A 72,089-nucleotide genomic window follows, 5' to 3' on the forward strand; every position below is an offset into this window, starting at 1 on the left:
TTCAGGATTCAGTGTTTGAAAGAAGCATACTGTCAGTCAAAGAGCTCAGTAGAAGAACCCTGCAAGGTATATGAAAAATGGCACTTTGAACCAGTTAATCTTAAATTCGCAAAAAAAAAAAAAAAGAAGTGAAACGGAGAATAGAAGGCGAAAAATCATTTTTAGAATAAGCAAAAGTGTTTTCTTAAGAAGAACTACATGCAATATTTCTATAATACATAACTCATGCTTTTAGAAAATTAAAAATTTTGTCTTTCAGAGCAGTGAGAAAACTTGATTTTTGGAAAAAAAATATAGTGCAATGCAATTAATATTATTTGTTTACTAAATAGAAGCCCTAGGGCAAACCCCAATCATTTCAATGAAAGAGGGATAAGAAATACAATACTGTCCACAATCTCCTATCAGGAAAGAACAACAATCAAAAAGAAAGTTTGAGAAAAAAAGCTTTTCTCCAACAAAATGGGTAACTCTTTGAAAGGACTCATCAAAAGAATTAAAGTCAGTTGAAGAACACTAATTCTTCAAGAAACCACGCGATGACATCCATATCAAAAGAAATACTCAGTGCTTAATGTCAAGCATGTCCTAAATCGATGTGCTTCATTACAGTTTTGAGTGTCCATACCATACCAATATCATAACACAGAAAAACTACGTCACAGGTGCTTGTGATAAAGATCGTGCTTTACAACGCAGTGGTGCTTTCCAAATTGCTTTATGATTCAGAGGAAAGCCATGAATCTGAATGTTATGTCAACACACCAGGCAGCTTCAGATGAAATGCTCTCAGCCACTTACAACTGAAAACTGACAAGATTATAAAACCAGCATTAACAGCAATTTTCCAGTACTGGACAATAGTGGTCTTATTAACATGATGGTAGTAACTCCAAAAGATTAATTACAAAAAGCTATTCATATAAATTATTTCATAAAGGCATATGAATGAATTTATACAAATAAGAAGGAAAACTGTTGCTCCTTTTTGATTTGCCTTTTGGAAAGCAGACATGCCTGTGGGGAATATAAACACTACATATACTCGTGAAAATAATTTCCAATAGTGTAGTATTGACAGGGAATCTTTGGAAACCATAGCTACCAGGCTAAATGAAGGCAAACAACAAAAGGTGGATTGAAACTGTTTGAAAATATCAATCTTGCCAATTGCAAAATAAAGTGCAAACTTCTGCAACAGTCACTCTGTGCATCAGTGTAACTATTATATGTGATTAGTACCTGGCAAGCTCTCTAGGGTCCAAGATGAATGGAGAAGTCAAGAACAGAACTACAAAAACTCAGCTTTTTCTTTTTAAGTCTGATAATCATCATCTCTTTTTCTATATCTTCCCTTTAGTTTGTCTGAACTTTAACCTTTTTTCTTATCATTGGGTGATCTTGAGGCTGAAGCCTGCAAAGGATTCCTTTTAGGAAAGGACATGCCCTCAGCTTTGTTTTCCTTTCCTTTTTTGCTTGGTTCATTTGTTTTGTTCTTGTGTGTGTGTGTGTGTGTGTGTATTTGAGCTTGCAGGTGGCAAGGTTTTCTCTCTGTCCTTTTTTTTTCTTCACTACCAGATTCATTATTCTGCATTAAGCTGCATTGAACTACATTTGTCATCTATTAGTCCTGTTACTGTCTACATTGTTCCTCATTAATTACTATTTTTCCTAAATTAGAATCACATGGAAATCTTGCCTTCAGAAGCATTATCCAATTCATTTATATGAACAAAAATAGTAGAGGACAGATCAGTAGTGCTTGCAATGCCAACACCTCACTAATAACTTCTGTTTGATTTAGGAAAGAACATCTTCGACTTCTTCTCTTTTGTCCTCTTGCAGAAATTCACTTCACTGAGTTTCGAGCTGGATTTATAGCATATTTTGCAGGTTAATCTTTGAAAGAAGACTTACACAATAGGTCCTAAGTTGGGTCCTACAGCTCTTACATACATGCTGTACTACACCCTTTCACTTATTAAAGAAAAGTAACAATTTTCAGACCTTTGGATACCTGTAATGCAGAAATTGAAGTAAAGAGGAATGGAATTCCAGTGAGTTAGTGAACAGAAGGATCTTTATTTCTTTGGGACCATAAGTTACATTCATAACATCAAATGTACTTGCCATTCAAATCCAGCATTTCCAATCAGTTACTCTTACCAGCTTTTCTTGTACTAACAATGTGAAATAACCATTAGTCAGCATGGGAAAGCTGGAAAATTGTGCCTGTGTTAGAGAAACAGTGTAACAATATTTAAGCTGTTTATTTAGACTATATATAATGTTGACCTGCAAAAATTCTATGAATTTCCCAAGACAAATTCACAAAGACTTGTTTCAGAGGTTTTGAACCTCAACGTATTTTGGTCCTGCTTTCCTTTTGTGCCAAGTTGTGTCTTAATTAACTTGGCCACCAAACTTTCAATTTCCTTCTGTGTTGTTTAAATAAGATGGATTTTTATAGCTTTTAAAAAGCATGAGTCTTTCAGTGATTTTGCCATGTGGTTTGTTCTCCATAGAAATATATGATAAAATGGGGCTCCTATAGGAGGAGGCATTCTCACCTCATTTGTTGTGGAAGGCTAGTTTCTGGTTCAAAGTCTGCTAAATTTTTAGTGTAAATATAGTACACTATTCTACAGTGCCTGAAAAATGTTGTAGTATTTAAAGCTGACCTATATTTTGATGGCTTTTTTTCATACCTGTTGCATGAGATGAACAGATTCATATTAAGAAACAAGAATTTCTTGTTCTTTCTAGGAAATTTTATAATTTGCAGTTTCTGAAAACCAGATTATAAAATGTTAATAATATCATTGCCTTCTTGTCCAGAGGCAGCCCAAAGGAATTCTGTGTGTGGTTTCATCACTCATAAGAAGTCTTGTACTTACCAAAACAACTTTTGCTTAGTTATTTTTATTTCAATTGTTACCTACTGCAAGCTCTGGAGCCTGTTTGCTTTGTGAATGTCACAGGCAGCTGTAAAGACACAATATGTAGAATAGAAACAGAACATGAAATTATTATAAAGCATATATATCAATGCACTCATGCACACACATATGGGTGACTATGGTTGACAGGAAAGAAAATAGGAATTACTAAACTGATTATCAAAGTCAATAGGGATCTTTAATAAATGAAAACCCTGAGAGGGCAACAGATTTAATAATAATAATAATCTATTTCATCAACAAATAAAAGAGTTAAATTTTTCTGGTTACAATGATTTATTTAAAAAAAAAAACAACAAACAACCAAACCAAAAGTCTTTTCAGCTTTTAAGAAAAGTCAGACTGCAAAAAACCTCACTAACAAACACTTCTCCCTGGAGTTCCTGTAAGTTATGTGTAATCTGGAGTCTTTTAAAGCAGCTTGAAATCAAATTGTATTAGAAACTGTCCAAAAAGGTAGATTTTATAGCTAGACCTCGATTTATGTTTTTTTAATGAAGTGTGTTTCCAAAGCAGCAAATTGGGATTTTTATTTCCTTTAACAACTTTTATTTACAAGAAATGCTGTGACTGGGTGACATAAACAAACAAGATTTATTCATACAAGTGTTTAAACACAACTAACAAATGAAGAGGAAAGAAGCAAAGCAGAATATCAGATAAACAATAAAAATAGAGTTTTAACCTAGTATTAAATTAGCAATTATGGATATGATACACAGGTCACTGTTTCATTTTTATTGTTGCCTCTTGGAGCTGAAAAACATACTAAGCTAAGCTAAAGGTAAAACTCTTGCAGTGGTTAAACTCAGATAACTTCTGAATATGTAGTTGTTCATCTTCCAATCCAATTCCCAAATTATGAAGACAATCTCTATTAAAAGGACAGGTACTTCTGGCAAGGCATTAGTCACCACTGAAATTCTTTGACTTTGAAAATAAATAAAAGATCATAAAGGAGACCTGGTTGGAGCTGCAAGAAACAGAAAAGAGCATCCCTTTTTTTAAGGGATGGAGGTGACTCTGGTTTTCAGCCCTAGAAATCAGCAAATATTAATTCCTTGAGAGGTTTCACATGGCTTTCATCTCTGAAACATTAGTAACTTTAGACCAGCTGTTCCCAGCCGTGAAACAGGAATACAAGCACTTCTCCAGGCATGCCTTAAAAATGATACCATCCTCATTCTTCAGTCATTGCTTTATTCAGAGTGGTTCCACATGCAGTTTCCATGCACATAACTCATTAAAAAACGCCTGCTTTTGTGTGTGCTTTAGAGCTTGCTTTTTACTGAAACTGCAAAGGATTAAAAGTATTTGTGGACTTACTTGGTATTTCTAATGAACCCAGCTCTGAGAAAACTGTCATTTTGTGGTTAACATTGCTTATTTCATAGCACAGATCTCAATTCCTTAAGAGCTTCCTTATTTTACATCTTAAGAAAGCATGCCAAGAATTTCGGACATGTTTTTGAGGATGACTGATAAAACTGTGTTTCTATCATAGTCTGATCACAGTAATCCCTATCCTGATGTCATGCAACAGTTAGCTTTTCTAATTCAGGTCAGAGAGTTATTATTCTGCTTTTCTTTCTGACTGGATGAGTTCCACTTGGTATAAACAGAAAGTCAAGGCTGATGTTCATGAGACAACAGGAACTAAAAGAACTGGAAGAGTCAGTTCAGTCTGAAAACTGCAAACCAAAATTAAACAATCAAAATGGCATTGGAAGCAGTGTCCATTTTATCATATTTTCTGTGTTTGTTTGTTTGTTTTTCATTTTATTGTTGTCAGAAAATCTCTTATCTGCATTTCCCAAGAACAAAGAAAAAAAAGCAAAGATTTATCTTCTCTGTGCTTATCATTTGGGGTGGGCCTAAATGTTGTTTTGCTCATACGTCTCTTTAACATTTTACAATCTCAGATTAATAATCACATTCCTTTACATGGATATGTTTTAATATCATTTTCATTACCCCTCTCTGAGCCCTGATAATAAGAATAGCTGATAAATCATCAGTGGTATAGGCCACTGTTTTGACATTATCAAAGTATTTATTAACTCCTGAAGGAATAAAATGAATAAAAACATGGAAAGTCTATACAGAAATGTTTGTTAATACAATTTATCCTTTTTCAGAATTATTTGACACTATTTGTCATCATCAAATAGTTCAGAGAGGCACGTTTTGGTGTGTTTTGGTGCTTTATATGACAAGAAAGAATACTCTTTTGTTTTTTTCCTCTGTCTATAAAATCATAATGGTTACAATTTTGCTTTTAAGACTTTATGGATTGTCCTGGTAAGTGAGGTCAATTTCACTTGTCTGAGATCCCTGGAAACATGATGAACATGTCTTTTAAAGATAGTTAATATATATGCTGCCAAGCAGTATAACAGTTTACTCACATTAAATTACATACTCTTGTCAGTATCTCAGCCACTTCGTTGTCAGACAGCTCCAATATGAAAACTATTTATTCTCTTCTCACCTAACTTCAATTCCTGATAGCTTTATTCTTATTACCGGAAAAGATGAAGTAAGGAGGTGCTTTTCCTATGGTCTGGTGAGATGGGTACAAAGAAATTATCCGGCTTCAGCTTGACAATGTTCTTATCTGATGTAACAGCACGTTCCATTCTCAGACATTGGACCAAAAAAGCAAATAATTTTTTTGTTGTGGTTTTCTCGCTCGGTACTTGAGACTTGCTTTTGCTTTTTGAAGAGCAGTCTGGGTCTGAAGCTGGTAATTTGATCCTCCCTCAAGGATCTTTTTCCACAATTTGAATGGGTCCCATGCTGGTCAGTACTATGCAGTCTGCAAGAATTTTAACCTTACTTGCCCCCAAATATTTGAATCCTTTTTGCATACAGAAATTAGAATCAAACACATATTACTTATGAATGATATAATAAAATGAACAGCCTTTCATTTCTATGGGCAAATAATACTCTCATTCTCAATCTAAATCAAACTAGTAAAAATAAGTCATGACTCACAAAGTTAAGTTCTTTTGCATTAATCTTAAACTCTTTAGGAATTATTGGAGTCTCACATCATTAAAACAAATGTCAGTGGTATAGTCTGCAGTAACTGTTAAATTTACAACTGAAAGATAAGACTCATATAAAAGAAAAATTAAAACTGTACTAAAGATGAAAACATGTAGATACTGTTTACATTGCACAGCTGCGGTAGGTGACAGTTTACAGGTAAACCCTTCATGCTGTAGGACATCCATTATGTAAATAATCACTGTTTTTTTGTGACATTGTTTGTCAAATAATTCTGCAAGAGGCCTAATTATATAAAAAAAATCTTTTTGTATAAAATTCCAACGCTTTTACTCATTATCACTTCTTGCAGTAATTAATAGATACTGCATACACTCATTTAACAGTGTGCAGCATATTTAACTGTGTTCTACTAGACTGACTTGAATAAAATGAAGCCAAATTGCAGCAAATATAAAACCTGTCCTAGGTCCATCAACAAAGTACAGGTAATAAATCACTGTCCATAAGTTTACTGTAGCTCAAGGACTACACCAGTCTGAGGAAGGCAAAAAATGCACCCAGAAGCATACTGAGGTTACCATCTGAAATGCACCATAGGAAAGGTTGGCAGAGAATCTTTCAGACCTGTTAAATCTAGAGCATGTGTAGGTATTCTCTCACTGCAGTAAATAAAAGGGCATTTTTACTGGGGAGAAAAAAAAAGAAAAAAATTTCCTTACGGAATAAGAAGCAGAAAGGATTTTATTCTGATTCTTGATATATGTCCCACCTCACTTAGAGTGTATACTGGACTTCACACGGGTTGACTGGAAGCTACTGCTCCAAGGGTTTCTCACCTACCTCTTTTAGTCCTTATAACTAAAAAAGGCCTAAGAGGGGATGGTGAAAAGAAGCAGCTGCCAGCAAGCAGAGACTAGACTGTTAAACTATAAATTAGAAGTGCCTTGAAGTCACTGTCCCAGAAATCTAAGGCTGGACTTCATCTCCTCAGATTCTTTCACTAAACATTTTGTAATTTTTTTTCATTCCAGTGGAATATTTATGAAAACACACTATTAGTTTAAATTGATATTGCTCAGAAATTATCTGAATTTGTGAGGTTTAGTGATGATTTTTCAGATTACTAGCACAGTACGTATATTATAGATGAAAAAGTATAATCAAAACAACTTGTGGGATTTCTTTTAAGGAAAATCTTAATATTTTCTAGTAGAATATTTCAACTAACATTAAATTGTTCATTTTGAGACCCAAATCCTTCAAATGCATACAAAAAATTCTGGATATGATCTGTGCTTATTTCAGAAAAAAAAACCCCAAACAAAACCTGTATTATTTATTTTAAATTAAACAAACATTTTTGTTTACTTTAAACCATTTTGTTTAAAGAAAAATCAAGTATTTTCAATCAACTCAAAAAAATATGATTAATTTCTAAGGGAATTTTATGTAGAAAAGCAATTTAAGCTAGAATAAGAGAAGCATTTAGGATAGAATAAGAAAAGCTTTTATTCACATAGGTTAAATGTTACATAGTTAATAAGGCTTTTAAATTTTTCTCTAGAAGCAAAGAAGAAAATCTAATCTAGATAACTACCTTTCATTTTTTTATCTAGCACTTAATGCAAGCATCAAACACTAAACCTCTGTAAACCACATAAAGACTATTTCTTTTTTTCTTATAACTGTTTAAAAGCAGCATTTGAAATGAGTCACAGAATCACAGAATAGTTAGGGTTGGAAGGGACCTCTGGATTATCTAGTCCAACCCCCCTGCCAAGGCAGGGTCACCAAGAGCAGGTTACATAGGAACACGTCCAGGTGGGTTTTTAATGTCTCCAGAGAGGGAGACTCTGTGACCTCCATGGGCAGCCTGTTCCAGTGCTCTGCCACCCTCAACATAAGGCAGCTCTTCCTGATGTTGAGGTGCAACTTGTGTTTTTGTTTTTGGCCATTGCTACTCATCCTGTCACTGGGCACCACCAAAAAGGATCTGGCACCATCCTCTTGGCACCCACCTTTGAGATATTTATATGAATTAGTGAGATCCTCTCTCAGTCTTCTCTTCCCCAGACTAAACAGGCCCAGCTCCCTCAGTCTCTTCCCACAAGAGAGTTGCTCCAGTCCCTTAATCATCTTCGTGGCCCTCTGGTGGACCTTCTTCAGTAGCTCCTTGTCTCTCTTGTACTGAGGAGTCCAGAACAAGACACAGCATTCCAGATGTGGCCTCACCAAAGCTGCGTAGCAGGGGAGGATCACCTCCCCTGACCCACTGGCCACATTGTTCCCGATGCACCCGAGGACACTATTGGCCCTCCTGGCCAAAGAGCACACTGCCAGCTCATATACTATGGACTTGACAAGATGTTTATCCTACATCCATATGTTCAGTCCAGGGAAAAAAATCTCAAACGATTTGATTCAATTTAACTATGCAACAGAGACCAGTTCTTTTTTTATGAATCTGATGGCACTAAGCAGGCAAAGAAACAAATAAACAAACTCCTTTAAAAAAGGCTTTACATCACATAAACATTGGAATGACTAGAAAATCTACCAAATTAAAGCAATTCCTCTGCCTTTTATAGCTTTGTTATTACTGAAAAAAAATCTACTAAATTGGCAATGATTTAATGAGAATTGCTGCACAAAGCAATGTGTCATCAGTGAAGTCATTTAGGGAAAGCTAAAATAATTCTTCCTTTTAATTTTATCATTTTGAGGACAAATAATTCCTTTTATTCTTTCAATTTTGAGATTTTTTACTAGATTACTTTTACTGGAAAGCTGCCATTAATATAATTGCTTTTTAAAAAGTAATCAGAGGAGATATAAACTTATTTCAGTTTGTAGAACTACTTATGCATATCTACTTGTTTTATTTAAAATATCTATGTGTTCTGTTAGGAGCTTCTCACCAGTGTAACCACATTTACCTCACAGGAGATAAAACTGGGCATATTCACATTTTCTAATACAAAGCTAACTACCATAATTACGAGACGTAGGCTTTTAAAGCGGGTGTTAACATTAAGTTACTGTGGAAAGATGTAATTTCAGGTGTTATGGGGCTGTTTGTTTAAAAGTATGGTGGAATACAGGGTAGATCATACACCGAATTTTGGGAGTTGTTATTCTCTGTAAATATGGACTCACGTCCATATTCAGGTTCCAATTGCCGTGTCTATAAATGTGTAACTCTCCATTACTTTACCAAGTTTAAAAGGCAAATGTCTCTATCAACTAAAGTTTCAAAATGATGGTTAAGGTCTCTTGGTTATTCATAAATATAGACACTGAGACGTTGCAGAAAAATCTATAATTTCAGCATAGTTAACTACTTGTGTATTAGTTCTACTTCTATATGAAGGTTAAGCAAGGAGAAGGTACAAGAAGGAGTCCAATACCATATTTGGCTTTATAAGTCCTGTTAGTTAAAAAAAAAATCCTTTTTTTTTTTCTTATTCTTTGTCTCATAGATCATACCAATGAATTTTAATTTGGCTTACTAGGGCAGTACTTGTCTTAAAATGGGATAAAACTCAGAATGACTTAGTAATAAGTGAATTAAATATTTAATTAGATATTTTAAAGGGCTCCATAAAGCTCTTATAAGATTAGCTAGACTTATGTATATATTGAATCATACACATTTTCTTAAGCTGAATAGAAACAGGAAGTATCCCAGATTTCCCTGATCGCCATAAAATTAGTCAAGAAAGATATTTTGTTTTCTCTGTTAGTAGGAACAAGGAATGCAGAGCCCTTCAAAAGACAACCGTTTTTGTATTTCTGAAGTAAATTTTTAGACTGCTTGGAAATTAAGACAGAAGGGAACAAGCAGTTGTTCCGAACATTAATTGTCTCAACCTGTTTGGTAATGGAAAGATGTAATAGGATAAAGCAAACTTTAAAGAGCTAAAGGACACAGAAAAATGCAAGCCATACCGCATTGCATTTTCCTGAGCTGAGAGAAAGCTAAAAAGTACAGAGTACATGGAGCAATGACAGTGTTTGGTACTAGTTGACAATGACATGCAGAGCATCCTAAGCAATAGTGTTTATCTCACAGAGCATCTGAATTATTCATAGATTCCAACAGTAGAATAAATTTATTGTCTCCTATAAGAGATATAAGAGGTTGATAAACTGCTTTTCTGACCTTGAAGAACTTTGTTGGCACATTAAGGGACTTTGATACATAGCAAGGTGCAGACACTCACTATGATTTGTTAGGTGCATTCTGCTGGGACTGCACTATCAGGTGAATTGAAAACAAAAAACCTCTGTCAAGAAAGCAGAGTGAAAAAAAAAAAAAGCTGGTGGATTTTCTCTCACTGTCCCTGTGGTACTGATCACCAAAAAATTCACAAGGGGGGATTTTTTTTTTTTTTGAAATTTATATTTTTTTAACTACTAACATGCAGAGAAGCAAAAATGAAATATTTTCTTCTGTTTTCTGTCTATGTACTTTCCACTCTGGTACAAATGACTCCAACCCTCCTGCTTTGCCCACTACATATTGCTCTGTACTTCACACTGGGATTTCAACAGATGACAGCAGGATCTCAGAGAGTCTAGAACTAAGGTCCTACTGGTATTGAAGCAAGGACATGCTTCCCTACTATAGTAGAAATACCCTTTAAATGTGGAGAATGGGAAAAACTTGGTGGAGGAAAAAAATGTTGCACAACTGAAACATTTCTTTCAATGGATAAGCAGAAAGACTGGCATTAATTACTGGCAACACAGGTTCTTTCAGAGCATTTATCTTAATATCCTCTCTTCCATCTCTATGGATTTAGTCTACTAGCTTAGTATCAGGATCTTTTCATTCTCTCCTGATTGAATAGGCCAATACAGCTTACAGAAGTGGTTAAATTACCTGTTTTTCTCAACCTCAGGGACTCAAGAGTTGTAACTGCAGAGACAGAGGCATCAGCACACAGGGCCTCCAGAGATCAGTAGTTTGCCTCACAAAACTGCCATCTGTAACTCTGAATAATTAAATATAACTGATAATCAATCAGGAGCATATGGTTAGCATAACAGAAATTGAACTGTCGCTGAAGTCAGGGAAAAAGCTGCTTCACTGAGGATTAAGAAGATTGGATTTTGGTTACCTGCACGCTATATTGCATGTGAATAAAAAGAGGATTTTAGTTTGCAGTATAAGTAGTCTATTAATCCTAATAAATGCAACCATCTTTCCTGCAGAAACATTTAACATGAGTTTAGTGCTTTTACCTCATTCTAATACTTCTGTCATAAAATAGCACAAAAATAATGTACTATGTTTAAAGAAAACCGCAGGGCTGTCTTGTATAAGCTATTGAGAAAGATTTATTGTTTTGAGCTTGAAAACAGCAAGAAAAACATAAGAAGGTTAAGGGCTGAACCTAGCTCAAGAAATGAAAGCAAAGCAAAATGATCCTGCTTCTATGGCTTGTGATAAACCAGTTGGATAAACATGAGCAAAACAGTGATGCTTCCTTTAAGAAAACATATTTTAAATAAGCAGCAGTCCCTTCCTTTCCAAGTAGTTGCTTGTAGTTCTAGCAGGCATTGACAACTGCTGGCACACCTCTATTGTGATGCTGCCAACTCAGAACGGTGCAGTTTTGTCCAAATCCTCCTTCCATCTTGCTTTCTCTAGGAAGAGCTTACTTGAAGTAAAAGAAGCTGTTTCATCTTTAAGACCACCACTGTTACTCCCTTTGGGAGTCCACATGCTTCTGTTTTAAAAGATGGAAAGAGTACATAGGTGAAAAATTGCAGTACAGGCAACTAATAAGGACCAGTGCATTATTTATGTATGCAAATACACACACACACAACTCTATAAAATGGGGGTTATTCAGTCTGAGGAGTTTGTGTTCACAGACACAACCCTGGTAATACTGCATGCCTGAGTTCTCAGCGACTGGAAATGCCAAAGGGCTAGTTACATATGCCTCTGACAATGAATAATCAGCAAGGGATTGACAGTAAGCATAGGTAATTTTGATTGAATAGACTCCCTAGGTTCACCTGGACAATTCAGAAGCCCATTATACTTGTTTAATGAACATGAGTAGAGTAATAGAGATCATTCATTAATTCACTACGTTAATTGAAGCCAGTATTGTTACCTTTCGTCTTTGTTTAATACTGCCATTATCTGACCAAGCTTTATATTGTTGATATATTTAATACTCTGTGAACTGTTTCATGTTGACTTTTTGATGTGTTATAAAAAATTCAATGAATTTCATTAAGAACAGGACTGAAGTGGGATAAACAGTAACTCCAACTTTAGTGCCATCTATATTTTAATTTTCAGTGTAAAATGTTCTGCCTGACCTTTTAAAAAGCTCTATTATATTAAATTAGGATTCTCTATTTCAAACGGTCTATGTTCATACTGGCATTTTAATAAACCTTGGAAAAGGAAAATATTTATAATTTAAGTTTTTCCATCACCAGATTCATGCCAAAATTGCAGAACATTTTATGTAAAAGAATATATATCTTCAAGTAAAACCAAGAAAAATGGCTTGTGTAACTTTGCAGCCTTTCATCAGGTAAAATGAATGAGGTTTTTTAGTCATTAAGATCTTGTCTAGGTTTCTTTCTTTGTCTGACACTTTTCGTTCCAAACCTGAACTTCGGGATAGTATGTGAATTTGCTCATTTATTCATTTTTGGATAGTCCCAGGCCCTGTCTTTGCTTTAGCTGAAAAGACTGATGGCATGTTAACACTTCTGAGGTTATTTGTTCTTAAGTACATCTTCTAGGTTATATGTCATAATGACAAGCAGCCAGCATTGTAGGTGCCAGAAACATTACAGCCCTGTAGCAGGGTTACAGTTCATAGACTAAATCAGCTCAGAAGATGTATGGGTGGTCCAATGATTGCTGAATGCTCAGTCCAGGAGTTTAAAAGAGAGAATCAATGAGCTGCAACTGTGTAAAATAGGGGTCAAATATGTACAGCTGAGGCTCCACATATATCAGATAGGGCTATGTTTTATCTTCTGCTGTGTAACATTTGTTACTGAAATGTGGCTCAGGAACACTCTATTAAAAGTAGATTGGTATTAATTAATTCAGATTACTGTCTGCTCCAGAAGACGTCAGGATAACAGCATAGTTCTAAGCCTCCTTCAGAATATTGCTGTATATCTCAAAATCTAAGTACTAATTCAAAATTACTAAGCAGATATTCAATCAAAACTCTCCCCTCCACTGACTGTCCTTTGGTCTTGTATCAGTGACTTTCTTGCCAGCACAATCTGCTCTGCCAGTCATAGCTTCCTTGCTTTTTTATCTGTATGACTTTATGTTTCATTGAATGGTTGAATCTATTTCAGGTCTTTATAACTATTTCTGGATTGATAAATAATATTCTTTCTATGGTGCTGATTCAGTTTCTTTGGCATGAAAAGAAGCCTTGTACTGACTCAGAGAAACAAAACCCCAAATTCAGGTAGACCAGTGAGAATTCAGGGAACCTCATCAGCTCAGCAAATCTAGCTTGCCTCCAGCACATGAGAGAACAAGTCTGGAAAAATAAAATGTCAGTTCAAACATTAAAATCCTTAATTTTCATACTGTCATTATTCATACAAGTCTATAAGAATTTTTATGGTGACTCTCTGTGGGTTTCCATCCTGCACTTCTGGAGTAACCTAAACTGCTGCGCTATCCTTAACACTGAGCTGCTCTTGTCCCTACCCTAGCCTGGAGATGGTTTCAGAGAGGAATTTGATCTCAGACCTACTTTCAGCAAACAGAAGCCATAGCTCATATCACTAACGCATTTTTGAGGGAGAATATAGATTTCCTCTGCAATGGGTGGTGCTGGTAAGGGTGCTTGGAGGACACAGAACTGCTACAATGAGAAAGATGGAGGATGTCTGATCCTCCCATTCGTTGAATGAGGAGTCTTCTTGTTGTCCTTGTGAGTAATTCTGAGGTTGAGGTTTCCAAACTAGTGTTTGGGAAATTGAGATCAGAAGAACTTTAACCTAAGGAATGGAGAGAAAGAAGCTGTGAATGGTAAAAGAAAAGATAGATAAATGTGAATATAGAAGTAAATAAAAGCAATACCATTGAGGAAAGAAAAAAGCTGCTAGGAGGCACCAATATTAATAAGAAAAATACTGCATATAGACAGTATAATTTTAAAGTTTTATATTTAATCTTGTAAGAGAATTGGATATGACCATTAATGCTGTTGTAGACAGTTCAGAATCAGGGAAGAAGAATATAGATAAAATAGGACATCTGAGAAGGGAGTACAGGTCACTTAACTGATTTTAAGAAGGGCCTGGATTATTTCATAGAATCATAGAATGGCCTGGGTTGGAAGGGACCTTAGAGATCACCTAATTCTAATTCTCCTGCCATGGTCTGGGACACCTTCCACTAAACCAGGTTGCTCGAAGCCCCATCCAACCTGGCCTTGAACACTTCCATGGACGGAGCCTCTACAACCTCTCTGAGCAACCTAATTTCATGAAAATAACCTTGTTTATGGTTACTGTAAGAGGGACCAGATGTTCAAGTCTTCTAGCCCTATTTTTTAATGCTTTGTTGAAAGAGAAGATTCCTTTATTGGCTTATTAAAGAAAATTTTATGTAATTTCATGTAGTTTTCTTTTGTTTGGCTTATAAACTAGTTTCTAATCAGCAAAAACATAGAATACTTTATTGGAGCTTCATCTTTTTATTCAATTCAACCTTTATTTCATTAAATCTAATTAAAGTACCTGTCAGCAATTTAATTTTGAAACATTCAATATTTTTTTCCTTTCCTTTGTAATGGGTGATGAACTTATGTAAGTAGAATAGTTTTTGTTCTGTTTTGTTGTATTTGTATATAACATCCAATAAATCTAACATACAGCAATGCAAAGCAAGGATGTGGCCTTATTGTAACCCTAAAAATTGTAAAAAAAAATAAAAATCCCTGGTTATTAAGAAGAGCAGTTGCTATAGTTTTCAGAACACTGTTTTAAGAGTGTCCACCTTGCTTTCACTATCAGTATTAGTACTCTACTCAGTGCTTAAAAGCTTTATTACTATTCATAACATGGGAAGGTGTGGCAATAAATGTACCTTTTCACCTACAATAAATCCTAGATGTTTTAGAGTGAAATGAGTGCCCTGATGATGGAGGATACAGAGAAGATGCAGTTACTGAATGATTTTTTGCTACAGTCTTTACTGCAAAAGTCAACCCTCGTCAATTCCAGACCCTGGAATCAAGAGAAAGTCTGGAGAAAGGAAGATTTTTCGTTGGTAAAGGAGTATCAGGTTAGAGGTTATTTAGGCAAACTTGACATCCACAAAGCCATAGACCTCAATGAGATGCAACCGTGAGTGCTGAGGGAGCTGGCAGATCATAGAATCATAGAATCAGACAGGTTGGAAAGGACCTCCAAGATCGTCAAGTCCAACCCTTGATCCAACACCTCCATGATTACTAGACCATGGCACTAAGTGCCACATCCACTCTCATCTTAAAAATCTCCAGGGATGGAGAACCCACCACTTCCCTGGGTAGCCCATTCCAATGACTGATTACCCTCTCTGTAAAGAATTTCTTCCTAATATCCAACCTAAACCTCCCCTGGCAGAGCTTAAGACCATGCCCTCTTGTCTTACTGATAGCTGCCTGGGAGAAGAGACCAACTCCCACCTGGCTATGACCTCCTTTCAGGTAGTCGTAGAGAGTGATGAGGTCTCCCCTGAACCTCCTCTTCTCCAGGCTAATCTCAATCTTTGAAGGGTCATGGAGAACAGGAGAGGTGTGTGTGGAGGAAAACCAGTGTCACTCCAGTCTTCCAAAAGGGCAACATGGAGGACCCAAAATGCTACAGGCCACTCAGTCTCACCTCTGTCCCTGGAAAGGTGGTGGAACAGCTCATTCTGGATATCACCTCTAAGGATAGGGAACAAAAGAAGGTTATCAGGAGTAGTCAACACTGATTAAACAAGGAGGAAATCATACTGGACCAGTCTGATAACCTTCTATGATGCATGACTGTCCAGGTGGATGAGGAGAGAGAAGTGGATGTTGTTGTCCTTGACTTCAGCAAGGCTTTTATCACTGTCTCCCATAACACTGTCATAGGTAAGATCAGAAAGCATGGGTTGGATGAGTGAACAATGACATGGATTGAGAACTGGCTCAGTAGCAGAGCTCAAAGGACTGTGATCCATGGCACAGAGTCTAGCTGCAGGTCTGTAGCCAGCAGTGTTCCCTGGGGGTCAGTACTGGGTCCAGTCTTGTTCAACTGTGACCTGGATGAAGGCACAGAGTGCACCCTCAGGAAGTTTGCTGATGATAAAAGACTGGAGGGAGTGGCTGGTACACCCAAAGACTGTGCTGCCTTTCAGGGAGACTTGGACAGGCTGGAGAGTTGGGCAGAGAGGAGTCTAAAGAAGTTCAACAAAGGCAAGTGCAGGGTCCTGCACCTGGGGGGGAAAAACCCCATGCACCAGTACAGGTTAGGGTCTGACCTGCTGGAAAGCAGCTCTGTGGAGACATTCAAAACCCAATGGGACATGATCCTGCTTTAGGCGAACCTACTTTAGCGGGGGGGTTGGACTACATAATCTCCAGAGGTCCCTTCCAACCCCAGCCATTGTGTCATTGTGACTTCATTCCATAGGTCTGAGAAATAATTTTGAAATATTGAATATAGATGTTATTTTTGCTATGGGCCTTGAGGTTTGAGAATTGGATAGGTAATAATTCTTCCATTAGATTCTTTTATCACTTATTTTGTTACTTTAGCTACTAATGATGTTTTATTAATATGTAGCTTTCAGCATGACAGAGAAAACCATTATGCATTTTACCGTGGGGTAAACAGTCTTTCAGATACAAAATAAAATAAAAAAGAAAGCTTTTTTATTAAGCCAGAAAAGACAGCCAAACAGGTCACTAAATGTCAATATTGTTATGTTATTTCAATGTGATTATGCCTGTCATGAAAGAAGAATGAGGTATTCTATAAAGTGACCAGGGGATAAGGCTTTGACCCATAAAAAATGCTTTTTGGACCAGAGCTGGTTCAATTTACCACACATAGCTAATTGTGGAATAGTTAACCACTGAGACTAAGTTAACCATTTAACCTCCTTCTGGAGCACATCAAGACAGAAAGACACTCCTTCCAGAGAACCGTTTATTTTGACTACTCTAAATATGTATTTTTGGATAATAAGCCGCTGGAAGTGCTTTCCCCTCTCTCTCAGTAGACTAGAAGCAGCACAGATCTAAATTAGTTGGTTCAGATTAGATGCCTGACAAGATGGCTGACAGGAGGTGAAACTCTCCCAGAAAAAACAAAGCCAAGGCTTGTAAGGGGTTTAATTCCAAGTAAAATCAATAGATGACAATAAAATGAAATAACCTACAATAGTTTCTGAACAGAATCCTGCCTAAAACAGCAGTGAAAATATAAGGCTGCTTTGGGATATGAAAATGGACCTTTTCAGGCCAGAACTGGAAATCTAATAGCCACACTATTTGCTCTGTAGACTTTGTAATAGAAATAATACAGATCCATATGGGGAAAAAAATTATAGTATTGCATTTTTTTTTGCTAAAGTGGGAGAGATCTTTTGAAAGACTATCAAAAGCTAAACCTTTTTCCAGAAAATCATCTGAATTCATCATGGCATTTGAGTGTATGTACACGAAGGTTTGCGTTTTTGCCTGAGTGTGGACCACATTCAGCTCCACTTGAATTAACCCTAATAATGGACTGTACTTGTGTATAAGATATTAAAAGCAGTGCGCAAAGATTTAGTCAAAAGAAAATTTGCCTAGGAAAATATTAGATACACAAAACTACATTTTCCTTATTGTAAGTAAACCAAATTTAGTTGATTAAATAAGAGAACCAAATATTATTATTTTCTTTCACTTGTTAAAGAGAATCCATCATTTCTGTCTTTAACTGTAGCAGCCTTGTTGCTGTAAGCTGTTAGTTTTTAACAGTTATTCAGTCCTGTTCCCACTTGCAGCAATTATTTCAGCATGGAAGCAGGACTGAACCCAGCTGCTTAGATTCCTTCAGTTTTCACTTGATCTTAATACTCACAAATTTCCACTGTTGCAATTTATAAGCACCCAATTTATTAAAATATTTTTGAGACGGATTTTTGATAAGGACCTTGGAATCTGTCTCAAGGATATTCAAGCTTAATGTAAGTCATTCAGGCCAACAGGCCAGAGTTAAACAAAAGTGTCAAACTAATTTTAAAGAAAACTAACAAATTAAAAGTATTCTTTTCAGATCCCAAGCAAAGATACTAATTTAAAGGCCTACTTCTCTGATAACTCACAGAACACACTGATCTGGTTGGAATCTCTGCTTTCCCAGAGACAATGAAAATTAAATTGCTTTTACTTAGTTTAAATATCAAATCACTTTTTATGCTTAGCAGAAGTTAGACCTTGATCACAAGAGCTCATTTAATATAAAAGACATAAGAAAGAGACACAAGCTCCTATACTCTAAAATGCTTTATAATACAGTCCAATTTACATAATTCATATTCAGTGCTGTAGCTAAGATTAAGTTTTATGAAAAAAATAATTTCTTTATGCACATGAGTATGAGTGAGTAAAGATCACTGGAGTCTGCATTTCTTCCTGCAGTAGCCCTAAAAATCTATGTCAGGGCTATAAACATGGGTTTTGGTTATGCATAGTTAAGGTGGGAAATCACATTTCTGACTGATAAGAATATAGAGGACTTAAAATTATTTCCACACTTATTCAGAAAGAGAAAAATCTGAACCTAGTGTGGATTTAGAGTAAAGGGACTAAGTATTAGCTAGGTGAGAGAGAGAGCAGCAGTCGTCGTGGTTCTGTCAGAGTCCCTCTACCTTGGACATCTCAGCAGGCCCAGGGACCTTGTCCTTTTCAGACAGGTATCATTGGTATTCACATAAATCCACTGTCTGTGCCCCAGTACACATCTTCCATGTAAGCCATATTTTGTAGAACACAGCAAACATAAACAGTCCTATCCTTTGAGATTCAATCCCTTTGAATCCCTCAATTTCCTCTGCTGCAAACTGTATATTCTGGTTCAATAGTAAACATAAATGTTAGCATGCGGACTTACAGAAATGACAATAGTGGTAACAACAGGCAGGCATTCACAAAAAAATATACAACAAAGTGAAGGAAATAACTTAGCCTGAAGACATTGAATTAAGGAATCACTAGCACAGTGTCCCAAGAGGGACTCAGAGGTATCCCTGCTACTCATTTTCTGAAGCTGGAGGGACAAATCATTTCTAATCCCTCTATTGACTGCCATCTAGGGGCCCTAAGAATTTTATAGTGCATATCTTTTGTGCCATCAGCTGTATTACTTTATGTATAGAGAATATAGAGACTAAATTTTCCTCTTCTGTCACCTTATGGTCATTGATCCAGCAGATGTCTGAGGCTGAAGCCTTGTAATTGTAAAGGTTATCTTGGATAATAAAAAAAAGAATAAAAAAAAAGAAACTGGAACACTTATTTGGAGTTTTTGCTTGCTTTGCAACCAGCATGAAAAGTAAAACTATAAAATAGGTGTGATTAGTATCACCTCTGACTTTATACAGTAAATTTGTAGTATCAAGGCATTAATAATCAAAGAAAAGGATGGATTTTCCTGAGCTTTAAACACTCTCAGCTCCCTCTGACATAGCCACAATTTCTAGATTATTTCTATTTCAGAAAATCATGTCTTATATTTTGTTCTTTAGGTGTAGTTTTCATTCACTGGGCTTTGAAACACCACAGCACTACTCATCCAAATTTTTCTTTGAGAAGATCCCACACTCTTTTGGAAAAGCAGGAATATTGCCACTTGTTTTCTGAACATTTTTGCGTACAAACTGTCCCGGCTCACTGAGTTACTCCAGGAACTGTTTCCCTAGTCATTAAAGAGGCTGCACTGTGCTGTCAGTTTTAGTCAAGGCCAGAGGAATTATTTTATTTTTTGTCTTCAGTGTGAAATATACATGTCCACTCACATACTTAGGTATCCTGCATGTAGTTTTCTTTCTCTTAGGGAAAGGTCTGCCTATCTGTCATGAAATATGAACTATGAACTACAAGTTATCAACAAATTACGGAAGTTACATTTTAAAAATGGGAACTTAAAACATCAGAGTAGCCTTCTGTATGCATTCAAAGAGGCTAAATCTGTTTGACACTTGACCATTATTTTTATATGAACAATATAGCCTTACGATGCTGAAAGCTTTGTAATATCGAACTGTCTGACCTCTTTTTCTTTTTTTTTTTTTCATTTTTTCTTTTTTTCCAGGATGGTATACAGAATTTAATTTTAATTGGTTGTTACATTGCAGTTTTATTGTGGCCACCCAGGGATCTTTGTAAATAACATGTTACAGCACAAGTTCATTTTAGTCAGTAAATACAATTTTAACAGAGGTTGCTTATTTATTTTATTCCATTTTGAGGGAAAATTAAGTGGGAAAAAGAGCAAAGAAAACAGTGATGTGTTTTTAAAGATCTCATTAAAAAATAAGCATCTTACCTTCTACCTACCTCTGTGACATAGAAGGTAACATATTTTACATAAAAGACTTACCTTGACTTTAAGTCTTTCCTTTCCTGACTAATTAAGACCCCCAAACACGAGGCTCAGATATACAGAAAAAATTCAATCAAGACCTATACATGCCTCAAATATCACTGTATTGATAAATACATTCTGTGGGGAAAGAAAAGAAAAGGCTTTTCTCTTACAGTTCTCTGCTTTGACCCAGGTAGAGAATGATGGAGGGAGAAGACAAAGTGGTACCTTCATCATTCTCAGAATTAGTGCAGCCCAGAAGATACTGAGCCAAATTCTATTTTATTTTTTTGCTTCAAATCATGTAAAACCAATGGAGCAATTCACAGAGTTAAAGGGAAAGTTACTATGAGTGAGAATGACAGAATCTGGTGCTCAGAACAAAGTGAATATAACTTACAACAGTAAGTTGGGCTGTATAAGACATAATGCAGTGCTTGAAACCTTTCTTCACTGAACTCTTAAAGTAAGTGTCAAGTGGTACAAAAAAATTTCAATCTGAGAACTTGGAATGAGGACTGTGAAATTTTAAGACACATTAATGTACAAGGACTCTGCATCTGAAATAGGTTATGCTATGAATATGTACACCAGAATAAAAAGAAATCATGTATATTTTTTAATGATTTCTGAGCAACTGCTAACTTTTTAGATGGTGTCAGATTATTGCCTACAGTCAACTATTTTCCTACAACAGTCACATTGTGGACAGAGAGCAATCTTTCTGTACAGTATTAGAGTAGAACTAAAATGACTATGTCCTAGCAGGGCTGCAACTTGTTATGTTGATTGAGGTGAGACACATTTACAGTTTTCTACCTACAAAATTAAACTAATTACACTTTTTAACAATACCTCATTCTCTGCTTGACTTTTCAATACAGAAACCATTTTATATTATGTGTCTGTACCTGACTGAGTGAAACTCCTACCAGGAGTACATAAATGCTGCTGTAATAAGTACAGTAATCTTAAAACATTGTTTTGTGTATAGTTCATTCAAGAGAGAACAAAACTAGATTACTAAAACATCAGAATACTTGTGTTTCACTTACTTTATGGGCTAGAGGTACCTTAGATGCATGGGTAGGTGTCACAACAGTGCCTGTTTTCCCATACTAAATATGTCTTTGACCAAAAACATAATTTTTTTGACATGTCTTATAAGCCACTCTGTGTGCATATGTGTAGGAGGGGAGGACTACCACTGAACACAAAATTCAGTCATTCAGACTAAGCGAAAAGGTAGTGCTCCTCATCTGGCGAGTTGGGCAAGCAACAAATAGCCCTTCCCTTGAGGACCTGCTGACAAGCTACAGTGTGTTTGCTTTTCTGGGCCATTTCACTTAAATAAAACTTTAAGCAGGTGATTTAGTTTCTAAAGAGAGTCTCAGAGAGAGATTATTCTGGCAGGTGGTCCTTGTTGCCAGCATGCTTGATTGGTACAGTAAACCTATTCACTTATATTTGTGGATAACTTTCAGTTTCACCCTCTGTAGAGTACTGCTCTTTCAAGCACCACTTTTACACCCTCTTATGTAGATGAAATTCAGGCTGGTTAGGACTCCTTTTGCATTCTTGTGTTTAATTTTGACTATATAGTAAATATGTGAATAGAATCACAGCCAATGATAAAGGCAATATTCCACTCTCAGCTGCCTTAAGCGTTCTTCACTATCAACAAATGGCAGCAGATGGGCCTGTTTGCTTATTTGTTTTTAAGAGAGAGAGAAAACAAAAGAGATTTTGTGATATTTTATCCTGAGTTGTATGGGGCTTTGGGGTACAGACGTCTCGGTAAAGTTCGCCTCAGAATTCTGCAGCACATAAACTGCTTGTGCTTGTTTAAGGCAGTATTTCTACGTGCGGATTTTTTCTTTTCCAGCAGAAAATATTTCCAGATGATTCCTTGCACAGTTCCTCAGCCAATGTTTCATATGTTTCAAGAAATGTCTTGTCTGTGGACTGCTAAGCCCTTAAAGCCTCTGATCTATTCTGTGTTTACCAAAGCTCTTTGCTTTAGGTCAGTGCTCTCTGCACATAGTTATAAAAAAAAAAAAAATCTCTTTGAAACACCAAGATGTGGCTCACCTTAAGAGAGGAATAAAATAGTTAAAACTCAGATATGAGACTGAATGCACTGGACTAAGTATCGCTGCATAAAGGCTGTCAAAAATTGATGTGTATTTTGGGCTCTGCTTCTTGCTTGCTGTTTTTTGGTTTATACAGTGAAATAATTATTAATTTCTCTGACATAAAGAAATTAATTGCGATTTACTCTCACCTAAACTGTAGATCCACTATAGTTCTGTTTGCTGATGCAGCAGATGCTTGTAGAAAAAATAAGATGGTATTACTATGACAATGAAAATACCAACTGGTCTGTATTATGCAATTCAATATATTTTATCTTGATCCTGGATGTACTTAAATATAGAATAACTTTTTTATTAGTTATTAGTTAAGTCTATTATCAAAAGTCAAAGACTAAACAAGCAGTAAATACAAAATAGTGGTATCTGTCTGCCTAACCTCTAAACGTGTCTTTAACCCACAGCCAGATTTTAAGGGAGCTTAAGGCAGTTAGGTACCTGAACTTAGTTGTTATTCATCTATCATCTTGCACCACCTTTTTTGCACAGAATCTCCATAACTATAATGTAGGTTTTCTGTCTGAAGTTAAGCACATCTCACTTGATATGCTTAGATATGGTATACAAACACCTGTGGGAAACTACAAATCAAAGCAAAATTCCCATGTGTTGAGGATGGTAAATGCTCTCTCATCTTTTTCTCTATAAAAATGCCATTCTCATATTCATTATCCATTCTTTTTCTTACTCACTTGTGAAAGACAGGAAGACTTCTTCCCAGTCCAGGAGTAATCAGGAGGCCTTGAGCCTAGAGATCAAAGATAAGAAAGGAAGAGGAATAGACAAAAATAAGAGAAGGGAGAGAAAAATTGAGATCTGGACAAAAAAAGAAGTAAAAAAAGAAGATTTTTTTTCTGCTAAAATATTTATTTTACCTTTTTATTGATAAAAAAGTTTTATTATAAAAAGAGGGCTTTCTAGATTTTCCGTCTTATTAAAAAATACAGATAAATTTCTCTGGGATGCATAATTTTATTCCTAAATGAAGGATTTTCACTTGAAACCAACTTCTACATTACAAAGAATTTTTGTATAAAATGTTCTTTTAGTAATGAATTATAGATACATTGTATCCTGCACTTTCTTCTACAACTTTGTTCCCATATGGTGAAGTATCGGCTGTCGCTATTGTAGTTGATTTCTTAGTGGATGACTTGCCCATGTCAGACAGCAAACATGATGCAGAGCCAGCAAGAGCAGGCATTTTCCCAGTCCTAAGTTTGGTAAGTTTATTTTCTTCATCCTGATTTTATTGACTGCATTTCAATTGGTAATCCTCTCCTGGCTCAGCGTTACCTTTAAATGAACAAGTGTAACCTCAGAGCTCTTTGCCCATACTGCCACAAAGACTTCTGATTACTATTTTCAACAGACAAAAAACCTATTTCCTACCACAAATTAAAGCAACATCTTACTTGTCATAAGATAGACAAGGTATCTGAGGAACAGGCTGTTCTCTGGTTGTCAGGGTAAGATGCTTATTTTTCTGCCTTTCCTCCATTTCTCTTTATTTAGACCTCATGTATGTAACCATCCAAGCAGAAGATGGAATAGTTATTTACCAGAAAATTGAAAGAAAGGCATGATGTTACCATAGGAAAGTAGGGTTCAATGATTCCACTTAGAGCAGAGTGTCAGAGAGAAACAGCGGTCACCAAAGCAAGATCCTCAGCTCTGGTGTGATCTTCTATAAGCTGTGACAAAGCTAGAAGTAATGGCTGTGTCAGTAGCAAGAGGGAGGAGGCCAACACTTGCTCACAGTAGCCTCCTCATGCATCACTGTCAAGCAGGCTGTAGAGAAAAAAAGCAAATCCTCACTGTGAAATTGTTTCTCAGGCTCAAGCAGTGGCAGCAGCAATGCAGTTTGCTGCTCGTGTAGAAAAGGTACCAGCAAAGGGAACAAAGGTAACCCCGTGGAAACAACTGCTTGCTGAACCCATTTAAACAATATCTCTGCAATGTTAGTAAAAAAGCTGCACAATATAAAGATGGAGGAGGAGTATATTAAGTGAGTGTGGAGGTGAGGCATGAGAGAAAGACAGTGCTTTGGAAAAAGAAAACACTTCAGCTAAATATTCTTGACTGATTGCAATTCGCTGCTCTGCACTTATTGCAAGGCAGTGAGAAGTAGATGTCAGGTAGGGTTCCTGTCTCTTGTTCGGGACCAGATTATACCCAACACAGTAAACAAGAAACTGCCAGAAGCTGACCAATCAGCCTAAATTATAAAAATAATCAGCAATTAGAGTACCATGAAAAATATTTCTGTTTGTTAGAACTTCCTCTTTGCAATGTTCTGGGCCTCCCAAGCAAGGGAGAATAAGCAACTCAGTATCAGACCTGGATTCCCCAAAAAAAGCATATGGAATAGCAAATTTGTACTGGTTTCTGTCCTCTTTAGGCTTGATAACAAAGGCAATTCATGGTCAGAAACATGAGTTTTCAGTGTCATAAAGTCCTACAGTGCCATGTCTAGAATATCTATGCAAAAAAACCTGGTTTCCCTAACTTATATAGGCCTTTTCTGCCTCAAAAGTAATAAGTTAGAAATGGGGACTTCTCCTGAACCTTCTTCATTTTATTTTTATCCAGCAATTCTGACTCTAAGACAAAAGAAGGGCATGATCCACTGTAGTTTCCTGTGCCTATTAAGTGGACTAATATCTTTGAAATGAAGAAGGCAGACTGTGTAGTCCGTCTCAGCACTTCTCAGCTCTATAAAAAGATCATTCACTCCACAACACCGTAGATTTTGATTTGAATTTGTAGTTTATTACTATCCATGATTACTCAGTCACAACTTTAATGTATACAAATAAAAGCAAGTGTGTAAAACATTGACTTCAAATAGAATCACTAATGTTTTGCAATTTTTACCACCCTTTGTTTAACACTGATATCCAATAAATAACTATTGTTAATAACAAAACTGTAACTGAAATAAATGCAATTCCCACTGAAATATAAATGATGTATTTATGAGAAGACTATGCTGTCCTATGGGACAAATTACTATATAGAGTATGCTGGAGAATTATATACAGTAGGGTGGAGAATAAGAGCGTAAGCTTCATGGGGGAGAAAGTGGCAGGATGCCTGAAAATTTTAAAAGTATGGAAATGCAAAATTTGACCAGAATTCACTATTCATATATTTATTGTGCTAGTGTTTCTTTAAATGTTCTTTTCTTTCATATCACATCTGTATGCACAGCCCACTTCTTAATCATGCTATTTTTGTTAATTTTTTTTCCTGTGGTTGGAAAAATCTGAGATTTAAGTCCATGAAAGCTCCTGCTTGCTCTTTCAGCAAATTAGTAAACCCACTGGTTCTAAAGAAAAAATTTTATTATCTTCTATTTCTTCGATAAACATCTAGATGAGGAATCTATTCCAAATCAAATACCACATCCAGATTTAAAAACCTGTGCTTACAAGCTTAATTTCTTCCATCAGTTTCTAAACTGATAGACTCTCTTGACTAAATATGAGAGTTAGCTGACTAGGAGAAATCCTGCTCTTGCCTTTGTAGGATAGTTGTTAATTTGTTTTGCTAGATGTCTACTACTCATCTCTGTTGGAATAGCACTTTCGATTTTGGGTCGTTCTGCCAAATAACTGTAAAACCTGGACATTAATGAGGTTTACGTACCTTTATGTACACTTTATACATCTGAAATAATCAAGCTGTAACTACACTTCATATATTTGTAATTATACAGTGCTATTATCAAGAACAGAAGTTATTTTCCAAAAAAAGAACCCAGTTTTTGCTTTATATACCTGAAAAGAGAATAATTAAGAATACAAATTAAGTATATAGTAATAATGAATTTTAATAAAACATTTAGCATTCTTTTAAAATATACGATCATAAACCCCATAATAATTTCAACTATTATCCACCTTGCTGCAGGTGAATTAAATGAAAGAAAAAGTAGGAGTATACTTAAAATGCAATAATTTGCATGTTGTGATCTAAAACAATAATATATTTATTGTGACTGTAAACAGTAAGGCTTTTTTCCATTTTATATTGTAGAATTGAAGATTTGGGGAGTAAATAAGCTCTTATACTTTAATTAATACAGTCTTTATTGTGTATTCCTAAAAGCAAAATAAAAATATGACTAATAGGCACAGTTTGCCTGTGAATTAAAAATAGTTTCCTTCAAAATATTATAAAATGCAAAAGTATACAGCACTCAGAAATATTTCTTTAATAGAATGTTTATGAGTTGAAAGACTGAAAAAGTACCATGTGATAAAATTGCAGTTTCCATAGTAACCTTGATTGTTTTTAATAGCAAGGTAATAAGAAACATAAAACATGGCTTGATTGGCAGCTGCCCTAAGGCATCAGCTCCTGTAACACAACTAAAATGCATTTTTGTTTATTAATATTAAGAAACAAGCTCCTTTTTTTTTCTTGCTGCTGACTTTATCACTGGGTTTTCAATGTCTAGAGTTTTGTAATATGCTCTAAAACCAGTAATAAGCTCTTATAAAACAAAAATTAGAACTCCCCTGAAATGTAAAACATAGAAATGTTACTGCTTTTACCCTGTGTTTGCAAAGGGTTAGAGAAACGAGATGCTTGTTATTCCTTCTGTGTTAGTAATTATTTTTTTTGTACTGAAGGTTCCGCAGCTTCAACATCTTTAGACACAGGAGTAAATTTCTATCTGCTTTCCAGCAGGACAATAACTTACACTTATCACTTATTGTTAGTAACTCTCTTTTTTCTGTTTAATCCAGACATCTCTTGTCCATATGGTGCTGCTTTATTACAATTTCTTCCCTAGGAACCTTCATATCAGAGGGATATCAGCTGTTTTAATAATTGCAATCACATGACTATGTTTGCCCTGCTTGGATATTTGACAACCAGGCATATGGGGGAAATGGTATCTACCCTGAAAATAAATGATGCAGGAGCCACCCATGAAAAAAATTTGAGATTGATGGATTTTATTTAAGTTTTTCTGGATGCCTTGATTCTGAGAGTAGACACCTCAAGCCACACCCAGTAGTGCTGTTGTTATGGTGAAGTGAGATTCCTATAATTTTTACAAGTCTTTTGCTAAATGGTTTTTACCCCCTAAAATCAGAAAGTCATGTTTTTTACTGAACCTAAAAGTAACAGGAAGGAAGAGTGGGAGGAGCTTTTCTACAGCTATCAAAACTCACCCTGGATCCTTCTCTGGGCACAAGGTCAGATCTTCTCAAAAAGTGAACCAGAGCTCCCTTTCTTCTTCTTAATTTCAGCTTCAGCCTAAAAGAACTTTGTGAGGAAATGTTGATTTCTCAACCTGTACTCTCTGCTCCTCCACTGGACTCCTCATGTGGCTGCACACCAGTTTTCTTCTTCAGATTTCCTATCAGAACTAAAGGTGGACTTGAAGCCTACTTTGGTACCAGTACTTCAGAGAGGCTGACAGTCAAAAGGCAGCTCAGGCAGCTCAGACACACTCTTCTGTATGTGTGCAGTCATAATCCAAACCTATTTCTTCTTTTGCTACTCCAAACCTGTCTCCGTGACTCCATAGTGAAGGCATTTTTTATTACTTTCTCTACTATTTCTGATATGTAATAGAGATCCCTAATAATAATTTGTTTCCTTCTTTATTCTCAGGTTACTTTATAGCTATGGCATCACAAATTCAAAACTCCTTAAAATCAGAACAGCAGCTTTTCTACCTGAGTTAATGACATCATATGTTGAGTTAAAAAACTGTGATATGAGATCTACACCACATTGCACTGCCTAACAGGGTGTCATAAAATCATCTTGGGGATAGTGCTTCTTTAGTTAAGTTTCACTGCTTACTTTATTATATCACTGATCTCATCAGGTCCACTCCTGCAGAGTCATCGCATAAACTCTCCAGATGAAGAAACCTGGAATGAAACTTCAGAGTTGAATACATCCAGCATAATCTTCCTTTTTTTTGCCAATTTTGCTTGGCTTTTCTTAATCAAGCCAACTACATCTATAGTTCACAACTCCTGTGCCATTTCATGAACATTAGGAGAATGTTTTCACTGATACCACCAGAGCCAAAAGAAAATCTATGCAACACTCAGTAAATGTAATTCTCAGTAAAGACAAACCAACATAATGGTAATAGGGAAAAACACATCAAATGCCGAGAGTAAGGAAAAGAGATCACAACAAAGATAGCGTGATTAAAAGATATTGAAAAACTATTTTAAAGGCAATATTAATACTTTACCATTCAGTCACTTCAGAGTCATCAGTGTAGAGTCCCTACCAACAGATTAGCTGATACATCATCATCATCATAATTACTGTAGGTAAGGAGCGCTGTTTCACTTTGTGTTGGTGGATGACCAAGAGGTTTATGATACACACATCAGAGTACAGCTGAAAAAGACAGCAAGGTGGTTCAGGCCCAGACTGACTGGTGTATATTGCTCTATGAAGAAAGAGTTTCTCACCCTCCTGCTTACCACTGTTAGACTATTCCAAGTAGCGGTGATCGTTTTCAGACCGTTCTTTTGCTGAAGAGTGTTAGAGTAAGGAACATTTCACATATCATTAGAATGTTACACTTGCTATCATGAAGAAAGTTGTTAAGTAACTTCGTAACTGCAATATGATGTCTGGGGCCAGAAAAATCCCAGGTTTATACAGGTCTATGCTCCAACTTAATCCCTGTGCTGAGCTGTAAAAGAATTTCAGATTGTGCTGTGATCTGGGCATGCTTTTGCACATCAATCTTCCTTGTTTAACAGAGAAGAAATGCAGACCTGGGTGGGACTCCAGGTGAGCAATGACCATTGCCCCTGTTATAACCTTCTAGGTTATAACCTTCTAGGTTATAACAGTGGAACTGTCCCTTCAAGTAGTTTCTGAATTCTCTTCATGTGACTGAAATTGTGCATTTCAATATTTTCTTGATCCACAGAGATTAAGTCTTCACTAATTCTAATATTCACCTATGTACTTGCTTCACAGAAACCTCCTTTTTTATTGTAATCTTGACATCTGTTCATGTCAACTTCAGGATGATTAAGGATTTCCCTTTTCTTCTCCATAGACAAAACAGAAAATTCTGGCTCTCTAAGTCCTCTCATACATCATCTTACATGCTCTGTAAGAGCATCGTATGTACATGCTCTGGTGGTGATCTGTAAACTTCTGATTTGAGAATCAATTATAGGAGTATGTGAAGAATTACACTGGCCGAACTTCAGAAATAAGAAAAGAAATATGCAAAATTGTGGGTGAATTGAAGAAAACTTCATCAGTGTGATCTGTCTAGTCACAAATGCAAAAATAGTATGACAAAATTTTAGCTGATTAGTGTATTGGTTTATTACTGAGAAAGTAGTTTCGCTGCCTTGCTATTCATTATGGACATTCTCTTTCCTAATAATAACAAATTATGGCAGCCGAGAACTCCGATATTTTTCCAGGAACTATGTCTCAGTCTAGCCATGCTTTCTGAACAAATTTTATCCTGCAATTAGTCTGCCAAAGTATGGGACAGTGTGCTTCTATGACATCTTTGGCTAGTAGTGTACTGAGGATTGTTCTTACACCTCAGTCTTTTCAGCATAGTACACTATATAGATGTCTATATATATACTTCATATGCATATATCTATATATTACATACATGTGTAAATGTCTGTTGGCCTCCACGTGCATGTATAATGTATCTACACCCTTTAGAGCAGTGGACTGTTAAGATCTGTACCATTTCCAAAGTTCCAGTGCCTTAACATGCTCCCTTCAGACAAGACCATTCTGAAGAAATTGACTGTGAAATAAAGAAACACAAAATTACACTTTATTTCTGAAAGAAGTTACAGACTAGGGAAAACACTGTTGATTACAGTCTCAGTGTTCTCATCGCCCATATGAACACTGGTCTCAGCTCTTTGTGCTTTGTACTTTAGACCAGATAATCCTTCTAGGTACCTCCATTGACTATTGTATCATAGTCTTTTGAGCTTTCCAAATAGATAATGGAGTCTCTTCCCATTTTCACTTTTCCACGGGGGAATTTTCATTCTACAGCTCCAGCAACTCCATATCCTGAAAAGAGCCATTCAAACTTAATGGTCCTATTAGTGGCAAAGTATTGTTTCATTAAACTTCAGTCAGGAAATATAGATGGTCTCCGTGGGCTCAGTCACAGCTACTCAGACACAAGCATCTCATCAGGTACCCTTTTCCCGCAAGTTCAGGAAGCTCAAACCCACACAGAGCTTAAATGCAAGTAAAAACCTCATACAAATACATCCCTACCAAATTAGTCATCCTAGGGAAAATTGATATCCACTTTATTTTTTTATTCTTTCTCAATCTTCAAATCTGTTTTCTCAGACTGGGTGAGAAACAAAACATAGCTTTGTTTAAGACAAGAAACACACAAATAAACAAAACAAACAAAAGGAAAAACAAATCCACAGAACTATAAATTTCTTATTTTATAGAATCATAGGATAATTTAGGATAGAAGAGACCTCTGGAGGTCATCTATACCCTAGGTGATCTTCTGTTCAAAGGAACGCTGGCTTCAAAGTTGTATCTTGCTCAGGACCATTTCCACTTGAGTTTTGATTATTGCCAAAGACAAAGGTTCTGTAGCCTGTCCAGGCAGCTCTCATTATAATTTTTTTTCATTCTATGCAATCAGAATTTACCTCACCAAAAATTGTACCCAAAGCATCTAATCCCTCTACTGAGTACCTGCAAAGAATCTGGCTCCATCTTTTTCTGTAACCTTCCAATAAATACTTGAAGACTGAAATTAGATCCCCTTCTTTGGGGATCTTCTTCCATCTAAATAAAGGGAGCTCCCTTGGTCCCTGCCCACATGTTATGAGGTCCAGGCCCCATCATCTTGTTTGTTTACATTTTCTCCAGAAATCTGCCCCGTAATAAAAAATCTTTCTTTGTATTTTCATCAGTATTTTTCTGGTCATGTAAATTAAAATGTTTCTCATTCAACTGTTTGATTCCATTTGCTTGATTGCAAGAGTGCTTTCACATACTGGACTCATCAGTCCATCTGGTGTTTTTTTTTCTTTTTTTAAACTCTTCTGTCTTTAACACACATAAAACATTTCTAATCCAATCCCTTCCTTCCCCTAAAAAACCCACTGGTAAAAAGACATAGAGGCTTTTTCTCATTAATAATTTGCTGTTTATTTATACAGTAGAAGCTATATAGCATTTGAGTAAAGTGACAAAGCTACATGATATTAATATTAGGCTGCTCAACAAGCTGTGGAAGTGGCCATAGCCCATCAGCTAGTTAATTAATGAAAAAAATATGAGAAGTAGAGAGCATTTACTTCTGATATTGCAAAAAGAAAATAAAAAGGAAAGAAAAAAAAGAGAAAAATCGTAACATAAATTGCTTCAAAATCTTTCCGTTTGAAAATACACTTTTGTGTTAAAGGCACTTATACTACAGCATACACTGAGGGCTGAATTATCCCACGTTACTTACACAGAAATACTTTGCAAAATGAAAAAATATTGTGATGAGATCCTTTCCTGCTATTCAAGTTTGATATACTTTCTTCTTCCCCATATTAGATACGAATCCGCTTTCCACATAAGCTGTATTCTCCTAGTTCTACAATAATCCCACAAGAGTTTCAAAGACCTGAAGCCATCTTCATGAGAAATGTAGTTTTGCACTGGCTTTGACTTTTGGCTCCTCCCATGTTTTTTCTTTTGAATAGAATTCCTGACTCTCTTATTTGCAGAAATAATCAAAATTGGCAGCTGTTTTCTCTTTTTCAGAAAAAGAATATCAAAGCTAGGTAGTAATTTCAGCCTCTGGGCCCATCACACAGGACAACTTTTTCAGATGCCTCCCCACACAGCAGACTGAAATCATCCCTTTTCTAGTTGTCTCCAGGGTACAAAGTAGTCATCTCTATATCATGTAAAAGAAAGAGACATTTTGTTGCCTCACAGGAAAGCAAAATAATAGTATGGAAGGGACCTTACATGTTATTAAATAGGAGAGATGATGTAGATAGGATGTAGGTAACAGATGAACAATAGTTATTTCTTTCATTAAGTAATTAAAGAAGAAAAAATAAGTTGTAAGAGATATTTATTTTTAAAAACAAAATTTTATTTTTGTTTAAAACATTTTGTTGTTCCTCTAATTAGAATGAGTAGAACAAGATATTTTGAACATCTTTATTCCATTTTGTTTGGTTTTTTTTCTGATTAACTTTAAATTGCTTTGTTAGTAGCAATTAGTAAAGCCAGACATTATGTTTTATTAGGCAAAAGCTTTTTAATGGAAACATGTCATTTTAATAACACATTTTCCGAGGAAGATTTAGCATAGCAGGTATCCCAATAAGGTCCAACACTCAGGTGAGAGAAAGCTAAATTCAGGTCCCTGCTTTATCTGACTCATTTTACAGCTTTATAGATATCATCCAATCACTAAGAATCTCGCTGTGATTTTACTTGCATGTGTGTAAACATGCAGAGATAAATCATAGAGGAGTCATAAAGCTCTGTACACAAAAAGTCTGGCGTACACAGATAGTCAAAGACTGTCTTTCAGACAACTATATCTCGGTCTGCAGATGTCACAGTATATCTTTTGTGCATTTAATTTGCACTAATATATTAAAAACAAGATTTTATTAATTATTAATTAATCGATAAATTCAATTTTTGTTAATGTCATGATCTGGAATTACACAATGTCTTTTAAACCTGAATTACTGACTATCAGTCCTTATTTTTCATGTAGGTTTTTTCAGATTTTTATCCAAGTGTTCTGGCTCAAAAATTAAATTTAATTGAACAAATCCTAGGTCTATATATCCTTCTGTATCTCTGCTTATATATTTTCTTTTTATCTATAGATATATCTAACACTGGAAAATTTTTATAATCCATAGTGTTTTACTGTGTTGAATACCCGTTTTAGTGTAATGATGCATGTCTCTAAGTTCTTAGCCTGTGCAGCTACTTACCTGAGAATGTGAAATAAACAGAAAGACTTACTAAAACCAATGATGGCACAGTAGGTCACAGATAAAAGTAAAGACTGCCATGAGAAATTACACTGCAAATATATATCATTATGTCTGAAATGGACAGTGAAAATGCATCAGAGTAAGCAACCTGTCTCAGCAGATTGTTCATTATTTTTTTGTTTGTGTGCACTGCACATGTGTGTGTGCATTAACTTAAAGCAGCTTGGAATTTTTTAAATTCAATCCTTTTAAATGCAGCTGAAGTTCTTGCTGCATTATTTTCATTTAGTGAAGATTTTGTAAAGGAATACCTTCTAAAAAAGAGAATTTCTGACCAGATCTCAAGAAGCATTCATCTCAGAAGAATCAGCTCTAACAGGGATATACCAGATCCATGTTTCCCTTTTTTAGATCAGATTCTAAAGCTTCTAGGTTCGATGTTCCAGATGAATTCTAAACTACCAGAATCATGGCTAGATTAAGTTGCTATTTTATTTTGCTGCTTTCTTTTTTCATGAGCTTAGTAAAATCTTTTGCAAAGTAGATAATATCTTTAAATTTATAACAATCTCACCAAGCTAGAAAACTTGAGAAAGTATTGTGTACAGACTTGGGTTTGATTCTTTTAGTTTAAAGTCTTTAAATACTGGTCTAAAAGAGGTTGAAGCCCAAGTTCATTTCCTGAAGTGTCATGGCACTAGAGTAGAGTTGGAGAAAGGAGGAGGACATTCACTGTTTCCATTGTTTTCATGTGCCTTTAAAGTGCCTTACTTTGGAGCAAGATGAGCCAAATATTAATTAGCTAAATATTAACAAAGGTCTCCTATTCTACTTCTACTTGATCAAGAACTAGACATCTTCCAGTCTTCATTCAGAGGTTTCATTCTTGGAAAGAGAAAGAGGTACAATAGAAAGAAGACACAAGCACAGAACATTCCCTTCTGCACTACAAGTCCAGATTTTTCAACAGCTGAGGATTTTATAACAAATTAATACAGAGAAAAGGCCAAGTTTATAAAAAGATCTCAGCTTTGAATAAGATACCTTTCCAAGCATGTTGATCATATAATTCTGACTTGTACACCCAGATTCTCTAAAGACATCCTCATCAACTTGTTGGAGTCTTTAGAAAGCCTACCCAACAAATTGAGTAATATAATTTTATTATTATATTCAATTTAATAGTATTCAGCTTGCAGATGGTCCCATAGCAAAAAGGAGTAGTTAAAACACAAAATCAGCTCATAGTTCTGAGAATTGAAAGAGCCTGACATTTTCCTTTTTAAGTAAATACCATATTTTAATTGCTGCAGCCCCAAGGTAACCATAAAGTCATGCACTGACAGCTCATGCAGATTTCATGAGACTGTTTACTCTGTTGTTCGTGAAAAAAAGTTTGTTTAGCAATTGCTGCTGCTCCTGATGCTTACATCACCTGAAAGTGAGAAAGCATCTTCCTAAGTATGGAATAAAAGTTCTTAATATTTTACCTGTAATGAAAACCCTAAGAAAAAGAAATCTGAGTGTAGAGTCAAAGTGAGGAGTTGTGAAGAGTACAGAGATGGCTCAAGTGTCAGTTTTGTTGCCTGGCTGTGCCTGCCACCTCCCATTTTTTGTGTTATTTTTGTTCCATTTAAGAGAAGTTGTGGATGCCCCATCCCTGGAAGCATTCAAAGCCAGGTAGGATGGGGCATTGAACCTGGTCTAGTGGAAGGTGTCCCTGGCTGTGACGGGACAGCTTCAAACTAGATGATCTTTAACATCATTTCTGACTCAAATCATTCTGTGATTCTGTGAACGGGGACATTTTTCTTGACTGCAAAGATGGGCTATAGCTACTTAAAAACTTTTCATTTTCTAATTTCTCCATTTTTAAAATGAGATTAAAGACAGTTTCAAGGTCTCTTTTATTAGTTGTGCAGGTTTTCAGAGCTTTCTGCGGTCTGGTGATGTAGGATTTACAGCATAACACAAGATCATGACACGACCAAGTACATGTATTTTAATAAGTATTGTGTTCTAGGAATTAATATCAGTAAGAGGATCAATTTCTAGACAGCATGTGTGTCATTCAATGGATTTTAGGAATGTTATAAGCTAATGCAAATCTATGATGTAATTTGAACTCTCTCTGGAAAGCAGTGATACCAATAATATTCTGAAAAATGATGTGTAATCTTTAACAAAAAAGTATTTTTAGAAAGTATATGGATGCTGCAGCAGCAAACAACTAGTGATAACCTGAAGTTTCATACTGAGATATTTATATGACTAATGCAATGGGAATGTTCCATTTTAAAAAGGTTTAAAACAGGTACTTTTAAATTTTTTATCCTAGTTGTTCCTCAATTTGATGGCAGATTGGTCTATTAGTACTTAACAGAATAAGTACTGTCCATACCTTTCCACTTCAAAAAGCACATCTTCAGCTTTCCTAATTACCTGAAACCACAGTCACTTCTAGCTAGGAAGTTGAAATATTACAATGGAGAATATTTTCTAAGGCATAAAACTCCCAGCTACATACCATTTAGTCAATTGGAATTTGAAGTCTTTCTGATAATGTATGTGTTTGGCATTATTAACTCACACATTCTTCTATTTAATCCCATGACGAACAATTAACCAGGAAGAATGTGGTAGACTCCAACTGTATGGAGTAAAGGATATATTGTCCTTGCAATATGAAAATCAAGTACATGGATTCGTAGATTTTACCTGTGGTTATTCTACCATCTCGGCCATGATTCAGAAATATATGTAAGCCCATGCTAGGATTTATGCACATTTTTTTCATATTAAAGCCAAAGCAGCATAAGCAAATTCTTAAATAGGATTAAAGAGGTTAACATATGAGACTTTACTTTTTTAATTACTCTATCAAAAATAGAAGAAATAAAGAAATTTACCAAACTTCATAACTGTTTAGTACTTGGAATGTCTCTAAGTTTAGAACTACTCAGATAAACCTGAATAAAAAAAGATATATTTGTGCTATTGTAAAATAGACTGAATGGAAGAAATGAAAACTTTGGAAGTATTTAAGCATTTAAGACTATTGTGTTCCTGAGTGTAAGTCAAGCTTTTTTACTTAGGTCAATTAAATATTTATTTAATTAAATTATATATTATTTCTTTAAAAACCATGAAAGCACTGAGATTGTGAAGAAGTGACTTGGCAGTCTTGAGGAAAAAAAAATTGTCCTTCTTGGAACTAATTATTACCTTTTGTGAAATCCACAATCATTAATAATAAAGCCAGAGGTCTGGGATTTCTTTGTTGTTCTATTAACTTGAAAGAAAATTACATATTATTATTCATTTGTGACTTCCCAGAGAATAATCACACCAGGGGTGGGAAAGAAGGCATTGTGTAGCAGTAGTTGCAGGCATAAAGTATGGTAGGTTTTTGTCTCTGAAAAAAGCACTTTAAAAAGCTCTGCTTTTAAAAGGCATTAAAGATTTTGTACTGTGCTATAAATGGACATCTGTTCTATAAGCTGTACCTCAACAAGATGACATTGGTTGTCATGTCAAATCTCAACAGGCCACCTTTACTCATGTTCTCCTAAGTTAAGAAATGCCACTGTAGCAGAATAAAACATAACCTTTAATATTTCTTTCTTTGGTCTGGGCTTCAGTGAAATGCAAGAGAAATATAAGAAATCCTTGCCTCTCGGTGGATTTGGTTTAAGCCAGCCTCTCTCCTGTAGAGCTATTTTCAGCTGGGATTTCTTCCAAGAAGAAGGAGAAGTTATTTTGTGTTCTTGTTTCAGTCTTTATCAGATGAAAAAAGATAAAATTAGATTAATATATATGCCTGTCTATTTTGTTACTGTAGAAAGCTAGAAATACTGCTGCAAGTCTGGCATAATATTTAATGTTCCTGGCTCAGATACAAATATCCATAGGTTTTGTATGCATTACATAATGGAGCTACACTGTTCCACAAAGGCATGGCTTTGGGACTGATAGAGTTCAACAGCTGTATCTCCCTACCATAGTCTCTCAGCTTGAAGTACTATTGGGATTTCTGAAGAAGCAATTCAGGAAATACAGATATCCTAATTTGGCTCACAGATCACTCGAAACTGCAGAGAAAGAAGTTGATAAACTTAGCATAACAATATGTTAAATACCATTATTTTTCTTTTCATAGAAGACATTCTGGTTTTAAAAATGGAAAAGAAAAGGTACAATCTCAGCTAATAGTTTGTAAAACGCCTTCATCCTGCTTGGTCTGCCTATCTCAATTCTCTGTTCCTTCTCTTGGGTACAATAGTTCTACCGCACTACTTGACAGAGATTTGCATTCAACAAATATATGTTGATGATGACTATGGAATAGAACGTGGCTAGAGACATATAGCCCTCACCATGCCTCTGTGAGATGCTGCTTTGCCAAGAAAACACCTGCTTTAAAGCCTCATGATTTACAAAGAACTGGTTTCTCTTAATTCTTGTGGGATTTATTTACAAGTACTACAAAAATCAAGGAGAAGTAAGAGAGTTGTTGAAGAGAAATTTTCCCTATTTTTTTTTAAATTGTTTGCTTCTCTTTTGTCTTCAAGAATGTCTTTTACAAAGAATAAGAACAACATATTTTACTGTCACAAAGAAGTTAGTCCTGTTCATTAAAGATTAGTTGGTTCCTGTTCATATTCTTCATTCACTAAACATCTGTAGAAAATATTTTCCCTGATATGGATATCCTAACTGGGTGTCCTGTTCCAGATTGAATGGTAGAATGGAGTCCAGGAGCTGGATCACCTCTGCACTACAGAACAGCTCGTCTCTCTCATGCTCACAGCGGTGTATCCATACACAGAGATGTGGGACAGAGTGGCTCCAAATGTTCAACATGTTTTGAAACCTTTCATGCACATTAAAAACTGGACAGTTTGGCTTTTTCAGGAGGAATTAAACAGATTAATTAATTAATTAATTTTAACCTTTCCTTACAGATTTTTTTCCTCCCCTCACGGGGATCTATAAATAGCATCCACAATCCACATGGCATGAATTGCAGAGGTAATTACCAGCATTAATAAAGGTTAAAGAGCTCAAAAGTGTTGGGATCTGCTGCTTTGGCAAACAAAGGCTGCATTGTTCAGGGGGCAGGAAGCAGAGCAAAGGGTTTTGTTGCACTGTGGGAAAGTGCTGATCAATCTTTAAACCAATGGGAATACCATGCACCAGAGGAATTTGGGTAGTGTATAAATCCTACCAACACTGAATCAAAGAGGTTCTTCTGTTCACCTTGTCATTTAGTGTGCCTAATTCTTCATTTCAGAACCTACTTACAGGTTTGCATTTGAGGTTTAATTGATACTTAGTGTGCAGCTGAATATAAGGTCTCCCCGAGTAAAATTTATTCTTTATTGTGCTCAGGAGAAACATTTTTGTAATTTAGTGGGCACTTCTGGAAAGTGAAAACATTATAATAGTCACAGAAATGAAACATGCAAACATGATTTCCTTTACTTAATTTGCTGTTGTGATGAACAGACATCTCAATACATTTGCAACAGAGTCAGACTATGCAAAAGAAGAAAAAAATATTTTAAAGACAACATAAATCAATGTCACTATGCTGATGTTAATGGATTCTCATAAATCTACATGGGCTAAGAATCTGTACCACAAACTATCTGTCACTACCAATACTTTGAATGTCCAGTGGATGTTTGATATTGAATGTCCAGTTAGGTTTAATTTATATTCATTAATATTCATTTTTTTAGACTTAAAATGTGCTTAAACTGACACCAAATTATAATGACCCTGAGAGAATTGTTCTTTTTAATAATCCAGAAATTGTCATTTTGATAAATGATTCAAAAAGCATGTCACAGAACATGCCTCAGGAGATAAAATTTGTTCATACAGTATAAGAATGTTCCTGTCATAATTTTCCGTATAATTTGTTTAAATTCTTTCAAAGACTGTATTTAAGTAGTAGTTCAAAATAAGATAATAAAGGTCGAAAATATAACACGATACATAAGTCCTACATCTCTTAATATTACCTGCTGCTTAATTTTCCCCCTTTAATTTGAAATTAAAATTTTGCTCAAAGTACAATGTGAATTTGAAACTAGAAAATAATTTCTGCTATAAAATCTTTTGTTTTTTCCTACTTTGTAGTGTGTGCTAAAGAAAGTTTTTCAAATAATTTCATTCTCGCAATGTTTATACATGAAATTTCTTAAGCTCAGAGCCATGTCTTTTAAAACCAAATATTGCTATTATATGATGTAATAGTCTCTATATAAGTATATAAAGTATTTTAATTATTGCAATTAAAAATATGAAAACTCATAACAACCAGGAAACTTATAATTTGAAACATAATCTATTATTTTGTACTAATTATTTCTTTCATTTTTAAATTTTTTTTCCACTGTCCAGTGCACTATCGACTGGAAATTTTTTTTTAATTCCCTTTTTCTTCCAAGCCATGAAAATCAGACAGCCAATGATTTGTATTTGTGTACTAAAGAAATTCAAACAAAACTCAGCCAATTCTGCATTACAACAAAGCTGTTAAAAAAATGACAGTATTTCAGTGGCACAATATTGATAAAATACAGGCAAAATTGATTCTCAATTTATGATCTACTGATAGTGTGAGAATTCCAATTATCATTATTGGTCTCATAAAAATATATGCTTGAACCTTTAATTTTTCCTTTTTCCAAGAGAAATAACACTAGAAAATATTGTTACATATGTTGGAATGTTTGCAATTCTTCTGGCTTTCTCTCTGTAGTTTAGGGAACGGGAACACACACAAAACTCTAGTAAGGGGCTTGAATACTGTTGATGTAACACTGTACTCAGTCACATTGGCCAAAGTTTTCGACAAAGCTTTTGGTAACGTGTTTTATCTTTGCTACTTGTGTTTCTTGTGGGGACCAGTGGATGTTATATTGCAAGAATTCAGTGAACAGAACCACACAAAGAACATTATTTTGTGGGCCATGAAATAACTGAAACCTTCCTCTTATACAAAGAAATGCTGCCAGTAGGCATAAAAAAGTTTGAAAGAGTATTATGAATTTGCAGACCATGATGTTTCCCAGTATTAGATCTATTTGCCCACTGGCCTTCATTAGGATATCTAACTCCTTCAAGGGTCCGCTCTTTTGACTGCTAAAGCTCACATCAGTTTATCCACTATTTTTGTTCAGATAACTCCAATCCATACTTTGTGAAAGCCGATGCTTGTGTGTTGTTGTTACTGGCAGGTGTCAATATTCTGTCAACATCAGAAGCATCAAAAACTACCAAATCAAGTCAGGAAGTTGAAATCTGGCTGCAGATCGGTGCAGATGCAAGGGCATCTTGTGCACTCCTCATGCATATGATTGCTCTCTCAGAACAATTTGGGATCTGATGTTCAGGATGTCACAGGTATTACACTGACTGACAGTGGGTAAATAGCTGACATAGACAAATGCAATGATGGATAATGATAAAGTAAGGCTTCTGTTTATACATGGCCGTCCATGAACACCTCAGTTGGACAGACTGCATGAATTGTACTTTGAAGGAAGATGGAAGTTAGCTTTGTGTCAATCACTTCCAAACTGTGGTTTGGAGAACCTCAACCTGCTCAAGATATCTCAGGTTGTCTCACAGCGCAACATTTCCAAAAAGCGGTACTGTTTCAACACAGTAAGGGTAACTGGAGAGGTCACTGATTATTTAAGCAGGAACAAAGCAGCAAAGTGAGGCCAAGGGCGTAGTTAAGGGAATGACTGTTCATGAGGTGTTCTCAATAATATCTGGATCACAATGAATCTGATCATATTGCCGATTCAGTCATGCTTGACATGCTATGAACTCAGAAAACAGCAGTCATTACCCTCCACTCACTGTCACCCACTTGCTCTCAGAAACACTGCCTAACCACCTCGATTACACAATGATTAAAAGGTCATCAAAGCTACTGAAGAATCTGAGCTGTGCAAATAGACAGGGTGAGATGAAGTAAAACAAGCAGAAACAGAAAATTGTGCACAATCAGCATAAATGGAGAAACAGAGCAGAAGTGGAGACTGAAGGAGATAATGCAATTTTCTGCCAGCTAACATTCCAGGAGAGAAACCTCTAGCCTCAAAGTCTGTGCTTGGAGACATAATACAGTGATGGGAAAGAAGTTGCTCTTAGTTAGGGAATTGAAGGAAAGATGTTGATGTAGCAAAAATAATATAAACCATTAGAAATTTTAAGAATTTCTTAGAAAAATAAGAAAATAAAAAAATAACAAAATCAAAAAATAAGAATAACCAGGGTTCCAAAGTCACTTACACTTTACATAACAAAATTTGATTCAAACTACAGATTTCAGAAAAAAAAATAAGGCAAGCTATGGTTTTTCTGAGCAAGCTGGCATACTTCAGTCTTCTGAATTGAAGTACAATTCAGTGTAACGACAGCGAAAAATCAAGAGCTTCAGTTTTCTGAAAAAAACACATGCATATACATAGCCAGAGGATTACAAAGTAAAAGATTGCATTGCGATTAAATAAACATGCTTAGTTCAATCATTCTACCAAATTAAAATTTAAGCATTTGTTAGTTTGGGTTTTATTATGTTTGTTTGTTTGTTTTTAAATCAGGAAATGTATTTATTTTGGTATGGTGAAATCAACAGTGGGTCTATTTTGCCATAAAGATTGTTTCTTAATTTTTCTCTTTAAAAGTTTACAAGACTTTGGGACTGGAAAAATAGTTGAAATCCAGCATCTTCTTGAAGATTTCCATCCAATTACAAAAGACTATTTAAATACCATCTTCTTTAAAAGTAACAGTTGCTACTACACAAGTCAATCAGTTATACAAATTACTTGTCTGTGAGAAATGCTGATGCGCCCCAGTGTGTTCCAAAGAAGTTGTAGGCAGGGGCAGATAAAGTGACAAAGTTGGAACTTATCCTGTCATGAGGTTGATTAATGTATCTGTTGGTTACAAGTGAGTGATGCAGCCAAGGCATTCTGCTTAGATTGGTCTACATGGTCAAACATCACAGGTTTGTTGGGTACCATTACCTAACATTCCACTTAACATGGCACTTTGGAGTTACCCTGCTCCTTTAGCAACAGGACTAAAATTCAGATTGGGGGAGCAGTTCTATTAAGCAGCCTTGAATACCTACAGAAGAGAAATTACATTTGTACCTTATAGTATATATGAAAATTTAGGACAGATATGACTCACTGAAGCTCAAGCAAAGCAAGTAAAAACTTATTTTTTTTCAATTAAAGCAGCCGTTAAAAAAAAAAAGCCAGTTTAATGCCCTATGAATTTGCAGTTTACTTTAGGGGAATTAGCCAGTTGCAGACATAAAACCTTCAGTGCAGTCTAGCTAAGCAATACTTGATTGCTATAAATATAGCAGCCTTTTATAAACTCCTGAGTGATTTTGAAGTTATAGATTTGGCATTGTTTGCAGACTACTAAGTATTTCAGGTCCCACTAGTCCTGTACTGTCCAAACCCTGGTTCCTACAAATTAAAATCCTAGTGCAGAACTCAGAGCAGCACAAGGTGAGTGAGGGAGAAGAGGTACGTGGCTGAAATTACAGACTTCTTACATAAAAGAAACTTGGAATGTCACCCTTTGCCTATTTCTCAACACAATAAATCTTTGAATTAACTGTGTTCATGAACACTTGCAATGAAAAGCCAGCTCTACTTCTTGTCAGTCACTTTAAGAAAATGAATCACAGAGGGAAAAAAAAGCTTAAAGAGTAGGAAGGCAAAAAAAGCTGATCAGACATATAGACTTTAGCACATACAAAATGAAAACCATTTAGAAATTACCTTCAGTTAATAACAACCCAAATTGTTTAAAATAATTGCTGTTCAGCAACAGAGATAAAGATATGCTACTTCACATAAATATCTAATGACTTCAACATGAGGAATTAACTATAGTAGAGTGTCATATTAAAATATAAAAACCACCAAAGGAAGTTGCAGTAGCAATCCAATCTCTAAACTTCCATTCTATGGGGAGCTGCAGGTTGGGTGATTAGTGATGGGTGCAAAATTATAATTCACAGCAAACCTGATAAGTACCATTGTGTGTATCCTTTTTAAATGCAAACAGTGAAGAGGACAACTATCAGTATTATTCAGAAAGCTCTTGTGCCAAAAGCATCTTTTTGAATGTCAAAATACAAGTAAATGTTGAAAAGATATATATAATATTTTCTAATACCTTAAAATAATGTCTTCTGAAGTTTTCAAAGTAACACACACAGAGTAAGAAAACATTTGTGATGTTTATCTTTAGGGTTTTTATTATCACAGATGAGAAGTTTGATTTCATTTCATAGTCAAATATTGGTGACTGTATAAAGGATGTAAGCCTTTCAAATGTGGAATATAAATATTATCCAGGGTAAAAAATGCAGTATAGTACAATAACATACATATGGATGTTATCTGAAATATATATGTTGAAAATGGATATGTGTAAAACAGTTATAAAATAACAACAGTAGAGATTGTGAATTTTTAGAAGTAAAAGCTAATGTGGTTGCGTACCTTCATATGATCACTTAATATTTTTTTTCTTACAATGATAGGAAAACAAAAAAGGAAGTAAGAAAAATTTCAGGTCATTTCCTTTTACTAACACCAGTATTCATTTAAAAAAAATAAAGTGCATAACTCTTGTTTTTTCTGACAGCTAGATTTCAAGTAAACTTAAAGGATTTATTCTAATTGGATTATATATTTACATAAGAATAAAGGAGTTGCACTAACACAAGTACTTTTTCTTCCTAAGAAGCTCCACACATTTGGGATCAGAGTTACAAAAAAAGTTTGGGGATATATAAAGAAAACAAAAAGGTTTGCCTTCCTGTTCAGTACTGGTTCTTACTTTTCTGTATTTATCCAGGGGAAAGCGTGCTCGTCTGTATGACTATAAAACGTTTGATCCTTTGATTTTGCCAGATTTCCCTTTACTAAAGAAATTCTGACAAAGTCAACCTTACTGTTTAACCAGTCTAGACTATAGAGGAACCACCTGTTGTCATTAAACCACATATTTCCAAAGGAATCACTCACATTCTTCTGATTATTTCTGTTTCAAAGCAGAGGAATATACTTAGAGCACATGGGCATGTTTTGGTGTCTTAAAACACTAATATAAGGGTTCATAAATAGCACTTTTTCTTACTACTGCTACCACAGTAAGGGAAACAGGGCATGAGTACAATCTTCCATCTGTAGTTTCAGTTTTTTTGATGTTTTATCATGTGATGTAAATTAGAGATGCCTTCAGGTCTTTTTAATTCACCACTAGCATGTCATCTTGCTTACAATGGCAGCATTAATAAAAGTGCAAGAACATAAGCATTACTTGCATTGTTTGTGGATCAGCTGTTACCACTGTGCCCTAATCCTCCATAATTTCAAGTTGTTCCTGAGTGTACTGTCCTGTTTCCTTCACAGACTTACTGCAATGTCTTCATTTTCATGCAGCTGTTAATTCATAGTACACAAAAACAACTTGATGAGAGTTAAAAATTTCCATGAGATTAAAAAAATAAACCATCAGGAAAAGCAATATAGCTTCCTAGTATTGTCTAATCTGAAAGCACACCCTCATACTGTTTTTCCTTTTGCAATATGTAGAAATTTAAAGATATTCAGGACAGACTATTTGATGTAGTCCCTGTTCTTTTATAGCTGTATTACTCCAAGTATCTAATATCCAGCCCCTAATATTAAGAAGTAGTTTCAGAAGACTCAGTGTATGCATTTATCCTTGGGAGTTGAGATTCCAAGAGTTTGAACAGTTATTGAAACATTGTCAGATTTCCCAGCAGCCACATTAAGATTTACCTTTCATATCAATATGACACAAAAGCATCAAAGCTGCATTCTGACCTTCTTTCATGTAATTCAGTTAAAGTACATCAATCTTATTTTCTCTTCTTGGTCAAGTGGAGATCATGTTGTTCCATTTTAGGAACAATTTGCCCATGGTGTATGAAGTACCATATTATGTGTCTGTGAAAAGTGATATTGTGAAAAAAGAGGGATAGCGGAAGGAAATGTACATTATAAAAAAACCCAAAAAATCTCTAAATTTTCTTGTCTGTGCTCTTGAAGATGACTGCATACAGTCAAAGACTGTACCATGTAATCAGTTTTTACTCAGAATTTGATGTCTCCCCACTCTGAGAAGAAAGAAGCAGAGACCAGTTAAAAGACCATGGCTGAGGTTAAAAGGAAAAATCAGGTATCAAAGGCAAGGCTGAGGAAGATTGAACTGCCTAAATCATAAAATGGAATCTAAAACCTCTAGCTTGGTGGCTGCCTGGGCTGCCTAGGCATTGGTATTTTGCGTTATGTTGCTGCTCAGACCTTTGTAGGCAGAGTCCTAACTGTAGTATGCCTTTTTTTGAGATTTAAAAATAAACTACTCAACTGCACTGACCTGTTCCAGTGCCACAAATATCCCAAATGAAGAATTAATGGCTTTTTTTAATCAATGCCCATGACTGCCACCCAGTTTTCCATAGTAGTCAACTACTGACAAAAAAAAACCCTCCTCAGAGGAAAAGGATTCAATCCCATATTTCTTATCTGCCAAGTGAAGGCTCTGTCAACCAGGCAGCAGGCCCATGTCTCTGTGTGTGTAAAGTCACATAAAAATATTTGGCTTATTCCTCCCTCTCTCCTGTTGAGGGTAGTATCAGAAAGTGGTGTTATTAGTTTGTGATTAAAATATATCTGACAATGCAATATTATTTACATGGTACAAGATCTCCTTGATATGATTTCTTTTTTTGTTTTATGCTTCTGACATGTTTCAGTCTACATTTTTAATTACATTAACAAGATCACAAATTTAATGTAACTAGAAAATTTAAATAAAGGTATCCCAAAGTCATATTCTTCACATTTGCTCTTTTTTTCTACAGTATCTAATCCTTATTTATGTACCACACAACTTTGATGATGTGCTTTTACTATCAGTAACTTTGGAAGATTTTCAAAGTAGCAAGGTCAGAATAATGACTTGCCAGGTTCTGTGGTTTCATTGATACAAAAATGTCTGTGAGTGTTATGCAGACTATTTCAAATACTAAATCCTGGACTATGTATTTTATTAGAGTGTAAGGCTTCCTCTACACATGTGGGCTTCAGCACAGTTGTCCCTATATCCTCTACCTTGCCCTTGTTATTGCTTAGCAATAAGGTTACCCTGTGACCTGTTTAAGAGTGTGGTTGTCCATTAAATAAATGTAATTCATCCCAGCATCATCATTCTAATAGACTATAATGGCTTTAGGTTGCTTCTATGTTGAAATGAAGACAATTGTTTTATCTAATGGTTTATTCCAAGATTTAATTATATTGTGAATCCTTTAAGAAGTACAGAAAATCCCCTCTAGCAATACAAACCCCTTGCACAGACTCAGGCAACCCTAGTTTTTCATCTTCTAGACCAGTGTTAAGGTGCAACTAGCACAAAAATTGTGGCTACCCTGCCATGCAAAGGTGTTCTGGACAGGGAATGGGCCATACATAGTAATTCTTGGTGAGAAAAGAGTTAATTGTAGCTGTAGGTTTCAGACAAGACGCAGCAGACTACAGAGGAGATAGTCACACTCCATATTCTATAAATCCTGAATTCACCACACTCTTCCTTATCATTTCTCTCTGTGAGGACTGTGGCAGTGAACTTTCCATCCCAGTCTAGCTTTTTTAGCTAGAACATATGATAAGGTTAATATGTATTCCCAAGCTTTTCTGAAAGAAATGACTATGGTGTATTTCTGTATCAGGTGGAAGCTCTACTACATTTTGTTAGGTGTGCATATTTTATATAATACTTATTTAATGTGGGAAGTGGAACATTCATTTTTGTTAGGAAAATATACACTTCAGTTATTTTTTACACTAGCATATTTGCTAAATCTTTCAAGAAAGAAGTTAGACAAATCACAGACATCAAAAAATACTTTGAAAAGAATAACAAGTGCCATAGGCTATTAAGAAACTAAAAAAATATCATACACATTGTATTTTTTAGCTGGGCATATTATTTTCCTCTTAAAACAACTAAATCCCTAACAGAATGGCATAACACTAACTTTTCCCAATTTTTCTTTTTGCCTTTTAAGAACTATTTTGGGTTATACTTGGTAGACATCTTAGCCCCAGATATCTGCCAATTCACATAAAAAGTAAAAATGAAAAAAACTGTGGATTCTGATAAAGATAGGTTAATAGGTGAAGCAAAAGCTGAGTGAAGTTGTTTCCAGGAAAGTGGAGCTGCATCAAGGATAATGGTTACTTGATAAGACAAATGTCATAACTTCAAATGTCTTCTCCTTCTTTCCCCGTTTTTTTTTTTGCCGAGCACAACATCAAATGATGTGGAATGTTCCTTTAGTCAGTGGGAGTCAGCTGTCTTGGCAATGTCCCTTCCCAACTTGTGCCCCCATCCCACTCGCATCCGCTTGCACTGCTCAGCAATAGCTAAAACATTGGTGTGCTATAAACACTGTCTTGGTCACAAATCAAAAGCAGCACTATACAAGCCACCATGACTAAAATTAAGTCTACCCCTGACAAAACCAGTATAAAAGCTTAACGTTACATTTGATCACAATAAAGGTGTCAATGAGCATTAAAAATGTTAGAGATCTACCCGGATCTCTACGGCGTTTCTCCAATTCCTCTGTGCTGTAAGGTTCACTCAAAAGATCCAGATGGGGGCATGCATAAGATATCCCAGGAGGGAGATATCTATTCTAATTACTTCCCTGCAGCCTATACTTGTGAGATCTTTCAAGTTCAGTGACAGACCCAGTTATCAAATTGAAACTAATCCTTGGATAGCATTAACCAATGTTAATGGGTAGGGCATATGAGTGCTTTAATATTATCAACTCTATTGTCAGATGAAAAGACTGAAACATTTAAAAGCTCTTTGTCTATGATTTAGCAGAAAGGCTGAGTTGGACTGACCTTACCTATTTTAGCTTTTTAGGGTTTTAACTTCTACATCTGTATGGATCACCCTATGCTTCTGTAAAGTCAAAGCATAAAATTAGTCTCAAAGCTCAATTAATCTGACCTATTTTGTCTATATCAGTTCTATGTATTTCAGATATTTTCTTTAGGATGAGATAAACAGAAGTTGTTCTTTCTCCCATTTCATGATAAAACAATTCTAGATGATCTAGATGGCAAACTTGGATGTAGTTTACCACACTTGATCAGGTGAATTCAGACACCAGTCAGGTCTCATGACTGATCTTATTCTATTTTTGACACCAACTAACCTGCCATCTAACTTTAAATGTTGAAATGCTTTCATGCACACAATGGTTTTTTTGGCATCTAAAATTGACAAAGCTCCCAATAGAGGATCTAACACAATGAGATTCTTTATCTACTCCCACTCAAGCACAGTCCACAAAAGAATTATTTTGTTTCCACAATCAGCAAAATCTATTTTTCCTCCTTATCTGGTAAACACTACAAGCCTATGGTGGTACTTTGAAAAACATTTTAAATACATTTGGGGGTATCTGGAATAATAGATGACACTAGCAAAAACTGAATACACTTTTCGAGGCCTGACCTGTATCCAGTTACTTTCAATTATCATTTTTTGTGCAAATTTGAAGGATTTTTTGTAGGAGGGCATACCTGTTAACATCTTAGATTCAGAAGGCCATTAGAAGTTGATAAGTTTCCCATGTTAAATGGCCACAGCTAAACAATGATCTCTGATATTCTGGTGAAATAATCTCAATAGGAGAACTTCTAACAAGATCTTACTTTTTATTGAAGCAGTGCCGCTATGTGGTATCTTCCACTAAAGCATTACAGGGAATCTCCCAATCATTGTAGATTACCACTGCTACTCATTAACCAAAGGTACTTGTTAATTAAATGCTATTAAAATAATAATAATAAAAAGAATAATTTTCTTCTGATTTCATTTATGTAGGGAAAAATTCACTCATTTAAGATCCTCAGCAATGCATTGCTTTGTACCTTGAAGATGATTTCTAAGTCCTTGACAAATATTCTGGGGAGATAAAGCGTATTAAAACTGGCCAATGATAAGAGATGAGATAGGACACTGAATCCCCAGTTACACAGATTTAGTGGTTATGGACTTTAACAGAAGGGCAGCAGCATTTATTCTAGGAAACTCTGTCTCTGAAAAACAAAAAGACACTTCTATAGAAGATAAACTTTTATTTTGCTCTCACTGAAAAACTGTCTCACTGTGAAAGCAATAACTTTCTCTGTAGGATGAATATGTTTGCTGACACAAGCACCTAGACATTCCTTGTTACTGTAGACATGGTGAAAGAGAGAAATTTCACAGTTTGGGTTGTTTCCTACCTATATATTGCACGTTTCTCTAAGGTGTTATTAATACCTTATTCATGTATATAGTATTACTCTACTATTTCGCTATTTTCGTATCTACTACATTCACACCACCTGTTTCACTGAAATGGAACAGCAAGCATCTCATGGGAAAACAACATAAGTGTATAGCAAGGCAAAAAGGACAACAGTTAAAAAAAACAAGATGAGAAATAAGATGGAGTATAGTCAGGCACTGTCACTAAATCTATTCAAATATGACTGCATTACCTCTTGGCTTTAGTTGGCTCCAGCTTGAGGCCTGCAAAGATCCTTACCTTTGGCTTTGGCAAGCTTGGATGAAAATTAACTGACTTTACTGTTAAAGCTGTACTAGCTTCTGGTATCTTTCCAGGAAATTAGCAAGAAGGTTGTAATGCTGAAGACCTGAACTGTAGAGAATTAAAGTTTTATCATCTATGTAAAACACCTAATTAAAGGCAAAGAAATTATAGATTTGAGAGTGGTGGCATCTGCTAAATATTAATTTTTCTCTATATTTTTTTCTGTAAGGATGTAGAGGGAAGGCTGTATTGCATATCAGAGTAGTTCCATTCTTCCTTCATATACCTTTGCATTGCTTGTATTCAATTCACATCTAAACTTCACAAACACAGATTTAGTTTCAGTTTAGAGATTTAGTTTCTTTCAAATAAAACCTGAGAATACAGAGAAACAGATAATAGCTTTGGGGAGGTCAGGAAATGATCTGTCAGTAACTATTGGCAAAAAACAAACTGCTGTTACAACTGCAAGTGAGTGCAGGTCAGCAAAATGGTACTCTAAATTATTTGTGTTGCCTAAAGAGACCACAGAGAAAAATACTTCAGGCCAATTTAGTGTATAAGATAAGATAAAGAGAGAAGGTTCCTCTAATGAGGCCTCAGGCCAGGGGAATACACACCAAGCACGCACACCCAGACAGTGATTCTATGATTTTATAATAAGGTCCATCCAATCCCAGAATCATCCACTCCCGGTTCTGCCCCCCGACATGCCCCTTCAGGAATTCGGTTTGGGGTCTTTGGGACCCCTTATTCTTCTTCTTCATCTTCTTCATAGCACATACAGTCCTTGGAGCTCCTCCAAAGTTCTGGACTTGAAGGTTACTGTGTCTGTGCGATATCTCCTGGTCCAGGCTTAGGGTGCTATGACCTTAAACAGAAGTATTTTTCTACTATTCTACCTTGAAAGGAAGACTAAACACGCTAGCGGAATTTAGAGGGATTGATATGAAATGTGGTAACAGGGTTGAGTATGCATAACTATTATGCTACAGGGTAGGGGATATAATATAGCTACATTAAAATCTACATTTACTAGGCAACTACTAAAATCTACAAAAGTTAAAAAAATCCGAAAAGCTCTGAGGCAATATTTTACTAGCTCTCCACTCACTATAATGGGACCTTAAACACATAGCTGAAATATAGACAGCTATTTGGAGATATGCAAAGCTAGGAGTCTGAATCTGTAGTTGAAAGAATTCTTCCAAGGTGTTCATCTAACATTCTAACCTTGCCAGAACAGCTGTAATGGGTGCTTAGGTGTAGGAAGAGTTAAAATACGATGATAGTTCCTGAAAATATTCTTCCTGTCATCCAGTGATTAATAGCCATCAATAGATTTTTCTACTAAAATTTATCTGGCCCCTTTCTTAATACACCGCCAGTACCTACTGCCTTGGTCTACTCTTGCCAACAGTCAGACCAACAAATAATGCTTCTAGAATGGCAGTTATCAGCACAGAGACATCAAGTTGTATAACTTCTCTATATTCTTCTTGATATTAAGTCATACGATCAAAACAGTTTTTTTAATAACTGTGTCTTTATCATGTATTTTGCTAGCTTACCTCTTTCAACTAAAACAGTATTTGTCGCATTGAGGGTAGCTTTTCATCTGATTATCTCCCAGATGACTGTTTTGACTACACACTAGTTATCTTAAATTTTCCCAGCTTGATAAAACTAATTTACCTGTCTTCATTAAAGATATTCACCTCTCCACAGAAAAAGAGTATTTCTCTTTTCTCACTTAGACACACACACAGATGCACATCCTTGTTTCATGATGTTTCCTCATTCTCCAGCTGCATACAGAAGTAACTCAACTAGCTATTTTAAATTCAACAGCTATAAAATTAGGTGAGATCGATTTTTTCTTAGTGTAGCAAAATGATTTCTAGGATTGTTGAGTGACAAATGTGTATATTTACCTGTTCTTCAAAACTCTGCAACCAGAGCTGAATAACTTATGCATTTTTAGATTTATGTCAAATTCTTGGGGTTACATGCAAAAATAAGGCTGTAGCTTTTGAATTACTTTGCATGTGTAGTCTCACTGTTGATGCAAATCAGAATTTGCAAATGAAAAATGTCTAAAGCATGATTTGAAGACAGAAATATTTTGCTGCAGTGCATGTTTACATTGGTTTTTTATAGAAATTAATTCACTTTCTAGAAATCCAAGCTACAGGATAATAAAATGAAAAAAGAGCAGATTAACAATATATATCCTAAATTCTAGCATTCCTAAATAACATGATTAATTGTAATTATATTGCTGTATATTTGGCTAAAAAAATAATATACATAGGGAATTCTGTTACAAAAACAGGTTAGAAACAAACACATTTGTACTTTAAAAAGGTAGATAACAAGACATCTGTAGTATATATAATTATATGTTTATATATATTGCTCTCATTTGTTTAGATTAAATGTTATGTAATGTTAAAGTTAAACAGCAAGCACCATATTAACTACACATAATATGAACTTATTCAAATGTTATGACTCCACCTTTGATAAAATTTTATTGGAAAGCTGCTCATAAGATCTTATTAAAATCTATAATTTCTTGAAATGTAATTTAAATGACAGGCCATAGTGATTTTTTAAAATGTTAAATTAGAAATTGTCTTGTAAAATGTAACTGCTGCTTACTGCATAATAATATTTCATTTACAATTTCCAGCAACACGTTGTGGTAGTAATTAAATAAAGAGAAAAATTTATTAAAACACTTCCTCCAGTGCTTTACAATTTTAAAATAAATTGCCTTCTGCTTAAATGTGTGAACTATTTTGACAGAATGTTTAAAGCAGAAAACTAATGGAATACAGCTGTTCAAAGTTAACGAAGATAAGCCAGCAGTGAAGATGACCAGCCCAGCTGAACAGAGAAATTTTTCTGGAACTTTGGAAAAACAGGAGATTTTATGACCTTTGGAAGAAGGGGCGGGAAACTCAGGAGGACTACAAGGATGTCATGAGGTTATGCAGGAGGAAAATTAGAAGGGACAAAGCTCAACTGTAACTTTATCTGGACAATAAAAATTTTTCTATAACTACATAACCAATAAAAACAGGGCTAAGGAGAATCTCCATCCTTTAGCGGATGCAGGAGGAAACAAAGGATGAGGAAGAGGCTGAGGCACTTAATGCCTTCTTTGCCTTAGTCTTTATAGTAAGACCAGTTGTTCTTCAGGTACCCATATATTGTCCTGTCACTACATTCCCTTATAAAAAGTCCCTCTCCAGCTTTCTTGTAGGCTCACTTTAGGTATCACAAGGTGTTCTAAGGTCTCCCTGGAGCCTTCTCTTCTCCAGGCTGAGCAACCTCAGCTCTCTTGTGTTCATAGGAGAGGTGCTTCAGCCTTCTGATCATCTCGATGGCCTCCTCTGGCCTTGCTCCAACAGGTCCATGTCATTCTTATAGTGGGGGCCCCAGAGCTGGATGCAGCACTCCAGGTGGAGCCTCACCAGCTTGCAGTAGAAGGGGAGAAGAGCAAAGATAAAGATGGAGCATCTGAAGGGAAGACACAATGTCCAAAAAACTCTGATAAGGGAATGTCAAATGTAAACCACAGTTTCTGTTATTTATTTCTACTGTCCATTTGTCCCTGAATTTGTGTAAAGGAGTGTCAGAAAAATAGTTTCTGACAATTCCAAATTAAATAAACCTCTAAAATATCAACCCTGGAGGGATGTTACCGATGCTGGAGGAAGTTTAATCTGAATCAATAGCTAGAGAGAAGGATTCACGTATTTGTTTTACACTTAAAAGTAGCTTGCAGTTCCTCACATGGCCCACAGAAATTGTGGGTGGCTGATAAGTATCAGGAAACTCTCTCAACTTGAACTGCTTGTCAGTGTTTTGCAAAAGGAAAAGAATATAAGCATTCCAAAGAGTTTTGTCTGCACTTTTCAAAGCTAATTAAGCAAAGAAACTTTCTATATCATCTATCAACTGGGTTTTATTTATTTATTGTAGAAAATAACTACATAACATATCAAAAGCAACAAATGAAAAGAAATAATCCACCATTCTGTGTACTAAATCTGAAATGCACATTAATGGAGCACCAGCAAGTTTGTCAAAATGCCATGGCATAATTATTTCCTAATTAGCTAGTGTAGTCAAACATGTAGGATTTACTGCTACTTACATGACTTTTCATTGTAGAAATCAAAAAAGGAAATGATAATGGCTTCATGCTGTAAAGACAATTCTTTTTGGTTTTGGTTCATCTGCTTAGATACTTTCAAAATGAAACGTATGCTGAAGTACCTCATGTTTAGTGTCATCTTTTATTTCATTTTGAAATCTCTCTAGAGTATGAAATATAAATGACAAAGACACTGAATTGAATAATAAGTGCACGTTAAAATTATGCGTTACTATGTGCTAGCCAAGATCCTAATGCCAAGTCTTTATTGTAAATCACATTGATCTATAATTACTATGAACTGTTAAGCTTTCATATTTGCAGAGTATTTGGAAATAAATCATTGCATCATTCAGTATTAATATCAAATGTGTGAGATGGAAAAGTGGTTCTAGAAATGCCGTAAACTTAGTTTACTCTGAAATCTTACAGATTTTTTTATATTTAAAACTAAAGAGAACTATTATTTAGGTTCCTTGTTCTTTAATAAAATAAAATATTTGTATAAATCTTTGTTAAAAGAAAAAATTTTCTGAAGGTTTTTCTGAACTCTGAAAAGAATGATCTGACAAGCTGTATTTTTCAGCTTGCAGAACAAGACCTATGATTTCAACTCAGCTGATTGATACGGTTCAATCTAAAGACAAAAGGCTGGCATTTTGAAAAGTGTATGTGTTCCCAAACTGAGAGATCGCCCAAATATGTTGAGAGAATTACACACTCAAATTCTATTGTAACTTTTGATGGAGATAGGAAAGCAGTTTACCATCAAGGAGGCTTCAGATTTCTTTCAGCACAGAAGGAAGAAACATTGGAGATGATTTCACTACACTGCTGTACCTTTACTTTCTGCAGTACACAGCCCATGTTTATTAACCTACTGGTTAGGGCAAGTGATGTATCCAAAGAAACAAGGTAATGTAAAACTGAACAGACAGCAATTATATGCATTGACATTTTTTTTTAAATGGTAACATCCTGTCCTTAGAGAAAAGACCAAGAGATTTTTAATATCACCAGCATGACAAGAACTCTGCTTTAGAGGTCTTCTGTACACTGTCATGTCCAATCAAACTGTAGATTCTAAGTTTTGCATGCTCAGCACAACCATGTTGGCTCCTAATCCCACAAACCCACTCTTGTGTATTTTCTGATAAATATTGATATGATCCTGCTATATTTAGCTTAATAAGATCACATCACAATTTAATACTTAAATACCTATACAGTTACATATGTAATGTAGACCAGACCCTATTATGTTACATTAAGACTGTGGGTGAGGAAATTTAACTGCACTCTGCCATCTAAATGTACTATATAAAACAGTTCATAATTTGAATTATTTTAACAATATTTTCGAGGCAATGTAATTTAAAACTGTGCTTTGAATGAAAAAGCAGTTGTATAAAATGGGATCTGATGGGTTGAAGATCCAAAAATTGTACTTTTCATCTTTTTCATTGCATGTACACATGTATACATATAGTGTTTGCCTCTTTCATTCTCCTCAAAAATTTTCAGAAAACCATTCATAGGATTCAGAGTACATGTTGTATACTACAGAGACCCTGTAAAACAGGTAAAAATGTACATTTTAAAAAACCAAGGGAAATTCCAATTAATGAGGTCACATATCAGGCAAAAATGAACAATTATCTTCACCATGGCACAGAAACATGGAGTCAAAAGGGGACTGAAGAGCATGGAAACACTTGCAGTGCCTTCTCTGATTTTACAAGTTGGAAGCAGTCTTCTTATTACAGAACTGACTGTTTTATGAGCATATTCTGAACAAGAACAGTGTGACTCATGTCAGGCATTCCTCATTCAGCAATAATGAAAACAGGTCAAGGAGAAAACTTAGAGAACTCACACAGAGGAAATGTCATCATCCCCCCCTCTCTCGCTGAGTGGTCCATAGGTCTGAGTTCAGTGACTAATTGCACATATCACAGTATTTAAGGATGCATTACACTTATAGATGGGGTCCATAGACTTCGAACTCTTCCTCTGAAAGTTTAGCAGGTGTAAAGAGGGACTTCAGTTAGAAGATAGAAACTGCTTGCATATTCAATGGAGAAAGATCAACTTCTGGTTCTGAGAACCTTTTGGTCCTGAGATCCATCTGAAAGAGGGTGCCTCTTTCTTATGTCTGCCTTGTGAGCTTTCCCTCAAATGTTTAGATAGCATGGCCTCAATCTCAGAGATGCTTGCTATCTATAGCTTTCACTGAGAGAAAGGGATGTACATGTCGATCCGGGATGGCACTTGCCATGGCAGAGAACACATTATTTGTGCACAGTTTGCTCACAGTACAGTAAGAGCTTTTATAGAAATCAATAATTTAGGGCAAAATTTTACCCACATGTATGTGTGCATTACTTCCTTTGAAATGAAGATAGACATCTGCACATGTACCCATGAACAGAACTAGATCATAGATATTTTTCTTCATAGTGAATTTTTCATCTAGCTAACCCAGAATGAATAATTTGTTACAATAATTATATAGTACTTACCTCTTTTAAAGTGCTTTTCATCAGCATATCTTAAAGTCATTAAAGTTCTGGGATTTTTTCTTCCACGATGTCCTTATTTTGATATAACTTTTTTTCAGAGATTCTATCCATAATCAAATCTGTCCCTAAAGTTTCCTGTAACTCAGAATTTTGATAATTAATAGATAATTTTAGAAATACTTCTTCCAAAAGGCATAAGCTGGTTCCACCTGGCTGCTGATGTTCCTAAGGTGAATTAATTTTCTCACTATGCAATCTGTAGCAATTGACGAAGTATTTACCTGTAGACATATTGATTTACTATTTTGTTGAAATATTCCTTGCAAAAGAGCAGAGTGGTTTTAAACCTTAATGTTCTTTATACACTGAACGATGTACAGACTTACAAACTGACAGTCACACTTCTATCTAAAGGAGATAGACATTTGCCCATCAATATCAGCTCTGGACAAAAGTGAGATATGATGCAAAAGAAAGAGCAGCCTGTTCTCTATGAAGGCTCTAAGTTATAGGCCCTCAGAAAATAAACCTTCCACAAGAGAGGCTTTGAGGACTGATTTCTAGAAGGGCAGACCAGAGTTTAATTATACGAACATATGATTTGAAAGATCTTCAAGATGCAGCTGCTTAAAATTTAACTGTCTATACTAAGCTCAAGGCCTAAGATATCTGTATAGACAATGTAGAAACAACTAAGGAGAGCTATCTCCACAGACTATTAATTGGACAAAAAATCACTTAAAATAGAGGCAAGGTGGATTTCAGGTTTTTCTCTGAAGATGTTCTCTTTCCAAAGTGATTGCACAGATTAAAAATCTATCATTTAGGGGCCTACACTTAAGCAAGGTAAATTCCATATTCAACATCTCAAAATTTTGAAATGCCTCCTCTAACGCTTCCCAAAAATGTCCCCTAAAAATATCACTCTGTTGATAGATAACGAAACCTTTGAAGTCAGTATTCTACAGCACTGGATCTATCTCTTTAATTATAAAACTGTATTCTTGAAAGATTTGTTATTGGTTTATTACAGCAAAACATAGTGAGTCAGTGCTAAATTGTTTTGAATGCTCTAATAGTTGCATGGACTCAGAACTTTTAAAATCTTCTTTCTGAGGGAAACTGTGAAAAACAGACTTCCTACTGTACAGCTGGTCACCATCCTTGGCATTCTAACCTCTGTAAACTGTAAAGGATTTTTCTGCTGTGGAATGTATTTGCATTTTCCACAGCAGGATAATACATTTTCCTATTTATAAATTCAAACAATTCTACAGCAGTTACCGTAACCTGCCTACACAAGTGAAACCTTATTTCTTTGTGCAGAAATGGTGTGGCTCATTCCCTGATGTACACAGAAGGACATTGTAAATAACATTTTAACACCCACATCCCAGTTCATATTAAACAGATGTAATGTATGGGTAGCCCATTTAAAGAAGAAAAAGGTCAGTAAATACATAAGAAATGTTAGTCATGTCTGTAATCTGCCACATACAGCAACAAGAATCACCATTAAAAAGGTAAGGTAAAAAAGCTGATATTACAGGTCTCTAACTGCAAACAAGTGGCCCTGCTCTTATTTCTGCTCCTTTCTATGCCTCCTGCTTCGACCTGTATTACAAAACCAACACTGTGATCAACACACAGATTTTGACCACAGGAGACTTGGGTTCAAGGCACACAGGATGCAAGCTGTGCCTTTCACTAAGCTCTGCTGTGAACACGTGTGATTTACTATAGAACGTGTTTCACAGCACCAGTCACAGGTAACTCTAGAAAAGAAAATCAAAAGTCAATTGAGAGAGGAAGTGAGATGAAGGTTACAGGATGAGACAAACCAACCATCTCTGCTGCTTAGCATTTAAAAAGACAGAGGAGTAAAATGAAAGAATTGTTTTGTGCTGCTTCAGTACCAATACCAATACTGAGGACAGCTTTAGTTTTAACTAATATTTTAAACTTTTGCACTAAAGAAACAAAGGAAAGCTACCACTTGAATTCACATACATAATAGCAGTTCTCCATGGACTTAAGAAATGGCAGTGTCTCAATGAAATTATTTTTCATATTCAGAAGCTGAGGTAATTATTGGAAGCTTAACTTGCATACTGACTTCGAGCTTTGCCCAGTTTCCAGGCCTCACTGTTTCTTTGTTACTGACTTCTTGAAAGAATAATGCATATTAACTAATTCTTCATGTCAATATTCTTCATGTCAACAAATTATCAGGGTGAGTATGTTTTAGTCCCTTTTAGTTCCCTGAAACTGAAGAAAATAAAAGCTAGGGTAGTCCATCTGTTGGTAAGTACTAAGAAAGAGAATCTTAAAGTACACCTGATCCAGGAAAATTATAAATTAACTGCAAAAAGGTAGTTGTAAAAACTTAGAAGAAAAATTAAATAAAATCATATTATGTAAGCTTTTCTAACCCTGAGAGAGCTGGGTTCTCTGAGATTCTTTACAACATAACTTATATTTTAATATGAAAGCATTTCAGTCTCAACTCACTTTTAATAGATGGCTTTAGTGACTTATTTGTGATGGCAGAAACCTTGGAGAACGCATTGCACCAATGCTGTAGCTTATGAAAAAACAGATGCAGTGTAGTGTATCATGACAGGCTGAAATGGAATTCCAGCCGTGTGAAGGTAAATTTTCCAGCTGTGCTAGCACAGATTGGAATAACTCACTCATGACTGCTGCAGAAGTGTCAGTCTATATCTCAAACTGTAGCTATCAGCCACTTTGTACCCCTGCCTACAGCAGACAGGGAAAAATTCAGAAGTAACAAGGTGAGATTAATGCATTTCTGAGAAGTAACTTCCAGTTTTATAATATTTTTTGGAATCTATTTTTTTATTTCAATACTTTTTGCTCTTAGTTTATGAACATTCAGGTATTTCTTAAAATGGGTATACTACTCATTGCCATAATGTTCTTTTTTCCTTTAGAGTGGCTGTTGTTTTACGAATATTCAGTGCTTTTATCATGAGCAAATAATGAAGTTAGTTATGTTCATATATAATTGTAAAATGGAAACAGAACTGCATGAAAAATATATACATGGGAGGATGACACAGGATGATTGTGATAGGGCTTGGGATATCACAAACTGGACTCTCAAAAATATCAGTCACAAATCAATAATGCATTATGTTTTGACTTTGAAAAAGAGCAGGTGAATTTTATGCAAGTGAACTTGTAGAATCGACAACACTGATTTTAACTAAGCACCTTTTTTTTTTCCTATTCAACAATTCAGAAGTCACACTGAATCTCTCAGGTCTTATTTCTGTGATTAAATTCATCAGACATCCAGCTCTTTGTCTTGTGCTTACAGGAAATGGGATTTATAAATGGGTTTCCTATCTAATGCAGGCTTAGAGCAGTTTCGACTTCAAGATCAGACAAATGCAAGTCTTTGAACAGGGACACAGGAACTTATAATGTGCAAAAAATATCAACAGAAGATATGTATTAACATCACTGAGTTTAGATAATGCGTCTCATTTCTTTATTCCTGGCCTCGTGATATGTTGCAATACACAGAGTATGAGGCATTAAGTTCAAAAGTAAAATTCAGCATAATTTTGCGAGAACTGGAGAAAGCAAGTATGAAGAATGTCAAAATTCTAATGGTTCCTACAACATGTAAATAAGGAGTTCCTTAATAGAGTACACATCCCATTATTTGGTCAAGGGTATTAACTCCTTTTGAAGTCGTGGTTTTCTATTTCTCCAGCTCTCTCAGTACAAGCTCATTCCAGACTTTCTAAAGTAATTTCCCTTGGATTATTTGAGATCTAAGGTCATTTCAGAAATGATTGGCTTAATTTTAATTAGTGTCTGGTCTCACCATCACTGTTTTCAGTCATAAAATTCATCAGATAAAGGGATCCTAAATTAAAATGGTGGGAAAATATCTGGAATATAGATATATTCCCATTAAAAATATCTTGCATTTTATAAAAATCTAGTAGTTTCCATACCCATAGAAGAGCAAATATATCAGAGAAAGACATACAATTATGATCTCTACATTTGCTTGGTTGTATATTTCTACCTCTAAATCAAAACAGAACCTTTTATCAAATGTGAAGGCAAAGGAAAATCTTCCTGTGCTCTTACGCAAAAAATACGTGAAGCATAGGCAAAATAGACCTTCAGTGCCTCACAGCCACTCCTACTTCTCTCCTTATTACATACACATATGGACGTTTTATGAGACTCAATGAAAACTTACAGTACCTTGGTGATTGGTACCTTTCAGTTACCTGAAAACAAAGGAAAATGCCTCTTCAGGTCATACTGTTCCTTCTGTGCTCTCATCCTTTTTCCAGCACACATTTCACATATCACTAATCTCATAATTTCAGACTTGTCTGGTCTCATAGTGACTTTCTGTAGGAGTTTAAATCCTCTTGGAAAAACCGTACAGCACCTCAAAAATATCACTCCTTCCCGAGCTGACCAACCTTTTCAGACACTTAGAAAAGGCCCCCAGAACAAGTGACTAGTAAATGTCTAAAAAGCTGGAGTTCATACCTATCTTTGCAATAGCATACAAAGTCATTGAACTGTCTGTTTAAACAACATTTGTTTCAGTGAAAGTCTTCATTAGCTGTTTGGCAAATTCACTCAACTTCTGCCAGCTGCAGGACTGGATAGAAAATGAACTCTAATTGGACTTTGAGGTAGCAAATTTGACACTCTACAGAAAAAGAACTATGTGAAAATTTGCAGCTGGGTTTTAGGTTTGTTTTGGTTTGCTTAATTTTGATACTTCTTTCACCACAGATGTCAAAATCTTGTGAAGCTTTGAAACACATGAAAATTATTTATTCCAGACCCAACCAGCTTTTCAGCAGCTGCAGAAAAGTCAAACTGGATGGAAAAGGAGATACTCATTTTAGTATTTCTCTATTTAAATTTGACTCAAGCATCCATGACAAATATTAGGCTCCATTCAGAGACTGTTTATAAAAAGCATAAGGGAAATTAAACTAAACTGCCAGAAAGAAGGTGCATGCCTGCAGAACTCAAAGCAGTGATTTAAGAGTGATTTACAGCACCCGGTGAAAGCAAATGTGAATAACCACGTCCTGTCTCACTCTTTTGTCCTGCTATGAATTATCATGCAGTATGAAAAGAAAAAGTACAGAGATCGAAACAATTCTCCAAAGCCTAACCACATGAATTGATGCATTCACTGTGCACCCAGGTCAAAGTAGCCTATCAGTCTTGGAAGAGGAAACTTTAGGATACCTAATGTTTGAGTACGGGTTCCTGATGAGATGCTGCAAAACCACCACCTAAAGCAAAATACCCAAAAAATCAAATACCAAACAAACAAAAAACCTAAACCAAACAAAACAACCAAAAAACACCCACACACCCACCCACCCACACACATATACACACACAAACCAAAAAAACCAAACCCAACTCAACTCAAACAAATGAAAAACCCAAACATACATGACTGTAGGAAAACTTGCATGTCCAGAAAATTATCTGGATGCAAATATGCATTCTTGTCATTCTTGCATACAAAACATAAGATTTGTACAATAACAAGATGGAAATATTCTATTTGTAAGAGTCCCAGATGCAATAGGTTTCTAGAACTGAAACACATTTTTATATACTCCTGATAATCCTTGCAGCCCTGTTCTAGGCTTTTTCAAGTTTCATTATGACCTTCCTGAAACGGGAGTGATGAGATCAGAGTGGAAGATTCAGTATATGGGTGCACCGTAACTAGTAATGCTGTGGCACAGGAACATTTTCTGGTTTAGTTTTGGGCTTTGGTTTATTTTGACTAAATTGAACAGTCTTTGAATGCATGCCAGAGAATTCCCACAGTGATGCCAAGATCTCTTACATGGAAATAACTAATTTGGAAAATAACACCAAGTATACAGAGTAATCTGGAAGTCATTATTTTTTATCTGGCCTAGTTTGTCACTTTGGGCCTCCTCCGTAGTACACATTGACATGGTGTGGAGTGACTCCAGCAAAGGGCCACCAAGATCTTTAAGGCATTGAAACACATGGCATATAAGGAGAGGCTGAGATAATTGGGTTTATTCACTCTTCAGAAGAGAGGATCAAAGAAGGTCTGGTTAGTGTCTATATTTGATGTGAAAACATTGAGGAGATGCAAACAGATTCTTCTTGATGGTTCATGCTGACAGGACAAAAGACTATGAACATAATATCTACTGGAGAAAATTCCAAGCAATTGTTAGGAAAAAGTTTGGCATTATTGAAATAGGTTCCCTAGAGTGGTTGTATATCTGCATTCTTGGAGATATGTTCTAAACATGACTGAACACAGCACTGAGAAATGCCATCTATTTAGTCCTGTTTTCAGCAGGTGAGTGAACAAAATAACTCTCACATATCCTTTCCAATCAAAACTGGTTTATGACTCTTTGATTCAGGTAAGAGTAGTACTCTGTTTAGCTATCCCGCAATGCTAGAAAATATTCACAACTTTGTCTATTCATTTGACTGAAGGATTAATTTTTGTGAAATGGAGATAAAGGCACCTTTACAGCAATGTCCAAAACAGAATTACCACTGCATTCATTCTGCTAAAGGGAAAGTGCAGAGAGAAGTAAAGAGAAGAGTGGTTTGCATCTAATTATTTGATTACAGGTATCTTTCAATATATGAAAATTATTTATTTCTGTTGTGATCTTCCTGAAATGAAATAATTTGTAATGTAGGCTGTATGCACTTCAAGATACTCAGAAGAACAATTGGTACAGTTTCATCAGTAATACATATTTTTTTAATCTATCCTAATATCATATTTTTCTCATTATGACCGTCATTTTGCTATGGTATCATAACTCCATTGAACAGTCTTTCTCTCAATGCCTCGGTCCTACCTGTTCACATGTATCATAACAATGCTTGTGTACTTATCCAATGAACCAAATCAAGGAAGGTGAAAAGAAATCAAGATGAAAACTAATCATTGGTTTCCAGCCAGATTATTTGCATGAACCGGATCACTGCACAGTAAAATGAAAAAAGATTTTGGGAGACAAAGTGAGACACTTTCATGTATTATTAAAGCAATGGCAGATTTGTTCTATCAGCCTAAACAGAGGCTGTCCCAATGATGGTGTAAACAATGAAGATAACATACGTTCCAATGCTAGAACCTAGCATGATGGCCAGTCAGGAGAAAACTTTATTAGTGCTGTAATTGTATTTCTTGCTTCAGAGAGAGGAATAGATGGAGTTATAATAGTCCTTAAGGAACATGATGGAGACTTTCATTTCTGAGGAAGAATCTGACTTTTGTACATTGCTCCCTTCCTCCTTTCCTCCTTTTTTTTTTCTGATGTTTGAAACTTCTCCATTTATTTAGTTTGATTGCACAATCAGCATTCCGAAAAATCCCATTTTCTCTCTCTGTTCCCTTTCATCTTTTTACTGTCCATAAATAGAGGCAAGCCAGGAAGGGGAGATAAGTATATATCTATAATTGTAACAGTATAAAAACAACCCTTGAAACATATTAATCACTGACTAATTCTTCCATACTAATTTATCCCACTTGTCTAACAGCAGCTCTTTCCTTCTCTGATCTTTCCTATTCTGAGACCAAGACTTCATGATCATATTCCTGACTAGCGGATGCAGCAAATTGGTGTTATCATTTAGACTACAGCTTCCTTTTTCCCATTATATGACAACTGTCAACTTTCTGCTCAATCAGGAAAATATACATCCTCGTTTGGGAAGGGAAAAGAGAAGAGGAGAGAGTATTTTTTCCTAAATGTGGTAACAATGTCAAAATGAAATTGTTTGCATTGTTATTATATACTCTGTGAAGCATGATAGAGGAGACATAAATGAGATAGGAGAGGAAAAGAGCGAGCTTTGAACATGAATATTCTCACCTTTGACACAACTAAGAACACAAAAGACCAAAACCCACAACCCCTATACCCAGTCTTACCGTTGGCAGTGAGATTTTCAGTCAAATAAAATTTGATGGAACTATGGAAATCAGTACTTGATTGTGAAAGAAGAAACAATTTGACACAAAAAAACCCCAAACAAAAATCCAACAAGTTCTATCTGCCACTTATCCTGAACCTATGAGATTAGGTAAACAAATCAGGCTTGTCAGGTACTAACAAGCGTTAGTAATAGATGTGACTCCCTGGCACAGCCAGCCCTTATTTTCTAAGTTACCTTTGTCTTTCTTTATTTTGAAATCAGGGAAGCATTTATCCTCTATACTTTCCACTTGGTAGGTTCAGAAACAAAAGAAAAGATTGTGTGACCCACTGTTCTCTACAGTGGCCTACAAGCCAAATGGATTTGACCCTTCTCCACTACTTTTTGGTTTGTTGTTCATTTATCTTGGTTGTCAGGGCTCTGTATTTCTTGGTGATGATGTGAAATGTGAAAATGCATCCTCTTCTGTGGCTGCTTTTTATTTTTTAAAGGATAAAAATAGATTGAATCTACAGACTCTTCTAGAAGAAAAAAAATAGAAAGGAACAAAATGATCTGCTGAGCTTTGTCAACAGGTTGTGTTTTTTCCATTCCCTCACTCCAAAAATGCCTAGAAAAATAGTGAATAAACAATTTAAGCTAACAAAAAGGTAATACGTTCAATTTGTTAGCATTGTGCACTGGTTCAGTGTATTTACTCTAGGTTATTAAAATGCAAAAGGAAAATATAACTCTGTACCATATTTATTTTAAAGTAAAATCTTGTCTTTGGTCAATTTGGGTACTGGCTTTCTGTATTGACTATTTTAATAATAAATTTATTCCACCATGTTTCCCTCTTAAAAGTAGTTCATTGAACAATTTCAGCTCCACACCAGTAACTCAGAATATTTTGTTGCTTTGTATATTTTTCTGATGAGGAGAAACATGAAAGATTAGACACTATCATTTCTCAATTCTTCCTTTCTGGAGACACAAATCTGATTTGTTACTTCTGAAAATGAGTTTAACAAAATATTCACTAGCATATGATGTGTTAAATATACTTCAGTATGTATTTTAAAAAATGGTTGGCAGATGCTGAAATTTCGTTCAGGAGGATAGCATGAATTTTTTTCACAGAAAAGAAAAATATCTTGGTAGTCAGCTGTACAAAGTTAATAGACCAAATTATAGCCTCATTTAAGCTATTATAAATCCATAGCCATTGCTAGTGAATTTAAATTTAGACTAAGCTTAATGACAGGAAAATTTGGGTAATACAGCAAGGGGAGATGCAGTTCACATGCTAATCAACAGAGCAGGGAGATTTTGATGACTGTTACTTATGTGAAGAAGATATCTATAAAAGGCTGGTGCTGTGGCAGGACAGGCCATTAGCACACGATCCAAAGTATGTGCACATATCCAGCTATTGAGTTGGGAATCATGCAGTGGGAAGAAACACTCTTCATCTGCTCCAGGTGTGAGTTGTGGAAGTTCCCTCTCCCTTCTCCCCCAGTTCCTATATTACAACACCTGTGTTGTTACTGCCTATTAGTCAGAATTCAGAAAGTTGTGTCATTGTGCCAAAATACAACAAACTTTAAATTCAGATCTTCATTTTTTTCCACTAGCTTTATTCATATACCTTCTGTCATTGTAATGATGGAGCATGAACTGCTGATGAGTGCTCTGAGGAATCTTAGGGTAGAGCCAAAAGTGGTGGATATTGTCACTGTGAAATAATGGGGCCAACAGTCACTGCTCTGGATATCAGTCCTGTTTTCAAGCATTTACCTTACCCTGAAATGTTCGCTGTCCTGCCAGATATACATGTATTTGTATAGATTTATATACAAATACGTATTTATATAGCTATTAGCTAGGAATATCTACTGTACATCTAAATCAAGAAGGAAATTTACCACAGATACAGTATCTCATCCTGAAACAAAATCTCGTCAGTCATTTCTTGACAAACTTTTTTTTAAAACATTTTTTATTTTCTTTTAAACCAAAATTAACCAGGTAAATGATTGGGGTTTTTTTCAAATTTTCTGCTCAGTTTTCAGATTCATACTTGTTTTCAATTTTTTTTAACAGTTCTTTAAAACTTCATTTTTCCTTTCAAAAGAGTTATTTGTTTAAAAATGTAAACTTGCTAAGAAAAGAAAGGAATAAATATTAACAATCAGAGAGAGAACATTATGGTCATATTTCTGGGTAGCTACAATTTTTGAACCATCCAAATTTTCTTGAAATAAAGAAACCATCTTTCACTCAGTTACCCTATAAACAAGGTGTTGATTAACTTTCCACCTAGTCTTTACTATAACTTCTCTACCTTTAGCACCTGAATTTAATTAGATGCTTAAGTAGTTGTGTGGACATATCTCACTGTAGCATAAATGGGTTTCTCTACTTCATGTCTTGTAACATGAAATACATCAAATACATGTTTCTTAGTTCTGTCATTGCTGATTTTAACACCTTCTTCACTGTAAAGGGAAAGCATGAAAATAATCTGTGTAATAGTTTTCTCAGATACATATATTCACATCCACATCCAAACTAAGGAATGAAAGATAGAAAGTTAGCAACTAAAAAAATCTCATTTAAGCCGTGAGGACATTGATATTCCCTCATGGGGATTTTATTAATTTTCAGTAAAAAAATACATCTTTTTTTCTGTTGTTTTCAGTCAGGTGAGTTCACAAGCTCATATTCAGATGGAGCAGGTGGGTGTACAAACACTGTGTAATCAACACGTTCTTGGCAAGGCTGTGCATTACCATTATCTCTTCTAGACACGAGACAGAGAGAAAAACTAACTCCCGCTTCTCTTAGTGCCAGACACCTGTTCATTTTTCTTCCATTGCATCTGCTTCACCTTCTGCTACTCTATCAATTGGTCTTGGGCTGTGTCATAATTCTCTTCGGCAGAAACCATTCCGGAGGGTCAGGAATTTCTCTGTGTTTCTGATCAAATGTACCTGTGCCATAAGAATGATCTTCAACTAAGGTATCATCATAAGAAAATGTCCAAGGAGAAAAGGTTTGCTTACTTTCTAGAAGCAACAGTGTTCATCATGTGGTAAGAAATCAGAACCCTAAGCCAGACAGAGAGCTGATACTGCATTCTACCAGTAGAAAAAGATTTCACAGAATATTTAGAATTCCATGTAGATAAAAGCTTCTAATTTGACAAGAAGGAAAAGACCTATAGGACAACTAGAGTAAAGTAACTGATCTGCCTTGTCACTTGGTTGTTGATGCAGGCAACATGTACACATTAATGGCAGGAACTTCTGTGGTTTTGAATTGCTATATGTTCCCTTAAATAAAACAGTTCTATTTCTAACTTATCAGTTTGGTGGCAGAATCCTGAGTCTTATCTTAGTTAAGATGATTCCAAAAATCTCAAATGTTGAGCAGATGGTGACAACTTGATGAGGCTATGTTGGAGCTGGGGAAAAGGAAGCTAATATTTCAGTTTTGTTCTTTACAAATACGCAACATAACGTAATTATGTACTCACTTGACTTACGAGGGAAAACATCCCATCAAGTTGGCATTTTTGTATGCTTTTAAAGTGGTTGCTTTAATTATTTCAATTAAATTTACTCAAACATGAAATCAATAGCTCTACTTCAGGTTTACCAATATTTAGTATTTCCCAAGCTATGCAACACAAGTATAGCGATTATTTTCTTAATCACTAAGGGTTTTTTATAGATGTTAATTTCTGCTTGTATCTGATGGACAATTACTTCTTGATTTAAGGAAAAAGAACTCCTTCATATAAAAGAAGGACTAACCATGTAATTTCTGGGTAACTACAATTCATAAATTTAATAATGTCTGGCATGTCATCAGAGTACTTAAAAATTAGTAGAAATCTGGGGATAAATTTGTCTGTTCACATTAAAACCATACTTTACATCAGCCTATGAGCAACCTACTTCAGTAAAATGCCATGTCAAAAACTGCATTACTTGCTTAATAAAGATATAAAAATTAAGTTTCTCTACTTGTTCCATTCTGAACAGGATGTGTTTTTATTTCCAGGAAAGCTTTCATGTTTTGATGTGCTTTAAACTGTTTTAAAACACTTGTTAACAAATGATTGCATCAGCTCTCTAGAGGAAAGAACTTTTGTGTAGTTTGTACCTGATAAAATGGATTTTTTTTAATGTTTGTGGTTTTTTCAATGCAGTGAAACACTCTTTAAAAAAATAGTTATTTTTAATTTTCCTTTCTCCTGGGTTCTTGTGGCTGTACAGCTGTTGGGCTGATAGCTTCTTTTTTTAAACTGGCTGTTGTTTGATGTTTTGTTTTTTATAAATAAACACAAATTTTCCAGCTTATTTTTTCTCTTTAAATTTGCCTAAGTATATTCAAGACTGCTATAGAAAAAAAAACCAAAAACCAAAACAAAACAAAAACCAAAACATAAAAAATCAAAAAAACTAATACAAAAAAAGCCAATAAAAAACCAGTATCAGTAAAAAGCAACAATCATTTTTAGAGTAACTAGACTCATATCGTCTTGTGTCTTGGGAGCCACAGATGCTAGTCCATCTGTAAGTGTTCAGTTTATAAAGTAAGAGCCACTGCAGTGCCAAATAAAGACAGTGGGCATTGCATCCAAAGACACAAGATTCACTGTTTACTTTCCTTCCATCCCTTTGCTTTTCTCCCATTTTTTCTAAGTATATTTTTAGCCTATGCAGACAGAAGGAGGGGAAGCTTACTGTTAGTTTTGAGGTACCAAGTAGAAGTCCTAGGGTAGGTAGGCATAGCAGGGCAGGGAGTGGATTCATTACATGAATATAAATGAGGAGTACAAATTGCATAATAGAGCAAAGCAAAGCAAAAAAAACAAAAAACAAACCACCAAAATTAACAAAAAAATAGCCCGAATTCTTCTCTGCCTCATTTTTCTCATTAGTAAACCATTTTTCTTTCCCTCCTTGTATGCATATCCAATAGGAAAAAAGAGGTTTCTGAAGGTAAAATCCATAATGCTTGTGAGGCATTAGCCGAATTGGGAGTTATGAAGGTAATAATAATTAAGCACATAAGGATTGACTGCTGGGCAGGTACAACGTTCATGAAGTGAACAAGTCTTATACGATGTCTATCAGTGATGCATTAGGTCTTAGGTAAATATTTAAAGATAATGTAGTGCAGCCTTAATTTTGACATTTCTAGAGTTTGGGATTTTTGAATTTTCAAACTTCATAATGTTCTTTTAACAAACTTTGTGGTTTTCTGTACAATACTTGGCAGCTCTAGAATCTCTGGAAATTGTTTCATTAACATTGCTTTACCTAAGTGTTGAAACATCAAGATGGTAAAAAACCCTAGAAAATAAAAAGATATAAAGCTTGGCCTTCATTACAGCAATCTTTATGTTCAGGGGAAGTTTAAAATTTTCAATAAAATAAGAAAAAAACCCTGAAAATATCTATCAAAATAAAAAATACAATTGAAGAGGAGCTTTCATAACTCCAATCTTGATTATATTCAAAATTTCACTGACTAAGGCTGAGCAACATAATCAATGTTAGTTCTGCTATAAGCCAGAGCCTGAACCAAATTAAATATATTATTCTTTGTGACTGATTTTTCCCTAGCAAGTAACTTGTACCCAGTCACTATTTCTAAATATATGTAGGTAGTGAAGACCATCCTTTAAACATCTTTATTAGAAACCTAAAATATCCTTTTGATTGAAGTTTCTGTAAGCCTTAAAATTATATGTTTCTACACTTTCTACTTCATAATTAGTTCATAATTATGAAGAGTATCATTTGTAGAGCTGGCTGATATCATATGACAATGACATAGTTTTGTTCCCTGGTGTCATAGGTTTACTTATTCTAAAAAACCAAGCAGGGAATTTTTCTTTCCCCTGCCTCACTGTAAAAGAAATATGTTGAATGGGGGAGGGTGGTTTGCCTTGGGTAATTGGTCTATACAAAAGTACTAACTAGCAGGCCTGCATTCCAAGCTGACAGCCATCCTAAGGCTGTGGGGAGGGGTGATGAGTTCTTTCTTCTCTCCTTGGAAATGGGGACACTTCACTTTTACCTTAACTCAGGCAAGATGTGTGTTGGAAAGGCTCTGAGGTTGTTTTGTTCTCAGCCTGGTCATCTGACTGTTTTCTGGCCCCAGCTTGCCTGTGCCCCCAGCCTGGACCTGCTTGGACTTCATCGGAGAGGCTTGACCCACCTGTAGAGGAACTTTCTGGGGAGGAGGTTGCCCTCTCCCTCCTCCACTCCCATGTTGGCAGCAGTATATGTTCATTGAGGAAAAAGGGGAATTCCCGGCCACAGCCGTCTGCAGAGAGTGCAAGTTTCGTGGGAAGAGCCTTTTTTCCCCTTTTCCCTTTCTAGGCAGGGAGGGAAGACCTCCATTTTCGGCTTCTCCCGTGTACAGGGGCCCCCATGCAGAGACTGCCAGAGCCCAACAGCGCCCCCTGCTGACCAACACCGAGCAACTGCAGGCTCTGCTCCTGCCGTGATCCAACAGCGTCCCCTGCCAATCGTGGTTAGAATTGCACCAAAGGACGGGAAGTATCAAACTGTTTCCTTTTTGAGGGGGACTTTTTGGGGTACAGGATTAGTTTAGTTTAGTTGCTTTTGTGTTCTTTCATTGTTCTGACAATACACATATATCCTTTAATAAGGGGCTGTTATTTTTTCTTTCTCCATACTCCTTCAATTGGAGCCTCGTAATTTCAGATTTGCAATTGCTTAGAGAGAGGAGTTTGGTCTACATCATAACTCATCCTCCTTAGCAAAACACTTCAGTCTCATTAAACTGAGACACCTAGCTTAGATGAAAGAGAGTTGAGAAAGTAAGTATTGTGTCACTGGAGGTAGCTTTCAGTGTCTGTTCCACAGGGATAGAAAACCATCTCTGTAACCTCAAGGACTGGGGACAATCTAAGTAACAGAGAACAGAAAACCAG

The 72,089-nt window shown here is 35.5% G+C and overlaps 1 long non-coding RNA gene across 1 annotated transcript; it reads right to left on the bottom strand.

The window, feature by feature from the left end:
- Positions 1 to 11,417: 11,417 nt before the first annotated feature.
- Positions 11,418 to 56,665, bottom strand: LOC113968352. The gene is made up of 3 exons (XR_003534485.1): positions 56,596 to 56,665; positions 32,616 to 32,626; positions 11,418 to 11,710 (listed from the first exon to the last, which is right to left on the bottom strand). It is a non-coding gene; the product is annotated as an uncharacterized LOC113968352 (long non-coding RNA).
- Between the last annotated feature and the right edge of the window lie 15,424 nt (positions 56,666 to 72,089).

Source organism: Neopelma chrysocephalum, unplaced genomic scaffold, assembly GCF_003984885.1.
Source record: "Neopelma chrysocephalum unplaced genomic scaffold, ASM398488v2 Primary Assembly neopelma1_67, whole genome shotgun sequence".
Classification (NCBI taxonomy): domain Eukaryota; kingdom Metazoa; phylum Chordata; class Aves; order Passeriformes; family Pipridae; genus Neopelma; species Neopelma chrysocephalum.